At 39.5% G+C, this 60,173-nt stretch overlaps 2 protein-coding genes across 2 annotated transcripts; both read right to left on the reverse strand.

Annotated features, from left to right (window-relative positions):
• Positions 1–13,019: 13,019 nt before the first annotated feature.
• LOC119796263 (cell division control protein 3-like) lies at positions 13,020–17,410 on the reverse strand. Its single transcript, XM_038304752.1, has 2 exons — positions 17,386–17,410; positions 13,020–14,470 (listed from the first exon to the last, which is right to left on the reverse strand). Exons 1-2 carry the CDS (start codon positions 17,408–17,410, stop codon positions 13,020–13,022), a joined length of 1,476 nt encoding a protein of 491 aa, XP_038160680.1.
• On the reverse strand, positions 17,407–47,585 carry LOC119796268. Its single transcript, XM_038304764.1, has 6 exons — positions 47,562–47,585; positions 45,276–45,350; positions 41,119–41,227; positions 40,431–40,492; positions 27,182–27,513; positions 17,407–18,206 (listed from the first exon to the last, which is right to left on the reverse strand). The coding sequence occupies exons 4-6, from the start codon at positions 40,466–40,468 to the stop codon at positions 17,407–17,409; spliced, it is 1,170 nt and encodes a 389-aa protein (XP_038160692.1). The 5' UTR covers positions 40,469–40,492; positions 41,119–41,227; positions 45,276–45,350; positions 47,562–47,585.
• Positions 47,586–60,173: the final 12,588 nt, after the last annotated feature.

A 60,173-nucleotide genomic window follows, 5' to 3' on the forward strand; every position in this document is an offset into this window, starting at 1 on the left:
TTCATCTTATTCTGGCTTCCTGAACAAAGTTTGTTATATGCGTGTTTTACGTCTTGCACCTTCTTTTGAACTCTTCTTGTCTTTGCCACATACATCCAGTCCTCTTTGACATGAGCTGAAGAGGGGCACTTCTTGGTGCAGACAATGCAGCGACCATTTTGAATGATACCTGCTGCTCCTCCATTTGTGCATGGATAGAGACAGTTCTCCTCACAAATGTTACAACTGAAACATACATTTCTTTTTAAAAAAAACCAAAAAAACCCTCTACTATCAAGGGCCATTTTCTCTTTATAAACCTCATCCACCTCAATCACTTGATTCATCTTATCACCATCTTTCTTTAGAGCTTCTTGAATCTGGTTGGTTTCTGTTTGTTTCAGGTCAATTGACTTGATTTTTTCCTGCAGGTTCATGATGCAAGCATTCAGATTTTTCCGTTCCCTTATAACCTCAGTAGTTATCATTAATGTTTGGGGAGCAGAGATTCCCATAAAATCTGTAAGTTCCTTGAACCCGGTCTCTGATATCTTGTTAAGACTTTTCAGATATTCAGCATCTTCTTTTCGGTCTTCCTTCTGGCTGTTGTTGAACTTAAAGTGAACAGCCTGATTCTCTTCATTCTTTGCACATTTAATTTCTGTTTCCTTCACAGCTTTAAGAACATTTACAGGTTTTCTTCCATCTGAGTGTGTAACAAGAACTACAATCTTGTCCTCAAGGTTTTTCCCAAACAGAGACGTCACCGAGTCTAAGACGTAACACAGTCGATCAGTCAGCCGGTTATCAGACGCCTTCATCACCAGACCAACTGTATTTACTTCATGAACTCCATCCACTGATCCAAACAAGTCAAGTAACCTCTCAGCAACCTCTTCATCATGTCCTTGTCCTCTGGTGTCTCCAAATCCAGGAGTATCAATGATTGTCAGAGAAAATGGCAGAGTTTGACCTTCAAAACCAAAAATGTCATAGACGACCACATCTGATGTCTGACTTTCGGTCTGACTTCTCTCTTCCTCTGCTACGATCTGAAACCAGACTTCATCTTCAAACTTCACTCCCATGGTGTAGTTGAACAAAGCGTTGATGAGAGAAGATTTTCCTGCTCCTGTTTCACCAACAAGTAGGATGGTTCTGTTCGTCCTATTTAAATCTCTTTCACCAACACTCAATCTGGTCAAATTGTCAATCTTTTTTTCCTTTGGTTTCACTTGGTAGATAGCAGGAGGTCCAGGGTGGATCTCTACACTCTGAGAAATGATGTCCTTGTACCTGGTTTTGGCATCCCTGTAGAAAAAGTCAATAATTTATTCATTTAAATGCAGAAGGGTTTTTCAGTGTTCCTTTGTACTAAGTTTTAACTTCAACAAAACTAAAGGATATAATCATGAAAAAATTATAAGAGGAAAAAGAAAATAATGTTTCATTTCCTTCAGATTAAAAGGAAGCAAACGATTTTGCCACTTGGCTATGTTAATGATTCTGACTACAAGGGTTCATAGGCAGGTTCATATTGTAATAAAACTAATTTCTAACTCAGTTGATTTTTCATTGTTGATTTATTAAAGGGGTGATAGAATGATTATATAGGGTATTTGGTGCTGGTCCTTAAGGTCTCTGAATAGGGTGTGTAACATTGGTTGGGCTGAAAATGGCATATTTGTTGTTCTATGAGCTCTAATGCAAGCCTGGTTAAAAGCCCTAGAATGAAACACAGGTTTACTTCCTTTTATGGTATGATCATGAATATTTAGATGAGCTGTGCTCTGATTGGTCGGTTTACAACGAGTGAAGCTGCTGAGCAAAGACGCATCATAGCAACAAGCACTCACTCACTGAAACATCAAATTGTTGATATGGTAGGGTGACCAGACGTCCTCTTTTTCCCGCACATGTCCTACTTTTCATACCTAAAAAAATGTCCGGGAGGAATTTCAAAATTGTCCGGGATTTCAGTGGACTACAATGCAGCACATAGTCGAAACACACCGGGCATTAAAGACCGAGCCGTGAGCTCCTGGACTGGTCCAGAAACCACGGTGTATGGAGGCAGGGAGCCAGCAGGGGACGGAACGACCAAACCCAACCCAGTGAGCCTGGACACCGGCGGCCCCGTGCTTCCCCCCACCTGCCTTACGTTGTTGCTGTCCAGACTATCTCAGTCTGAGTTAAGGTATTTTTTCTGTGATATGGCTGTATCTCAGTAACTGCCCAGAACCACTTTAAATCATAGCACTTTCTGCTGCACTTTTCTACTGAGCACTTGTCAGTTTCACATGATTGTATTTCTGATAGCAAGGAGTAGCTAGCCTAGGCTAGCGCTAGCTTAGCATTGCTATGGCTTCTCTCTCTCCCTCCCTTGACTCTTTTCCAACTCTTTATTCTTCCTCTCCTCTCTCCTGCTCTCTGTGTCAGATGTTCAGTTATTCCTCTGCCTCCTTTAGTGATAATGGGATGTGTAATAAGTGTAGTATTTTTGTAGCTTTGGAGGCGAGGGTGTCAGAGTTAGAATCCAGGCTTCAGGCTGTTGAACATCCAGGAGTTAAAGTAGGCCCCCCACGTAGCTGTCCTCCAAAAGTGCCTGAGCAGCCAGGCGATTGGGTAACTGTACGCAGAAAGCGTAGTCGTGGATCTCTGCCCACTGGTCACCACCAAGCCGTTCACTTTTCTAACCGGTTTTCCCCACTCAGTGACACACCCACTGAGAAGCCCACTCTGGTGATTGGCAGCTCCATAGTCAGAAACGTGGCATTAGAGACACCAGGGACCATAGTCAAATGTTTGCCGGGGGCCAGAACGGGCGACATCAAATCCTACCTGAAACTACTGGCTAAGGATAAGGTTAAATACAGAAAGATTGTTATTCACGCTGGTGGTAATGACACCCGGTTACGCCGATCGGAGGTCACTAAAATTAGTGTTGCTTCGGTGTGTAAGTTTGCCAAAACAATGTTGGACTCCATAATTTTCTCTGGTCCCCTCCCTGATCTGACCAGTGATGACAGGTTTATCCACATGTCGTCATTCAACCGCTGGTTGTCTAGGTGGTGCCCTGAAAACAACGTGGGCTACATTAATAATTGGCAATCCTTTTGGAGAAAGCCTGGTCTGATTCAGAGAGACGGCATCCATCCCACTTTGGATGGTGCAGCTCTTCTTTCTAGGAATCTGGCCACATTTATTAGTCCTCCAAAACCCTGACCACCCAGGGTGCAGACCAGGAAGCAGAGTTGTAGTTTAACACACAGCTCTGCAGCTTCTCTACTGTTACCCACTCTTTACTCCATCCAGACAGTGTCTTGCCCACTTGATTTGTGATAATCACATGGATTTATGTTGCCTTACAGAAACCTGGCTGCAGCAAGAGGATTATGTGAGCATAAATGAGGCAACTCCTTCAAGCTATTTAAATTTTCACATACCCAGAATTTCTGGGCAAGGAGGAGGAGTAGCAACAATCTTCCAGTCTGACTTACTGATTACTCCAAAGGCAGTTAATACTTACAACTCTTAATTTCCCTCATCCAAATTGCAAAGCAAGAAAACCTCTTTTTTTGTAACTTTGTATCATCCACAAGGTCTTTTAACAGAGTTCACCTCCCCAAAAAGAAGGTTCCATTTTAGGAGATCATTATCAGATAGTGCAGTTATGAATTTTAAAGAATCTGTTTCTCTTTCTCTCTCATCTGTGTCGCTGAACAGTGCTGCAGGATGCAAAAGCTTAGTTTATTCCCCTTCACACATTGAGGAATTGTTGATGGGGTTGCTAGTTCTCTGCATACTGCCTTAGACAACGCAGCCCCTTTGAAAATGAAAACCGTTAAAAATAGAAAGCTGGCTCCTTAGTTTAATGCAGAGCTGCACAGCTTGAAGCAAAATGCTAGGAAACTGGAGCGAAAATATCGCTCCATAGGCCTACGGGAATCCTATATAGTCTGGAAAAATTGTTTACTGCTGTACAAGAGGACCTTTGTAAAGTTAGAGCAGTATATTTCTCCTCATTAATAGAGGAGAATAATATTAATTCTAGATTTCTTTTTAATACAGTTGTCAAACTCACCCAGAGACATAGCTCTGTTGAACCGTCCATTCCACCTGCTCTTAGAAGTAATGATTTTGTGGGAGTCTTTATAAATAAGATTGATCTTATTAAAAATAAGATCATTAGCACTCCTCTATCCACAATTGGTTTGTCTCTGCAGGGTGGGGCAGCATCTGAGGTAGTCATGGAATCTGAACTGGGTTTAGACTGCTTTGATCCAGTTAAACTTTCAGAGTTAGCAAAACTAACTCCAGTTCCAACCAGGTTATTTAAGGAGGTATTCCCTTTGATCTCCTCCTCCATTTTAGATGTGATTAATCTATCTCTGTTACAGAGATATGTACCAAAGGATTTTAAGTTTGCTGGAATTAAACCTTTGCTTAAGAAACTCTCTCTTGACCCAGATGACTTGGTCAATTATAGACCTATATCCAATCTTCCTTTCTTATCTAAAATTCTTGAGAAAGTAGTTGCCAAAAAAGTGTGCGATCACTTGCACCATAATGAACTTTTTGAAGAGTTTCAGTCTGGCTTTAGAGCTCATCATAGCACTGAAACAGCTCTGGTGAAAGTCACTAATGATATTCTCATGGCCTCAGATAATGGACTGGTATCTGTGCTCGTCCTGTTGGATCTCAGTGCGGCATTTGATACAGTTGACCATAATATTCTTTTAGAAAGACTTGAATATTTTGTTGGAATTAAAGGTACACCACTAGACTGGTTTAAATCTTATATATCTGATGGATTTCCGTTTGTTCACGTTAATGGCAAATCGTCCTCATGCTCAAATTGCATGTTATAATCATCTAACTAGAGACAATTACTTGGTTTTACCTTTGATATGAATTAGTTAATTATAACCCCAGGTGTAGTTAATAATTTGTTCATAATCTGCGGTTAACATATAAAAACAAAAGAAAATGTGTCTTTGTAAAAAAGACAACTCCTCAGGTTCTCATGGTTAATGTGTGGCTGGCTCAGACATCCATGGTGCCTTTGGGGAAAATAACGTATGAGCAAAACTATAATCTAGATATGTTTTGAAAAATTAAGCTTAAGTGAAAATTAAATCTTAAATAATCTAATCAGCCTCATCTTGACCACCTGCTGACAAGCCATGTTCAACCTCCAGCTAAACAAGGATGGGAATCAACCCCACTACGAAGCCAATCATCATTCAAGGTCCTCCTTTCAGGGTCAGCCAGCTCCGTCATCTACTCCGTCGATCCACTTCAGTTTTATACGGATACTACCCTTCTATTTCTCAGTCAGAGTTTTAAGTTTTCTATGAAATCATTCAATTAATCTGCTACTCAAGGGTATCTCTCAGAATCACCTTTACCCATCTGTTAATAGGAAGCCCATATGCTTCCAAATCTCTGACTCGGTCACTTTATCAGTGTTGTCACTTTGGCAAGTTTATTTTGGGCTATTCTAAGTCTCCCAGGCTAGGTGAATTTACATTTTTGAATGTCTTCAACCAGCCAGGTTGATAGCATTATTGGATCTCAACCTTACTCAAATCAATACCATCTCTATCCAGAACATTCTGTTGGAATCCAGACGTTTGTCAAGGACCTCTGGATCCTTGACAAACCTCCAGAGGGAGCCTGAGACCTTCCTCCTGAGGGCATGAGTCGACGTCTGCACACCTGTTCTCTATCTTCTCATTTCGAGGCGTATAAATGGAGGAGGATGCTGACACTTTTCTGCCAGAGTGTTGCCAGTAACGGTACCGGCTTACTTTGAGCTGCTTTAACCTGGATCAGTTCCCTGATTCTGAATCCCCTTGTCTCTGTGTTTTCAGCTACCCAGATCCTGAATTATCTGGAGATCAATCAACCCTCAAGACAACAAAAAGAAGAGCTCTCCATGCAAACCATTCCGGGATATAAAGTATCCGCCTCTTCTGAGGCCTTTCTTTTCTCTTACAACCCTCTGCCATTTTCATAGAACCAGGGTGAGAAAGGTGCGCTTCAATGACTGCCTGAAACCATAGCTAACCACAGATATACGCCTGAAAGCGCGCATGCGCAGAAAAAGATAGCTAACGGGTCAAGCACGTAGGACGGCTTCACATAAACATATCACCAGAATGATTGACAATTAGGAGGGCCACTTATTTAGATGATCCACCCAGAAATAAAAGTTCATCCTCTATACCTTTAAGAGACATAAGCTGGCTTTTCATATAGAGTTACATATACTGTAGCATATTAATGGAAAGTTGACTGAAAGAAAATCAATGCACCTCACTTGTCCCCAGACATCATGCAGTGTCCAAGTGAAAAAGAAAAACTGCGGCACCAATATACAGTATGCTGCATCCTAGTAGGAAAAAGGAACCACAGCATTGCAAAAGAATCTCTAAATAACGGGAACCTAGTATAGCAAAATGTCAGGTCAGGAGACTCCAAAGCACATTAAACTGTCATCTAACTTTATGTATACCATATTGACCCAATGGAATTATTCCACAGTGGATCATTGGGCAGGATTTAATAAGCTTGTGCTATTCACTGCCATTCTTTGGGACGCAAAACCTAAATTTAACATTCAGCATTAATCTGATTGTTTTAGTCCGTCAATCATTAATTTCTATTATGCATACAATTTACAGTTGTAGATTTGAGAAATGTCAGTATGAACATATATAGTGTTAACAAACTTTATATGCATTTAGACAATTTAGAATTTTTTTAAGTATTTCAGACAATTTCTGTACAAGAACCATTCTATTGTAACAGATCAGAACTTCAGGTTCTTGGATCAGAAATACAACTCCCATGTCAGCATCAGATTATGGGTGTGTTTTGCTGCAGTCTGTACCTCTGATATTACATCTTCAAGCTGCGGCACCTTTTAAACCACCAGAAACCTTTTCCTCTTTTCTCTTCCTCTGGACCTCAGTCTCATGAAAGAATAATTGAACTTTATCTCAGATAGCGGTGTGGGGTTAAGAGTCTTACTCAGGCACCCAGAGTGACAGTCTCTGGGAATTGAACTCAGAACCTCCAGGACCCAATCACAATGCTCTAACCACTAGGCCACCACTCCTTCAACAGACCCATCACCACAGCTGGACATCTCATTACATGTGGTGCAATCTCTGGAACTGTGGTCCATTTTTGAAGGCGAAGAGGACTACATCCCTCTTAAGCTTTGAGCTGGAAACCAGCATAACCTTACTGTTACCACCAGTTTACACAGTGGATCAGGAGCTTTTAAATCTCCGCCCGTAGATCAACCAAAATAGCACCTGGTTTCTGTCCTGGCCAGACATACTGTGTCCTCTGCACTGTTAGCAGTTCTGACCCCAACCACTGAGTCGCTGCCTGCCTTCCTGATCGGTGAGCTGCAGAACCCTGCTGAGCTGAGAGCATTGTTGATGCATCTCCTAAAGCTCTTGTTTTTTAAGTGCCCAAAAGTTTAAGATTCTACAATATAATCTCTGCGGGATTAGACTGACTCTGAATTTCCCAAGTGGCAGACAGGGACATGGGATCCAGGCCTGCTGGAGTCCAGCCTCCGATGATACGGCTGCTCACAGTGACTCTGGACCAAAGTCCATCTTTTCTCCTCCCTTGGGATAGCAACAAGTTAAGGATATTTTTATTATTTTGGTGGGTAACTTGCCTGATCAAACGGAATTAGTAGTTAGATGCTGATTTGTTTATTAAAAAGGAACTCCTGAGCTATTTTTGATGAGCTGTATGACAAACATTTAAATATTGTGTCTTTAATGTTACAGCAGTTTTTCCCGTCTTCGTAAAGTTGTGTTTTGCCATCCTTTGCCATAGGTTTCCTTGCTCATTTCTTTTCGTTGGTTCCTGTGAATGCCGTGTGTTTGTACATTTCTACTTCACATTGTTAAACACGCTGCCACTTGAATGCTGTCGGACATCTTTTGAAAGGCAGCACAGATATTTTTATGACCAGGTTTTGCCGCAGTCCGACAGCTCAAGACATTCTCACTCCCAGCTCGTCACATTTGGATGCTTGGTCAGGCTCCCTCTGCATCACAACCTGACGTGCCAGGTAGCCCTGTCTCGTAGGAAATAGATTTTATATACGTAGGCCAAACATGTCTAGAAGAAACAAGAACTAAACGCATCCAAATCTAAATCATTAATTTTTAATCAGTGTGTGTGATGTTATTTGTCAAATGTCTGTTTTAGAGAAGTTTGCTGACTTTATCTTAAACTAATGCAGCTACCAGATCTTCAACGTCTAAAAGACGGGATTCCAACCAAACAGGAAACAAAGCAAAATTACACAATATTAAATGAAATGTAAAATAAACAAGGGCTCAGAATGAAATAATAAATTGACCTCAAATAACAAAATAAAAGTTGAACTACTGTCCAAAAATTCAAGGATTATCAGAGTTTAACCTGGTTGTATTTCTCTTTTGTTATAATTAAACATGTTTTAATTTGGTTTTTGTCTTGTTACTCACCTGACTGAAACACCTCTGGAAAATCTGTCATTGTTTTAACTGTGTTACTTTAAGAGTGGAAGCCCCTATTTTTTTTCTTCTTCTTCTGAGGTATTGTCTTTGAATTGTTTGCACCCCTTAGACCCTCCCCTTTTGTCATGTTGTCCTGTGGGAGAGGTGTGAGCTATTTATTTTTCATCTCAATACATCCAGTTTATTTATAGTACTATTAAGTTAATTTTTGTTCTGTTTTGTGTAGGACTTGGAGCGAGCAGCCTATAACACTGTTGTTTTCTTTTTGTGGTTCTCATCAGGTGTATAATAAATTGAGAAATCGCCCTTTTAAAGACAAACTGTCTCACAGCCTCATCACTTTAAAAAAAACAGCACAAAGCAAAAATAAAGTTTGGCCTATCTTCCCAAAGTAAGAGTTGTAGTATGATCCAGATGAAGTTGTCTGTTGATCCTACAAGTTTGAAGGCAGTACAGTGATCTATAGTGTAGTCATTGCTCATTTTATACTTATTCTAATAATAGAATAGAGGTGCCATTTGTCATTTAGGCTTTTGGAAATTCCTCAGAAAAGTAATATTTTCAAATCCAATAAATGTGATAATAATCCACCTCTCCTTGGTGACGCTTTTGAATATTTCTCTCTGATTATTTTGCAACTTGCAGACAGAGCATTTGCGGAGCCGTGAGCTCCCCATAGGGTCCAATGTAAATCTACCAGCGCGATAGGAGACTCGTTTTTAGGAAACTACGGTTGTAGATCACTGTCTGCCTTAAGGCCCATTCATACCTCACGTAAAAGACGGATACGGATACGTGTGGAGTGTTTCATACGTTCTAACCGTCGATTTCGCCCGTACTTTGACAAAAATTGGGAGCTTACGCTTACGGACGAAACGGATCAATACGGAGCAATACTACCGGAAACGGTGGGGGCGCTATTGAGTTTTTAGTACAAAATGTCAACAAAATCACAAAGAAGGTTAGAATGCAACAGAATCAGGTCTTGGACCATCGCCATGTTTTGATCAATGACGAATCATTGGCGCTCAGCACTGCCACCTAGAGGAAATACGGGTTATTGCGCACCTCAACGGACGGAGGTATGAAGGAGTCAACGGATAGAACGTACGGACAGAAATACGGACGTGCAGGCCAAACGTGAGGTATGTATAGGCCTTTAGTCTGGTTGAAGAGAGGGGTCTGTTTTGTAGAATAAATCATCCGCAGATGAGTTATTAATCCGGAAAAGCTGAATCTGTGAATATATTGCCAACTTTACTGCAGTTTCACAATGCTGTCAGCATATATGCAGCGGACGAGAGAGGCGAGAGTAAGGAGAGAACGCCTGAGTTATATTTTCCCCCAAATAAATAATGGTCATTATTGTAAAAATATTGTTGCTTTCTACAGCGTTCCAGCTCATGCAGCTATTTTCATTGTACAGATCAGTTATCATCTGATCGCTGCGCGATCCCCCCCCCCCGCTCTCAGGTAAAACAGTCTCAAAGAGAGAGACTTTAGCTAAAACCGAAACTGAAGGGGGTGGAATGTTTCTCCAGCCACAGCGCTGATGGGGCTTTTACATCTGAAAAGGGATTCATGAGTTGTGAAGTATGGTTGGGGGACTGGAGGCTGACGAAAATTCTCGTATCTGTGGGTTTTCAGGCGTTAGGTCTCTGTATGATCGGTGTCAGAGCCTGGTCCGCATTGTTGGAGTCGTTGGGGGGGGTGTTGAGGGGATCTGTTTTGGTGGCCTTAGGATTGCATCTCTGTAATCATACGCAGATGATACTAAGTTCTGTAGGCTTCTGGTTCCTCCTGGTGCATGACAATGCCCGGCCTCATGTGGCGAGAGTATGCAGGCAGTTCCTGGAGGATGAAGGAATTGATACCATGGATTGGCCCCCACGCTCACCTGACCTAAATCCAATAGAACACCCCTGGGACATTATGTTTCGACGCCGCCAGGTTGTCAGGCATGCATACACGCACGTGGGGGCCATACAAATTACCTATTACCATTTTGACATCCTGCAGTAAAATTTCAGCAAAATGGACTAGCCTGCCGCATCATTTTTTCCCTGTAATTTCCGGGGTATCTTTGAATTCAGCCCTCTGTAGGTTGATAATTTCAATTCCATCAAATGATGTGCCATCTTTTTGTTCCTTACACATCACCCAGTCCATATCAGTATAAATAAACAGCATGATTTGTTCCCCATTGAGATCTGATGTGTTTTCAAAGTGTTCCTTTAATTTTTTTGAGCAGTGTATTAAACAACCAAGAAAAATATGCTAATTTAATCAAGCTTTTTGATTGAATTAGAGAGGGCAAGTAACGTATTATTATTTTCAAAATTAACCAGCTGTTTTATTGTGTTTCTTCACAAGACTTCCTGTCCCGCACGATCTGCTCTATGTCATTTTGCTGCGTTAGTCATGATCTTGGCACTGATGACTGGCTTAATTACTCATTCCATTCAGCTGTCTCATGTTACGTTCACACCGGATGCAGCAGGAGGTTCAGCCGTGCGGTGGAAAGTGGGTCTGACGCGCGTTGGGCGGAGCTACCCTATGCTTTCTTTGCCTTGCAGCTATATTGCTGTGATCAGTGGGAATAAAGTAGTTTTAATATTTTTAAGTGAGAAAGTCCACCTGAAAACTTATCATTGCAGTCAGTTCATTCAGATTACCATCCTTCCTTCCAATATTATTTCTGTCGGAGCCGCTCAGACACCCACATACCGGCGGTGCTCTGTCAGTAGGAATCCCATTCAACATGTTATCCCTTTGTTTTCAAATAAACGCTTCCAATGAGAAACCAACGCTAGATAGAGGTTCCATTCTCAGCCGAAGATGTTGCCAATATATAGGTCGCATAAAGGATGTTGGTTCAGTTGTCGGTAATTGACTGATCAGCGGTTCAATAGAGTTAAATCAACTTTGGGTTGATGTTCCCTTGCTGTCTGAGTAGCTCTCTGGGCTGAAACCTCTCCTATTGGAAATTAAGTTTTTTCTCACAGTCATCAACAACTTAAGCTGCTCTCCAACTGCATTAGTAGGTTAAGGTGCTCCTTTTACAGAGAATGAAGGACTTACCAGGCAGTAGCTTGTGTTAGTTAGAGGTTGAAGTAACAAATACTGCAGAGACGGAGAATAGAGATGATAAAAAGTGGTACCTATGTCCTCCAGCAGTCTAATTCTAGATCAGCATTTGACCTCAACATTTTTTCTATCCAACTTTAAACAGGGCACAGATAGAGTAAAAAGATTGAAAAATATGTCATAGAGTAGGAGCTGTCAAGGTATTTGTGACAATTGTAACTTTTTATACCAGTGGATATAATTGCCATGCTTCCAGCAATGGTGTGGTTGGGAAGAAACACATATTACATGCTACAGGTTCTAGCAATTCTGTATACAGTTTCAAGTATGCTAATTCTCCCTAAACACAAGATAATGTGTTCATCTAGATCTTGCACAAAGGAGTTGACACTGTCAGCGAGACTGACAAATGATGAGTCCTTGGATCTGTTTAGCCTTTTTGAGGCGTTTTTATTTGAAAACTCCAGAAACAAAAAAATACAATAATTCTACAGTAGTTGGCAGTAGTGGAACATAGGCTTTCCATAAAAGTATAAATAACAGCAAAGTCTAACATCCCAAACCTTTTGTAACCCAATTAATTAATATGGATTTCCATTTTTATCTTATCTAAATAAAACAAATGTCTCTGTATATTTATGTACAAAATGTATTGAGAAAATCTCTTCAGTTTCAACTTGGTAGAGAGGTGTGTCAATAAATCTGTAAGCATTTTTTCAGTTGTACCGTACTTATTTTTTTTATATCATTTCTTCCTATGTTCACACCTCTTCGATAAAGTAATGCATGACGTTGCTATGCTCACATCTTCACCTGTTCATTGGGCTCTCCTGCCTCACAGGTTTATAATGACAGTGGTGGTTATTTCTTTGTCTTCTATGAGTTCGAAGAATTCACGTTATTTAATATAACACAATTCCCAGTTGTGCTCCTTTTGTCCCCTGCATCTGATCCCCATTCTGCATTACAGAACATTTTTAGTCCTACAAATTATAAGTAGTTTCTTTTTTTAGGACAATTATTTTTCTGCTGTACCCTGCAAGAGATCAAAAAAGATGTTTAACTGCACTGCAATGTTGCACAGTCGGTTTGGCAAAGTAGTGAGAAACTTTACTGACCAAAAAACTTCTATCTGGCTTTCTGCATGATGACAAATATATTAATGGCCAGTCTAGGCTTCTTGCTGATGGAATCTTAACTTTTTTGTCCTTAATGCACAGCAATTACTATACCCTTTTCTTGGTGTCCTTTGAAAGCGTTTTGGTCTTTTCCAGAGAGGTGATGTTTGAATAAAGAAAACTGAAGTTGTGAAAATGTACTGATCAATCGATCGATCAATTGATTGACTGATACATCTATGCAACAAATCTTATTCTGTTGATGAGTATTTGGTTATCTATGTGCTGCATTGGTTCATTTCTTAACCTGCTTCCTTATCTCCTCCAGCTTATTGACTTTCTCCTGGTCTCCTTTTTCCTTCATCTTCTCCATCAGGAAATCCAAATAGACCAAAGTTGACACTGACTCAACTTTTAGGGCGATCTGCTCCAGTCTAATAACATGACTGTAGGCCTCTTCTAGCAACAATGACTGCTCTGTTTTAATAATAATGGCTTCATTCTCAAGCTTTTCCAAGAGACTGAACTTTTTCTCACATTCTGCTTTATTGTTCTCATATTTGTCCTTCATATCCTCCAGGGTCTTCTGAACTTTTCTGGTCGTTATGAAATATACACAGCTCTCTTTTACATGAATTGAAGCAGGACACTTGTTGGTACAAACTGTGCAGCGCCCATCCTTCATGACCTCACAGTGTTCTGGTTTCGAGGCCATTTTGCATCCTGGATAGTGACAGTTCTCCTTACAGACAGAACAGGTGAGAGCTCCTTCATAAAACCCCAAATCCCACATTCCACCATCGATTTTTTCTTTGTCTTTGTAGGCCTCATCAACTTCTATAGTAAAGTTCTCGTTCTCCTTCATCTCTTTTTCATGTTTAGTATACTCTGCTTCAATCTGTTTGATTTCTCTCTGCTTCAGCTCATTCAGCTTAAATCTTTCGTGCAGGTTCTGGATACAGGCCGTCAGTCTGATCCGTTCATTCAGAACCTCCACAGTTGTTTTCAGAGGCTGAGGTTTGGTTTTTTGGAGATAAATCATAAAGTTTTTTGTTTGTTTTATCGATATTTGATAAGCATATTTGAGAAATTCTGTGTCATTTGTTCTGTCTTCATGCTGACAGTTATTAAACAAAAAGTAAATAAAATCATCTTTAGAAGATTTAACATTTGCTGCTTTCAGAGCCTGAAGAGCATTTCTGGGTTTTCTTCCATCAGAATGAGTGATGAGAGCTACTATGTTTTCCTCCAGGTCTTTTCCAAAAAGAGAAGTCACTGAATCGAAGACGTACATCAATCGGTCACTCAGTCGGTTATCAGTGGCCTTAATCACCAGACCCACTGCATTGATCTCATGAACTCCATCCTTTGACTGAAACAGCTGTAATAATTGTTGACAGACTATTTTATCATGTTCGATCCCTCTGGTGTCTCCAAATCCAGGAGTATCGATGATGGTCAGAGAGAACGGCAAAGTTTGACCTTCAAAACCAAAGATCTGATAGACGATCACCTCTGATGTCTGACTTTCTGTTTGACATATTCCCTTCGGATCTTCAACAATTTGAAACCAGACTTCATCCTCAAACTTCACCCCCACGGCGTAATTTACCAGAGTGTTGATCAGGGTAGATTTTCCTGCTCCTGTTTCACCAACGAGTAAGATGGTTTTATTGGTTTGGTTCTCATTTTTGTCTCCTAAAGTCACTCTAATAAAATTTTCAAACTTTTTTTCTTTGTTTCCAGCTGCTTGAGTTCAGGAGTTCCTGAGGAGAAAAAAGTCTTGGTGATGGTATTTTGAGAGGTCAGGTTATTTGTCCTGTAAAAAAGAAATTACCTTTAGAATTACTTTTTACTTTTCTTGTTAGATTACCTTCAAGAGATAATTTATCCCAAGAAGTGTTAGACTTAAATAGTGCTAGAAATACAGTCTGAATCTTGCTGTTCACTAAAGTGGGAGCCAAAGCTGCAGAGCCTTTCAGATGTGGCTGCAGAGTAGATGGATGCGTGAGTAAACTATCTCGTTAATACTTTTCTATATAGGTAATAGCAAGGCTGTTTTCCATCTCTACTAAGTTCAAACAACATAATAAATTGATTTCTTTTTTATTTTATTACAGCTGCTTAAATCCTAAAGACTACTCAAGACTCTACGCTTTCTCTAGATAGACTCAGTTTAGGTCTCATCAACAATTAGTGGGGAAATGGCATTTTAATTTGTTTAATTGGGATTCTTTCCAATAAAAAGGTTTTGGCCAACACTTTTCTTTATTTTAATTTGTATATTTCTTATCTTGATGCTGTTTGCTTTTGTGTGGAATAGGAATTTTCTTTTTCCTTGATGTTCTAATAGGAGGCCATGGGGGGCAGGGGAGGATTCACTAGTACCTACTGTTGATCGGTTTCTGTAATTAATATTGATTTGCCCTGGACAACACTGATCTGTTTCTTTAAAGTAAGGCATTGCAGCACGGTTAGACTCTATCAAATAGCTGTGTCAATTGTCGCCACCTGCTTTTCTGATAGTGCTAAGGTACTGCCAGCAGTTTGCACACACGTCTGTTTATGTCTGCTCTTTGCACCTGGAGCAGGAATTCTGTTTAGGCTTAAAAAGGACAATCATAACACTCTCAGGACGAAGGCTTGCTGTATTTCACTTTATTTTGTCATGTTCATGGTCATGACAATACCCTTAAAACTATCTGTTGTTACTGATTCGAGATTAAAATTTAAATCCCATGACTTTAGAAATCTGAAATTTTTTTCAGAAATAGCAAAAAACATTTACTAGTAACTAGTTACTTTAATTGTGGAGTAACTCAGTTAATAACTCAGTTACTTTTTGGGAGAAGAAACTAGTAGCTATGGCTACGTTTCCACTGCAGGCCTTGAATATCACTTCCATTTTTTTTGTGAAATCCGATTTTTTTTAGGTTGGCGTTCATATTTCCAAATATATGCTACTTGTATGTGATCTCCTGGGTGACCTGCAGTCATACAACGCAAGTGTCCCGCATGCACAGTAGAGGACGCAATGACGTCACAGGCCAGCATGCTCGTTATTTCTGGAAGTAAACATGGATGGTAGCGCCGGCGCGCATCTAGCGATCTTTCCAACCATAAAAACTCAATCTTTTCAAGATGGTTAAACATAAATACTGCTCTCCGCATCATCATCTGCCATGGTTGTTGTTTTTCATGCCGCTTCTTTGTAGCAAGACGCAGAATAGTGACCTTTATCGGGTATTAATGACGTCCGTAATGAATCTGACCTGAACGTTCAGACACAGGTCGCTTTTGAAAAGATCCAATTCGTATTGGATTCAGGACCACATAGCCAAGTGGCCTGGGTCTGATTGGAAAAAATCGGGTTTTTGCTGTGTTTTACACTTTTTTCTGGGTACTTTGTTAGTAAATAAAGCCATTCATTTATTTATAGTTATTTGCAATAACAAAGGAGGTAAGATACTGCACATGTGGGCAGTGTTTAAATTAGGAAGTAAGTGTAACACAGCAAAGCCAAATAATACTACATTCACACCTAACGTGATTGAATACTGCTTGGACTACAGCATACTCTTTGGAGTTCACTGGAGCTTAAGTTGCAGATGCTTTCAGATGCAGCTTTGGAGCTGATGGATATATGAGTAAAGGTCCTTATTAACACTGATACTAGTGACAGCAATGCCATTTTTTGTCTCTACTGTCAAAGTTAAAAAGTTATATGGGTAGGTAGGTCAGTCGGTTGGTCTGTCGGTCGGTGGGTAGGTAAGCAAAACCTCTTCAAACTTGGAAAAAAAGTCCAGTGGTTTGTTTTTTAACTTTTTTTGGAATTGGCAGAGACATAAAGAATGTATGTTATCCCTTGCAAGGACTAATAAATGCTGCTTAAATGAAAAACAATGATCTAATTAGTCTTTGATATAAGATTTAGAATTTTTTTCCAATAACAATACCAATTTCTATTCTGCTTAGCTTTTTGCATATCTGAGTGCTGCGTTGGTCCCTTTGTTCAATCTGCTTTCCATTTCCTCAAGTTTCTTGACTTTGTCCCTGTCTGCTTTTTCCCTCATCTTCTCCATCAGGAAATCCAAATGGACCAAAGTTGACACTGATTCAAACTTTAGGGCAATGTTCTCCAATCTGCTAATACGACTGTAGGCCTCATCCAGCAACGATGACTGCTCTGTTTTAAGATTAATGGTTTCATTCTTAAGCTTTTCCAAGAGACTGAACTTTGTCTCATATTCTGCTTTATTGCACTGCAAAAAATAGAAACCTCAATAAGTTATTTTTTCTTAAAATAAGTGAATTTTTCCTTGAATTGAGGACGTAAGTAAGACACTTTGCCAATGGAACAAGACAATTTCCTTTTAAAATAAGAAAAAACTATTTTATCGTCTTATTTCAAGTAAATATTATCTAACTATCTTATTTTAAGAGTAAAAATACTCATTCCATTGGCAGATCATCTTATTTACCTGCTCAAATTAAGGGTAAATATACTTAATTTAAGAATTTTTTTACTTATTTCTGGATTGTTTTTGCAGTGTTCTCTTATTTGTCCTTCATATCCTCCAGGGTCTTCTGAAGTTTTCTTGTCTTTATTTTATATCTCCAGTTTTCTTTCACATGAACTGCTGCAGGACACTTGTTGGTACAGACTGTGCAGTGCCCCCTCTTCATGACCTCACATTGTTCTGGGTACCAGCTATTGTGCATCCTGGATAGTGACAGTTCTCCTCACAGACAGAACAGGTGACGGCTCCTTCATAAAACACCAACAACCACATTCCTCCATGGATTGGTTCTTTTTCTTTGTAGACCTCATCAACTTCTATAGTAAAGTTCTCATTCTCTTTCATCTCTTCTTCATGTTTAATATGCTCTGCTTCAATCTGTTTGATTTCTCTCTGCTTCAGTTCAGCCAGCTTGATTATTTGGTGCAGGTTCTGGATACAGGCTGTCAGTCTGATCCGTTCTTTCAGAACCTCCACAGTTGTTTTCAGAGGCTGAGGTTTGGTTTTTTGGAGATAAATCATGACGTTTTTTGTTTCTTTTATTAATGTTTGATAAGAATATTTGAGAAATTCGGTGTCATTTGTTCTGTCTTCATGCTGACAGTTATCAAACAAAAAGTAAATAAAATCATCTTTAGAAGATTTAATATTTGCTGCTTCCAGAGCCTGAAGAGCATTTTTAGGTTTTCTTCCATCAGAGTGAGTGATGAGAGCTACTATGTTTTCCTCCAGGTCTTTTCCAAACAGAGACGTCACTGAATTTAAGACGTACATCAATCGGTCACTCAGTCTGTTATCAGTGGCCTTCATCACCAGACCCACTGCATTGATCTCATGAACTCCATCTTCTGATCTGAACAAGGCCAACAATCTTCGGCTGACAGAGTCATCTCTTTCCAAGCCTCCGCTGTCTCCAAATCCAGGAGTATCGATGATGGTCAGAGAGAACGGAAGAGATTGACCTTCAAAACCAAAGATCTGATAGACGATCACATCTGATGTCTGAGTTTGTGTTTGAGTACTTCCTTCCTCCTCTTCATCAACAATCAGATTCCATTCTTTATCCTCAGACTTCACTCCTATAGCATAGTTCACCAAAGTGTTAACCAGGGTAGATTTTCCTGCTCCTGTTTCACCAACAAGTAAAATGGTTTGATTTATTTGGTTCTCATTTTTGTCTCCTAAAGTCACTCTAGTCAAATTCTCAAACTTTTCTTTCTTAGTTTTCACCTGGTAGACTTTAGGAGATCCTGACGAGATCAAAGTCTTGTTGATGGTATTTTTTGAAGTCCGATTATTTTTCCTGTAAGAAAGGAGTCACTTCTTAAATCCCTTTTTATATTTGTTTTTTGATTATAATCACTGTTAAAAAGCATTTTGTTTTTCACTTTATGAATGAAAAAAGCTTAGTTTAATAACAATCTATTCTAAAAATTCAACTGAAAATATCAAAAAGTATCAACTGCATGGTCAAAGGTTTGATGCAATACTTCAAAAATTAAAATACCATCTTTAAGAAATTAACTTAAGCACATGAGAAAAGAAATGTACAATTTTTTTTTTTTTTTGAAAGACCAGAAAATGGAAGAGACTATTTTATTCTAAGACTATTCTTATCTACTGATTTAAAAAGTGGTAGAAGCTCATCAAATGAAAAATAAATAAAAGAGTAGGTCTGGAAATTGAAGGTATTGGCAGCAATCAAGATCGGGGACAAATTCGAGCCCCCCTACTACCACCAACCTTTAAATTACTGGAGGATCCCACAGTTTAAATGATATGAAAAATCAGTAGAAACAAAAATTTTATTTTTATCTTTGGGGGTAACAATACATGTAATAAATGTAAAGTTTAGTTCCCTCTACCTGCACCTCTAAACATGCAGCCATTTCATTTGCTGTGTCCTTTGTCAAAGGGTATTCTGTCCCAGGCAGCTCTTTTGACTTTATTGCTTACATAAGATTTTAACACATAACAAAGTAAACTAATAGTAAGAAAAATAAAATACTACCACGTGTTTATTTTAATTGTTTTTTTGTTTTTTATTTAGGTACATATGTTACATATAAATTGATTTACACTTTGCTTTTATTTATTCCTACTATCATTTCTAATTAGAACTTTATGTGAGACATAAAAATGGTACACAGTAGAATAGAAAAAAAAAAATCACAATATATTTACAGGTTTAGGCAGGAACAGCATTTGGCTCCAAATATCAGATGTAATTCTGAGAGAGCCAATAATGGAAAAGATTAGGGCTTGTTTTGCAGATTCGTGACTCTACAAAAAAAATGCATAGCTACAGTGCCTAATAAAAGCTTCACAGGATTTTACACAATTAAACCTCTTACTCACGTTTGAGGTCTAAATACTCGTACTCATACTCGTCGTCTCCCGCTTTATCCGGAACCGGGTCGCGGGGGCAGCAGACTAAGCAGAGACTCCAAGACTTCCCTCTCCGCAGACACCTCCTCCAGCTCTGTTGGGGGAAGCCCTAGGCGCTCCCAGGCCAGCCGAGAGACATAGTCTCTCAAGCGTGTCCTGGGCCGTCCCCTGGGCCTCCACCCGGTGGGACATGCCTGGAACACCTCCCGAGGGAGGCGTCCAGGGGGCATCCGAAGAAGATGTCCGAACCACCTCAACTGACTCCTCTCGATGTGGAGGAGAACCGGCTCTACACTGAGCCTCTCCCGAATGACCGAGCTCCTCACCCTATCTCTAAGGGAGAGCCCAGCCACCCTGCGGAGAAAGCTCATTTCAGCCGCTTGTATCCGGGATCTCGTTCTTTCGGCCATGATCCAAATTTCATGACCATAGGTGAGGGTAGGAACGTAGACCGACCGGTAAATTGAGAGCTTTGCCTTTTCGCTCAGCTCTCTCTTCACCACGACAGACCGGTGCAGCGTCCGCATTATTGCAGCAGCCGCACCGATCCGTCTATCGATCTCCCGCTCCATTCTTCCCTCACTCGTGAACAGGACCCCAAGATACTTGAACTCCTCCACTTGAGGCAAGGACTCCCCTCCAACCCGAAGGGGACATGCCACCTTTTTCCGGTCCAGAACCATGGCCTCGGATTTGGAGGAGCTGATTCTCATCCCAGCCGCTTCACACTCGGCTGCGAACCGCCCCAGCGCACGCTGTAGGTCTTGGCAGGAGGGAGCCAGCAGAACTACGTCATCCGCAAAAAGCAGGGACGAGATCCGCTGTTCCCCAAACCAGACCCCCTCCGGTCTTTGGCTGCGCCTAGAAATCCTGTCCATAAAAGTTATGAACAGGACCGGTGACAGAGGGCAGCCCTGTCGGAGTCCAACATGCACCGGGAACAGGTCCGACTTAATGCCGGCAATGCGAACCAGACTCCTGCTCCGCTTGTACAGAGAACGGATGGCCCCTAATAAAGGGCCCCCGACTCCATACTCCTGGAGCACCCCCCACAGGGCAGCACGAGGGACACGGTTCAATGCCTTCTCCAAGTCCACAAAACACATGTGGACTGGTTGGGCAAACTCCCATGAACCCTCAAGCACCCTGCAGAGGGTGTAGAGCTGGTCCACCGTTCCACGGCCAGGACGAAAACCACACTGCTCCTCCTGCAGCCGAGGTTCGACAATCAGCCGGACTCTCCTCTCCAGCACCCTGGCATAGGCCTTTCCGGGGAGGCTGAGAAGTGTGATTCCCCGATAGTTGGAACACACCCTCCGGTCCCCCTTCTTGTGGAGGGGAACCACCACCCCAGTCTGCCAATCCAGGGGAACTGTCCTCGACCTCCACGCGATGTTGAAGAGACGTGTCAACCATGACAGCCCGACAACATCCAGAGCTCTGAGATACTCAGGACGGATCTCATCCACCCCCGAAGCCTTGCCACCGTGGAGTTTTTTGACTACCTCGGTGACTTCAGCCCGGGTGATGGACGAACCCAGCCCCAAGCACCTCGTCTCTTCTTCCCCCACGGAAGGCATGTCTGTCGGGTTGAGGAGATCCTCAAAGTATTCCTTCCACCGCCCGACAATATCCTCCTTCAAGGTCAGCAGCTCCCCACACCCACTAAAAACAGTGTTAGTGAAGCACTGCTTTCCCCTCCGGAGGCGCCGGACGGTTTGCCAGAATCGCTTTGAGGCCAACCGATAGTCTTTTTCCATGGCCTCTCCGAACTCCTCCCAGGCCCGAGATTTTGCCTCTGCAACCGCCCGGGCCGCGACACGTTTGGCCTCACAGTACCTGCTTGCTGCTTCAGGAGTCCCACAAGCCAGCCAGGCTTGATAGGACTCCTTCTTCAGCTTGACGGCATCCCTTACTATCGGTGTCCACCACCGGGTTCGGGGATTGCCACCACGACAGGCACCGCAACCCTTACGGCCACAGCTACGGGCAGCCGCATCGACAATAGAGGCAGAGAACACAGCCCATTCGGACTCCATGTCTCCAACCTCCCTCGGAACCTGAGAGAAGCTCTCCCGGAGGTGGGAGTTGAACACGTCTCTGACCGAGGGCTCCACCAGACGTTCCCAGCAGACTCTCACTACACGTTTGGGCCTGCCGAGTCTTTCAGGCTTCCTCCTCTTGGGAGGAAGCCTGAAACTTTTTAAATTCAAAGAAACCTCTCTGATATATTGTTAAGACTCTTCAGATATTCAGAATCTTCTGCTTGGTCTTCCTTCTGGTAGTTATTGAACTTAAAGTGAATAGCCTGGTTCTCTTTTTTTGCACATTTGATTCTTGTTTTATCCAAAACCCTCAGAATATTTTCAGGCTTTCTTCCATCTGAGTGTGTAACAAGGACCACAATCGTGTTCACTTCCTGTTTGGATTAACTGAGTGTGCAACTGAGTGTGCAGCTGTTCAGAGGATCTCCATCTGAAGTTAAGTTATTTTCTCTGTGATATCTCTGTATCTAAGTAACTCTAACTGACTACTTTAAAACATAGCACCTTCTGCTGCACTTTTCTACTGAGCACTTGTCAGTTTCACACGGTTTTATTTCTGATAGCAAGAAGTAGCTAGCCTAGGCTAGCGCTAGCTTAGCATTGCTATGGCTTCTCTCTCTCCCTCCCTTGACTCTTTTCCAACTCTTCCTTCTTCCTCTCCTCTCTCCTGCTCTCTGTGTCAGATGTTCAGTTATTCCTCTGCCTCCTTTAGTGATAATGGGATGTGTAATAAGTGTAGTATTTTTGTAGCTTTGGAGGCGAGGGTGTCAGAGTTAGAATCCAGGCTTCAGGCTGTTGAAGTAGGCCCCCCACGTAGCTGTCCTCCAAAAGTGCCTGAGCAGCCAGGCGATTGGGTAACTGTTCGCAGAAAGCGTAGTCGTGGATCTCTGCCCACTGGTCACCACCAACCCGTTCACGTTTCTAACCGGTTTTCCCCACTCAGTGACACACCCACTGAGAAGCCCACTCTGGTGATTGGCAGCTCCATAGTCAGAAACGTGGCATTAGAGACACCAGGGACCATAGTCAAATGTTTGCCGGGGGCCAGAACGGGCGACATCAAATCCTACCTGAAACTACTGGCTAAGGATAAGGTTAAATACAGAAAGATTGTTATTCACGCTGGTGGTAATGACACCCGGTTACGCCGATCGGAGGTCACTAAAATTAGTGTTGCTTCGGTGTGTAAGTTTGCCAAAAAAATGTCGGACTCCGTAATTTTCTCTGGTCCCCTCCCTGATCTGACCAGTGATGACATGTTTAGCCACATGTCGTCATTCAACCGCTGGTTGTCTAGGTGGTGCCCTGAAAACAACGTGGGCTACATTAATAATTGGCAATCCTTTTGGGGAAAGCCTGGTCTGATTCGGAGAGACGGCATCCATCCCACTTTGGATGGTGCAGCTCTTCTTTCTAGGAATCTGGCCACATTTATTAGTCCTCCAAAACCCTGACCACCCAGGGTGCAGACCAGGAAGCAGAGTTGTAGTTTAACACACATCTCTGCAGCTTCTCTACTGTTACCCACTCTTTACTCCATCCAGACAGTGTCTTGCCCACGACCAAAATCTAATAAATTAGCAAAGATTCCCAAAGGAGTAAATCATGATAATCTAATTAAAATCAAAATAACTCCAATTGGGGAAAAAGTTAAAACAATTAAATGCGGTCTGTTTAACATAAGATCGCTTTCCTCTAAAAGTCTACTAGTTAATGACTTGATTTGTGATAATCACATTGACTTGTTTTGCCTTACAGAAACCTGGCTGCAGCAAGAGGATTATGTGAGCATAAATGAGGCAACTCCTTCAAGCTATTTAAATTTTCACATCCCCAGAAGTTCTGGGCGAGGAGGAGGAGTAGCAACAATCTTCCAGTCTGACTTACTGATTACTCCCAAAACAATTAATACCTACAACTCTTTTAAACATTTAACCCTTAATTTCCCTGATCCAAATTTCAAGGCAAGAAAACCTCTTCTTTTTGTAACTTTGTATCGTCCACCAGGTCCTTACTCTTAATTTTTAGATGAGTTTTCAGAGTTCCTTTCTGATTTGGTATTAAATGCTGACAGGGTCATCATAGTGGGAGATTTTAACATCCATGCTGACATTGAAGGCGATAGCTTAAGAGCAGCCTTTAATGCTATCTTAGACACTATTGGCTTTGTTCAAAATGTGAATAGTCCCACGCATTCTCATCTTCATACTTTGGATCTTGTGCTGACATACGGCATAGAATGTGAAGAAATAACAGTATTTCCTCACAACCCTGTCCTCTCTGACCACTTTCTAATAACCTTCAGGATTACTTTAACAGAGTTCTCCTCCCCCAAAAGAAGGTTCAATTTTAGTAGATCTTTATCAGATAGTGCAGTTATAAATTTTAAAGAATCTGCTTCACTTTCTCTCTGCTCTGTGTCACTGAGCAGTGCTGCAGAGTGCAAAAGCTTAGCTTATTCCCCTTCACAGGTTGATGATTTTGTTGATGGGGTTGCTAGTTCTCTGCGTATTGCCTTAGACAACGCAGCTCCTTTGAAAATGAAAACCGTTAAAAATAGAAAGCTTGCTCCTTGGTTTAATGCAGAGCTGCGTACTTTGAAGCAAAATGCTAGGAAACTGGAGAGAAAATATCGCTCCACAGGCCTGCGAGAGTCCTTCCTAGTCTGGAAAAATGGTTTACTGCTGTATAAGAGGACCCTTTGTAAAGCAAGAGCAGCATACTTCTCCTCATTAATAGAGGAGAATAAGAATAATCCTAGATTTCTTTTTAATACAGTTGCCAAACTCACCCAGAGCCATAGCTCTGTTGAACCGTCCATTCCACCTGCTCTTAGCAGCAATGATTTTATGGGATTCTTTATAAATAAGATTGATCTTATTAAAAATAAGATCATAAGCACTCCTCTATCCGCGATTGTACCTGAGGTAGTCATGGAATCTGAACCGGGTTTAGACTGCTTTGATCCAGTTGAACTCTCTGAATTAGCAAAATTATTGTCTTCATCTAAGCCTTCAACTTGTATGTTAGATCCAGTTCCAACCAGGTTATTTAAGGAGGTATTCCCTTTGATCTCCTCCTCCATTTTAGATGTGATTAATCTATCTCTGTTACAGGGATATGTACCTAAAGCTTTTAAGATTGCTGTAATTAAACCTCTGCTTAAGAAACCGTCTCTTGACCCAGATGACTTGGTCAATTATAGACCTATATCCAATCTTCCTTTCTTATCCAAAATTCTTGAGAAAGTAGTTGCCAAACAAGTCTGCGATCACTTCCACCATAATGAACTTTTTGAAGAGTTTCAGTCTGGCTTTAGAGCTCATCATAGCACTGAAACAGCTCTGGTGAAAGTCACTAATGATATTCTCATGGCCTCAGATAATGGACTTGTATCTGTGCTCGTCCTGTTGGATCTTAGTGCTGCATTTGATACAGTTGACCATAATATTCTTTTAGAAAGACTTGAATATTTTGTTGGAATTAAAGGAACAGCACTAGACTGGTTTAAATCTTATCTATCTGATCGAATTCAGTTTGTTCATGTTAATGATAGATCTTCAACACGCTCAAAGGTTACCTGTGGAGTACCACAGGGATCAGTGCTAGGACCAATTCTCTTTACTTTATACATGCTCCCAATTGGTAGAATTATTAGACAGCATGGGATTAATTTCCACTGTTATGCTGATGATACCCAGCTATATCTGTCTATAATCCAGATGAAGCTAACCCATTACATAGATTACAGGCATGTCTTGAAGACATAAAAACCTGGATGACTCTTAACTTTCTGCTTCTGAATGCAGACAAAACAGAAGTTATAGTCTTTGGACCAGAGTCTCTGAAAAAGAAACTGATTAGCCAGTCACTTCATTTAGATGGGATTAAACTGATTTCAGATAATAAAGTAAAAAATCTTGGTGTTATTTTTGATCAGGACCTGTCATTTAAATCCCATATCAAAGAGGTTTCTAGAATTTCCTTCTTTCATCTGAGGAACATTGCAAAAATTAGAAATATCCTGTCCAGGGGTGATGCTGAGAAACTAGTCCATGCATTTGTTACTTCAAGGCTGGACTATTGTAATTCTTTACTATCAGGAAGTCCACAAACTGTAGTTAAAAGCCTTCAGCTGATCCAAAATGCTGCAGCCAGAGTTCTAATGAAAATGAAAAAGAGAGATCATATCTCTCCTATCCTGGCTTCTCTTCATTGGATTCCTGTTAAATCAAGAATAGAATTTAAAATTCTCCTTCTCACATATAAAGCCTTAAATGGCCAAGCTCCATCTTATATCAGAGATCTGATTGTTCCTTATGTTCCTAACAGAGCACTTCGCTCTCAATCTGCAGGTTTACTAGTGGTTCCTAGAATTTCTAAAAGTAGAATGGGAGGCAGATCTTTTAGTTATCAGGCTCCTCTCCTGTGGAACCAACTACCAGTTTTAGTCCGTGAGGCAGACACCCTGTCTACTTTTAAGGCTAGGCTTAAAACTTTCATTTTTGATAAAGCTTATAGTTAGGGTGGCTCGGGTTATCCTGAGCTATCTCTATAGTTATGCTGCTATAGGCTTAGACTTTTGGAGGACATAGGGACCCCCATTTCATCATTCTGCTTCATTCTCTCTCTGTTCTCCTATTCTGCAGAATCTGTTAGTTCAATCTCTAACCTTCTGCTCTCTCTGCTTTTCCTCAGAGTAGCTTTGCCTCGTCTGTTCCTGTTTGGCTGTGACGTCATCCTGGAAAAAACATCAGCTGTGCTGCTTCTATCAACACCCTTGTTAATAGATGTTGGAGATCTGCCTGTTTTCCAGAGTGGTCCTGTTTCTCTGACCGTGACTGGCTGGATGTGCTCTCTTCGTCCTCTGGCATGGGAGCTGCCTTGGAGCTCGTCTGCCTGGCTGTGTGTTTCCTGGACGGGGCTGCCTTTTACAGCTGCTTTTTGTATCTCTGCTTCTGTCTCCTTGAACCCCAGTCGGCCTCGGCAGATGGCCGCTCACACTGAGCCTGGTTCTGCTGGAGGTTTCTTCCTGTTAAAAGGGAGTTTTTCCTCTCCACTGTCGCTACAAGCATGCTTAGTGTGGGGGATTGTATTTGAGTCAATGAGTCAATGCAATCAACTGGTTTTCCTTAGATAGAAAACTTTGTATCAATTTGACTGGATGATCTGGTTGAACTGTAAAGTGCCTTGAGATGACATGTGTTGTGAATTTGGCGCTATATAAATAAACTGAATTGAATTGAATTGAATCTTGTCCTCAAGGTTTTTACCAAACAGACACATCACTGAATCCAAAATATAAAGCAGTTGTTTGTTTAGTCTATTATCACTCGTCTTCATCACCAGACCTACTGCATTGATTTCATGAATTCCATCCTTTGATCCAAACCAGTCCAGTAACCTTTCACCAACCTCTTCATCGTGTTTGGGTCCTCTTGTATCTCCAAATCCAGGAGTATCAATGATAGTCAGAGAGAATGGCAGTGTTTCCTTTTCATAACCAACTATGTCATAAACAATTACGTCCGAGGTCTGACTTTCTGCCTGACTTTCTTTCTCTTCTTCTTCTACAATCTGAAACCAAACTTCATCCTCCATCTTCACTCCCATGGTGTAGTTTACCAAAGTGTCAACTAGGGCAGATTTTCCTGATCCTGTTTCACCAACCAGTAGGATGGTTCTGTTTGTCTTGTTTAAATTTCTTTCACCAACAGTCAGTCTGGTCAGCGTTCCAATAATTTCTTTCTTTGGTTTCACCTGGTAGACAGCAGGAGGTCCTGGATGTTTCAGTATACTCTTAGAAATTATGTCCTTGTATTTGGTTGTGCCGTTCCTGTAGAAAAAGTCAACTTATTCAATAATATACACAAAATTCTGGGTCTCCATCTAAAGTTATAGTTGTAACAAAACTAAATGATGCATGTAAGGATAAGGATAAACAACTGTCAATATTTATTTGTTAATTATTTACTTAAAGAGGCATTCTGAAGTTTTCTAAGGATGCTGCAACCTGTAGCAAAGACACAGAACTGCAGCACTCTTCTGCTCTTTCTTAGCTCACGTTTTTACTTAGAGGGGAACGCAGTTTTTTTTTTACCTTTTACATTGACCCCTTGATTTTACGTTATTACATCATGTTCTACTCACCCATATGAGTTTTGTGTCATTTGGATCTTTTCTAAAGATATTCCGTTATATCCAAGTAACATCTTCATATGGGCAACTGGTATTTGAGTTGAGCTGGATGCCAGTCCCTTAATATCCAAAAAAATCCATCTTAAATACAATGCTTCGAATGTTTACTAGGTTGAACCCATTTAACATGGATTCACTTGGCCCCACATACGAAGAACAGCGTGGCAACTTCCAACTCAAAATAAATTTAGACAAAATAGGCTTATAAATGCATCGGCCTTGAACTACTGAGGACTCAGTCTGCTCATCAAAATATATTTTTGTCATAAAGTGTCAAATAAAATTGCCCTGAATTTAAAATAAAACAATATAAAAACAGGTATCCAAACTATTGCACTCTATCTTGATTTAAATTCTTTACTAGTTTCTCATAATTTAGATTAAGACATATTACTCACTGAGAAAATGTGATAAAACTAGATTAATAAATGAAAACAAAATACAAATACATACAATACATACATACATACAATACAAAATACATTTAGGATTCAACCTCTGATAATTCTTGTAGGTAAACAAGATAAATATTGAACTGAAAATGCAAATTACAGCTTCAACCAGCTTACTTTCTCAGGGTGTTCTAAGACTGCAATATTTGCTTCAAATGGTACAACATATTCTCATTATCAGTGCGTATGAAATCGTATGAAAAGTTATGCACACTATTTCGTACGTTCTGAATGTTTTTCCTCAAAAAACCACATCAGTGCGCAATGCGCTGGCAGACAGAAAAAAAAGCAGATCCGCGGACGAACGTAAAATTGGGAAAAACAGTGCAATCATCACTTATTCATGTCTCTAACTACGTTGCTTGCTGTTTTATATCTCAGGGTTAGGGTCAGGGTTAGGGCTAATTTTAATTTATATTCTAGATTTGTGAATGGTGCTTCAGATGCGCATGCGACGAAAATAACGTCCAAAACGTATGAAATTACGGTGCGTAACTTTTCGTACGATTTCATACGTACTCATAATGAGAATAGGTTGAATGGTAATGAAAAATTTGATTTTCATAAGTTGTAATAACTTATTTTAGAACTCCAGAGAAAAGTTTAGAAAAACAATCCACTGTACTTCAAAATGTCAGAAATAGTGTTGAGTTCCAGGTTTTATACAGTAGCCCAAGAAAGCCCTGATTTTGTTTAGAAAACATGCAAAAAGAAACAGATGAACGGGTCCATCGCTTTGGAATGGGGTTTGTTTGGCCTCTTTGTTAGCCTCCAATGCTACATACCTGTCTATGTCTCTGAAAGGGGAGTCATTCAGGGGACTTATTGTACTGGCTGAATAGGTGAGGTCTTCTGTTCCCCTGTAATGCCGTGAGGGTTGTGATAATAGCTGGAAAGAATCAACTCTATTGCTGCATAGTAGGTTTTTTGAAAGCTGAAATCTGAGTACACCCCCTCTGTTTAAGGTTGGTTGTTCTTTCTTAACAGTACGCCCCTCTCAAAACATCTATTTTCTTTGTCCAAAATGTAAAAATTCTGGTCCTCAAAAGAATGTTCTTTGTCCTTAAAGGAATAGTACACCCAAAACATGATTAGCCTTCATTTTCTACTCACCCCCACGCTGAACAACACTCTGGAGTACTTTTTTGATATCTCAAATGCATCTGGTCCATAAAAGTCCACAAACAACGTGTCAATATTCCTCCATACTGCTCGTCCAATGTATTCCAAGTGTCCTGAGTGGGTAGCATCCAGAATTTACTCGAAACGAAGTCATTTAGAATGTTTTTAGAGCATAAACAGTAGTGTATAGGATTTCCTGAAAGCGCGCACATGCGCGTTCACGACGCTACGGAAGCCGGCAGACCAAACCAGCGCATTCAGCTCGGCAAAGAACTCATGCTCTTCCTCAACACTGAAGTCCTCAGGCCTTTTTCTTTCGTTGTTTCTTTCTTTGCACAGGTAAACAGCACATTTCTTCTTCTACGCCGGCATTATTGGCAGAGCAGACGCTGAATGCGCACTTTCATCTGGTTTGGTCTGCCGGCTTCCGTAGCGTCGTGAACGCGCATGTGCGCGCTTTCAGGAAATCCTATACACTACTGTTTATGCTCTAAAAACATTCTAAATGACTTTGTTTCGAGTAAATTATGGATGCTACCCACTCAGGACACTTGGAATACATTGGACGAGCAGTATGGAGGAATATTGACACGTTTTTTGTGGACTTTTATGGACCTTTCTGTCTCAGGCACCATAGACCTCCATTATTTGAATGTCAGCAGACAGCAAGAAGCCTCCCAGATCTCCAGATGCATTTGAGATATCAAAAAAGTACTCCAGAGTGTTGTTCAGCATGGGGGTGAGTAGAAAATGAAGGCTAATCATGTTTTGGGTGTACTATTCCTTTAAGGTGTAGATGTAACTCAGAATCTCGTCCCGAGGAAGTGGCTCTTCTGTGTTGAGCAGTGTATCTGTGGAGAGGTTGTTTGGTTTCTCCAATATAAAGATATGAGCATTCTTCAATGCATTGAACTGCAGACACCCATCTGCTCATATGGCGTCTGTTTTTTTTTCCTTTAGGATGCACTAGTCTCTGTTTGAGGGTCTTGTTTGGTTTGAAATATACTAAACTGAACTAAACACAAAATCTCAGTACATTTCAAACCAATCAAGATCCAAAACCTTTCTGGAATGTTATATGTAATTATCCATCAGGCAAATGTCCTCAACCTTTTCAAACAATCCAGTATGATACTAAGGAATGACAAAAGTTTAACTTTTAAGTTTTAAGGTAAATTTGACTTGATTTGCCCTCTCTCTGCTGCTCTCCAGAAACAAAAACAGGGTTGGGTCAACTATATCTATGTGTTGTTACTTACGAAATTTACCCCTAATTTTACCCCTAATTTACCAATGAAAGTCCTGTTCTTTCAACTGGGAAAGGCCCTTTTCTTTGGAGAAATACAAACAAAGTGAGCACAAGTGTTTCAAGCAATTATTCCAATAACAAAAATTGTTCTTACCAACAATACTGTCATTGGGACGCACTAATTGTACGTCATTTTTTTCATAAACTGTTCAGTAGAAAGAAGAGTTATTTGTGGTTATAACTTTGTGTTAAAAATTGCATTTATAAATGTTCTGCTTAGTGAAAACTGGGACTCAATACTCTAGTAGAAAAAAATACATAAAGCTTGTGTAACGTTATAAAATGTTTGTGAAAACAAAAAGTTATAAATAATATAAATTATTTGATTGTTGGATCAACAGTGTCAGTTATATATATATAATAAAGCAGATACAAACTATCGTGTTTGAGAAGTGCAATGAAGTTTATAAGATTTTCTAAAAGTTCACAATAATCATACAAACAAAACTATGCAGGTGCACAAATGTGTGCACTGTTTAATGGTATATATTTCAATACCTTTAGCACTGATTATTGTAATACAATTGACCCTTTAACTACATATAGAGAAATCCAACTATGAGATGGGGTTTTTGAGGTGGCCAATTGCACGTTTTCTCCTCTTGGCAAAGGCATAAATGAAGTGTCAAAACAAATGACCTGAAAACAAAGATTGTTCGGCATCATAGGAGAAGGATAAAAAAATCTCTATCTCAGAGTCTTCAGTTTTTACTTTCAGGAACATAGTAAGGAAATGAAAGACCACATGTCCAGTTCAAGTAAGGGCCCTAAGTGGAAGGCCAAGAAAAATCTCAGATAAGCAGAGGCATAGGATACCCAAAGTAAAATTTTGTAGCTGTGGGGCTCGGTGGTCAGAGCAGGTACTGGGAATCTAGTCAATTAATCTTTTTAATGTTTATTTTCTGAGAATGTGTTTATTTAAGATCAACTATGCAAGTTAACAAACACCTAGAAAAAGCACACTATTATATTATTTTCCATGTGAATTCCAGATTGTTCATGCTTCACTTTGTTTTCTAAAAAATGCTTTATATTAGTCCTACCTGTCTTTATCTATGCTGGGTCAGATCCTGACTTTTAAAAGAGAGCAGGGCAAGCAGAATAAAGTGTTAGCCTCGCTGCTTGCAGCTAGCCAAGCCTGGCAGCTAAACCAGAACCTGGAAAAAGACTGAGTGTAACATCTCCATAAGGTCCAAATGTTTTCACCTTTTGATACGTTTGGTTTAAGGTAGCTAATTAAATTTTTCTTGTACAATTTCTCTCTCTCAAATCGTCTCAGACTTCTGCGACTCGACCTGTCAATCGCCACACTACCACTGTGACAACAGTTTCTGTCAGCTCTGGCCACAGGAGAGCTGTGCCCCAAGCTCAAATATCCTTTTGCATTGTGGAGGAGCAACTGCGCATGTACAACTTTGAATGAGAGTCAATGGCCAAAGATTTTTGCACCCCAGGGCAGAAATACGTCACCAATCCAACGATGAACAAAACTGCTTTACTCGTCAGTAAAGATACAATATTTATGTTGCACATCTAAAAAAAGAAAGTTATATATTTAGAAATATTTTTATTTTATAATTTAATTTCTACTTGTTTTTTTTGTCCTAATTGGGTGGGTACTACTTATCTCTCTCTCTCTCTCTCTCTCTCTCGCTCTCTCTCTCTCTCGATCAGATGACACAACTACAAAGTCAATCATTGACCTCGTGCTCAAATATGATGTTCGTTATGGAAAAACTGTGATTTACACACAATTCCAGAACATGGCTCGGGTTCAGTCCGGGAAGGACGTTCCTAACGATCACCCCTGTCCTGTCCTTACTGTCGCTGCCCAAGTGGGCGTGGAATTCCCCCAGTAAAGCGATGGAGTTAACAGTTGGAGCACCGTCTATTACCTCTCCCACGCACTCCAAGAAGGCTGGGTACTCTGCACCGATGTTAAGCCCATAGGCCGAGAAAACGGTGAGAGACCTGTTCCCAATACAAAGGTGTAGTGACGCGACCCCTTTGTTCACCAGGGTGAACTCAAACAATTGACAAATCAGATGGGAGGCAATGGCCACCCCATTGGGCAATGCCAATGCCTCTCCCTGTGGACAACACTAGAGAAGTGGAGCATGCAGTCTCTCTCCAGGAGATGGGATCCGGAACCTGAGCTGTGCGTAGAGGTGAGCCCGACTACATCCAGCCAGTAAATCTCAACCTCCTGCACAAAGTCAGGCTCCTTCCCCTGCCAGCGAGGTGACCTTCCACGTCCCTACAGCCAGAAGCTGTGTGTGCAGACCGGGCGGGCTCGACCACCACACACTCCTCTCTCCACCTGATCCCTATTGCTCTGGATCCCTCTGCGGGTGGTGGGTCCACGGGAGGGCAGGCCCACGTCTTCCGTTCGGGTTGAGCCTGGTCACCAGGTGCTCGCATGCAAGCCCCAACTACAGGCCTGGCTCCAGGGTGGGGCCCCAGCTGTGCCATACTGGGGGACGTCACGATCCTTCATATAAGGGGCTTCTGAGCAGCTCTTAGTCTGACCCGTCACCTAGGACCTTTTTGGCATGGGAGACCCTACCAGGGGCCCAGAAAACAACGCCCCAGAAAACATAGCTCCTAGGATCATTAGGGCACTCAAACAGCCCCACCACTTTAGGGTGGCAGCTCTATGAAAAAATCTTTAGAGCAAATAATTAAATGTCCAAATTTTATTGCACTGACAACTTCCTGGATATTTTTGTGTGTTTTTTTTCAAATCACTGTCCTCTCCAGCCTGCTTGAGCTCTAGTATGGGGCTTAAATTTTACAATCTTAGACTTAGACTTTATTTTCATTTTGTATACTCAGAGTGTATACAAAACAAAATTTTGTTTATACAGCTTTCATTCAGTGAATGAGCAGCTTAGCAGTGAAAATAAACATTTCCATTTATAAAGTGCAGCAGTAATCAAAATATATACAGTGTAGGAGAGGTATGGTGCCGTCACAGCAAGTAAAGGTTTGCCTTGACATATTCTATATTTAGGCTCAATTTTACACTTAAAATTGTGTCAATATAATGTAGCTTGATCAGTATGTTTTAATTCACAAGATACCATAATCATAATGTCCTCTGACCTTAACAGATGCAGTAAGGCCCCCCGAGCCTTAAATGTTGTTCTAGTTTCTTTTTTGATTGTCAGGTTCATTAGCTTTTTCTCAATGAAATGTGATCAGCATTTGTGAGCTTAATATTGTGTATATTAATGCTCACTTTGTCTCATTATACCTGGCACTTCTTCTTGAGGAAGAAGAACAGGGAAAAAAAGAACATAGCCATTTTCTATGAATGGTATCTCAGGAAAGTGACGTCAACCCTCCCATTTTTGTAGATACTTTTTCATATCTTTTAGTGGGACAACACTGCAAATGTGAAATATTTTTCTCTCCCCTCAATGTAAATTTTTTCATCCCTCATATAATTCAACAAACACAGCCTGAACCTCAACGATTCAAAATAGGGAGCACTGAATAAATTTTGACAAAACAAATGGCACATTAAGTGGCTGTTGTGCAGCTGACCTACAAATATTCTCAAAAATCATAAAAGGTAACAGGCATAAAAGTGGTTTTATTTACCCTTTTTAAATGTGTAAATTGTATGTCCCATTTGAGAATAATCGTTATAGAAAACTATGTTTTAATAAATGGAAATGGAGGTAATAATGATAATTCCAAAAAATAGCAATAATAAAAAGTATAATTTATGGTGCACTTTACATATGAGGGCTGACTAAATGGCCAGAAAACTTTTTTGTAACAATACAAAGGCTTTTGGAAAAAATTTAGAGGTATGACATCCTACAAAGCATCTCTGCCCTGTTACGTTTGATGGCATATCTAGCACTGCTAATATTGTAGAGCTGTGGCACTAACATAACAGTAGATTATTTAACTTACTCATAGTGAACCATACATTATAAATAATGTTGAATGTACAGATGAAATCCGGCCTTGTGAAATTTATAAAGCTATTTCCAAATTGTTAAACAACAAAGCCACTGGTTTGGATGGAATTTCAGCAGAGCATTTAAAGTATGCAAGTTCAAGGCTAGCTCCTCTACTTTCCATTTGTTTTACAGTGTTTCTTATACATGCTCTTTTACCTGACTCTGTTAAGTGTGCTGTTGGTACCCATCATCAAAGGTAACACTGGGAAGATTGGCAGTTCTGATAATTACTGTTCGATAGCGTTGGCCAGTATAGTTTAAAAAAAAATGTATTAATCCTGCTGGGCAGGATTTTAGGGGTTATTAAAATCTACAGATAACCAGTTTGGTATTAAGGCTAAGCTGGGCACAGATATGTACGAATATCTGCTCTAAAAGAGATTATTTATCAATATAATAAGTAGAAGTTTTCAGTTTTTATGTGTTTTCTAGATGCATCAAAAGCATTGGACATGGTAAATCAGAAAACTTTTCATAAAACTGGCACAAAAAGTGTACCACAGTACAGGTGCTGGTCATAAAATTAGAATATCATGAAAAAGTAGATTGATTTCAGTAATTCCATTTAAAAAGTGAAACTTGTATATTATATTCATACATTACATACAAACTCATATATTTCAGATGTTTATTTTGTTTAATTTTGATGATTACAAATGACAACAAATGAAAATCTCAAATTCATCATATCAGAAAATTAGAATATTACTGAAGACCAATAAAAACAAAGGATTTATAGAAATGTTGGCCAACTGAAAAGTATGAACATGAAAAGTATGAGCATGTACAGCACTCAGTATTTAGTTGGGCCTCCTTTGGCCTGTATTACTGCAGCAATGCGGCGTGGCATGGAGTCGATCAGTCTGTGGCACTGCTCAGGTGTTATGATAGCCCAGGTTGCTCTAATAGTGGCTTTTAGCTCTTCTGAATTGTTGGGTCTGGTGTATTGCATCTTCTTCTTCACAATACCCCATAGATTTTCTATGGGGTTAAGGTCAGGAGAGTTTGCTGGCCAATTAAGAACAGGGATACCATGGTCCTTCAACCAGGTACTGGTAGCTTTGGCACTGTGTGCAGGTGCCAAGTCCTGTTGGAAAATGAAATCTGCATCTCCAAAAAGTTGGTCAGCTGCAGGAAGCATGAAGTGCTCTAAAACTTCCTGGTATGTGGCTGCGTTGACCCTGGACCTCAGAAAACACAATGGACCAACACCAGCAGATGACATGGCACCCCAAACCATCACTGACTGTGGAAACTTTACACTGGACTTCAAGCAACGTGGATGAAGTGCCTCTCTTCTTTTCCTCCAGACTTGGTTTCCAAAGGAAATGCAAAATTTACTTTCATCAGAGAACATGACTTTGGACCACTCACCAGCAGTCCAGTCCTGTTTCTCTTTAGCCCAGGCAAGACGCTTCTGACGCTGTCTGTGGTTCAAGAGTGGCTTGACACAAGGAATGCGACAGCAGAAACCCATGTCTTTCATACGTCTGTGTGTGGTGGTTCTTGAAGCACTCACTCCAGCTGCAGTCCACTCTTTTTGAATCTCCCCCACATTTTTGAATGGGTTTTGTTTCACAATCCTCTCCAGGTTTCGGTTATCTCTCTTGCTTGTACACTTTTTTCGACCACATCTTTTCCTTCCCTTCGCCTCTCTATTAATGTGCTTGGACACTGAGCTCTGTGAACAGCCAGCCTCTTTAGCGATGACCTTTTGTGTCTTGCCCTCCTTGTGCAAGGTGTCGATGGTCGTCTTTTGGACAACTGTCAAGTCAGCAGTCTTCCCCATGATTGTGTAGCCTATAGAACTAGACTGAAAGACCATTTAAAGGCTTTTGCAGGTGGTTTGAGTTAATTAGCTGATTAGAGTGTGGCACCAGGGGCCATCAATTTTGAACCTTTTCACAATATTCTAATTTTCTGATATGATGAATTTGAGATTTTCATTTGTTGTCATTTGTAATCATCAAAATTAAACAAAATAAACATCTGAAATATATGAGTTTGTATGTAATGTATGAATATAATATACAAGTTTCACTTTTTAAATGGAATTACTGAAATCAATCTACTTTTTCATGATATTCTAATTTTATGACCAGCACCTGTATATTATTCGTATTCTATCATCTTGATATGCTCAGCAATCACTGCAGATGAAATGGGGGGACTGTGTCTCGGCTCCGTTCAAAGTCAGTAACGGGGTAAGGTAAGGTTGGATTTTGTCCACAGTTCTTTTTTTTTGTATCTGGATGAACTATCAACCAAATTGGGAGCTTTTGATGCTGTTTGTGTGGCTGGTAACTCTGTACTCTGTACTTAATAACCTTATGTATGCAGATGATTTAGTAATATTTAGTCCAGGTACTGCTGGTACAGTCTGGAACATGACGCTAAGTACAATCCATCTGAAACTGTGGTCATGTTCTGTAGGACTAAAAAACATAAATCTGTTCAGTTTCCAAACTTTCATCTGTCAAATACTGTGCTGAGTGATACTAATATTATCATCAAATATCTTGAGCACATCATCACAGAGAATATGTCAGATGATGATGATATCTGTAGACAATGTAGAATGTTGTATGCTCAAGTTAATTGCCCGTAAATTTGGTGCATGTACTGATGTGGTATAAGTGGAACTTTTTGATGCATATCGTACCTCTCTGTACACTGCTCACCTGTGGTCTACATATAAATAATGGTGACCTATAATGATGCTTTGCGACTACTTTTGAAATGACCAAGATGGACTAGTGCAATCTGATACCAGTCTAAGCTGTGGAGACACTGGTATTCCTGTTTTCCTCAAATTTCCTACTTGTAACTTGTACATATAGGGCCGGATTTATCAAGATCCAATTTTGCGTGCAGTAATTTGCGCTCGCAAACTGGAATTTTGCGCGAGGGGCTGAACCATGGTTTGCGGGTGATTTAACAAGAGCGATTGCGTAACTGGTGGCAGGCGCAAAACTGTTGGAGACGCCCTATTTAAATGATGGTTTTGCACGTTTTGTGGTTTGCGGCAAAGTAGTTTGTAAACTTTGGCAACCTTTATTCCCTAAGGTGGTATGTGGCTGAATTTCTACTTCACCGCAGTAAAAAAAAACAACAAAAAAAAAACAGGTGTTTTGTATCGGCCTGTAGAAAAATGCACATACCAAATGGCTCACAAGAAGTGACTGTGGATAAGATGACTGCGCGCTGCATCCCCGCAGCATTGGCATGTTTCTCCACAGGCGCAAGGCGGGAGGTCCGGGTTCTCTCCGTTAGGGCGTCAGGGCATTTAGAACGTCGGACAGCACTTCTGAAAAACGAGATTGGGAGATCCCAGATGCAAAAAAGTGCAATGTTGCAAGGAGTTTTGTGATATCTGGTATTGCGTGGGTCCTCCTTGTGGCTGGCTCCAAATCCATTCAGAGTTCCCCCAACAGCTCCAAAATGGCAATGCTGGATAAACGATATGTTTTGATGATCGTTTCCTCGTTCATCCTTAAAATATTCACACGGAGTGAAAAAATGCGTTCTCTGCGTCTCCTTGCTTCATTTCGATGTCTCCTTCTTGCGACAATAACCGCTGCCATGTGTGCGCAATTACGCATACAGACCATTTCCACCTTCTTTTGAAACATGTTAAATATAGAGTCAGATACCGTTAGCAAAATTGCTTTCAGGTTTAATAAATCACTTTGCGAGTGCTAAATTAATATATTTACATGTTCTCCTCCCACAAGACGCACTTTTGCGTGTAAACGCCCCATATTGCATATTCATTGCAGAAAAAGTACTAAATGGATAAGAGGCGCTATTTAGCACGTTTTAAAGACCAAATCCTTTTAGCACGCTGTTGATAGATCAGTTTGTACATTTTTTAGCGTGCGCAGTGAAATAGCTCACGTTTTTATACACGCAAACCTTTGATAGATCCGGCCCGTAGTGTACTTTTCTACCTGTATTGTTTTATTTTTATCTTTAATATTTATTGGATCATGAGTCTGGAATAAATTCTATCTATCTGTATGTATCTCTGAAAAAAGAAAAAACAAGAAATTAAAGTTAAATATTAATCCTAGAATACCTGTCTTTGTGAGCTACTCCCTCCAAACCCTGTCAGACAGGTAGTCCAAGAAGGAGCCATAGTCAAAGTTTACAACAAGATTAAGATAAGAACAGTTGTTAGTTCTCCTCACAACACCCACTGAACAAAAACATTGCGAAAAGATGTAGGCCCATAACAGCTCCATGCTGCATAAACGCTTAATATGAAGCCTCTGGATGAGTGAGAAAAGAAATCCTTCTTGCTACTAGGTAGAGATGTACTTTAAGACCTACCTCGAGTACGTTTTTCTAGCCCCCTTTATTGTCTCTTTATAGACACAATGATGGATGTTTTAGGGTGCCTGTCAATGTCTAATTCTAAATAGTTTAATTATAAACAGTTATTTACATTCAGTCATTGTGTTTTCTATCTGTCTGCTAACCAAAAAAAGCAGTGATCGCTCTCACAATGTGAAGTTCACCGCTCGCTCCATCACCACCCTTCACCATGCAGTTTGTAGGTATTAGGTTTTGTTGCATTGATGAAATTACAGAAAAAAGATAAAGAAATCAGATTTTTGGTGTTACTTTTATTTTCAGGATTTGGGAGAAAAAAATGGAAGAAAGCTCACATACCTGCATCAGAGCGCTACCTGTTCGATTAAATCTATTTTTGTGCTCCTGTAATTTATCCAAAAATTCTGCAATTACAATTTTTCTCTCACTCCCAACTTGGTGGTGGGCTGCATATTTAGCATGGAAATGCCTTTCCAAATTACTCTTTTTATTATTTCACAACCATAACCCGAGACACAACAACCGGTTTGTTTGCAATAGCCACCTGCCTGGCAATGCGTCCCGCTGAATCATGTGCTGCAGGCTATGACGCCAATCTTTGTTGAAAGAAGTGTTTACTTTTATTGTTTGAATTAATTTGTTATACAAATTTGTAAAGCATTGGAAAACCTAATGAATGTTTAAACCTCCTGCACACTATATTAAAACAAACAAAAAAAGCTATCTTTTTCATACATCAAAAGGAGCATTTAAGAGCTGCAGGTTTTTTAAACCCTGTAATATTGCTATTTCTGAGTAGAAATATTTTGATATAAACAAAGACTCTCGATCCATTGCCTCTCTCTCGAACTTCTGTTATTGCGCCGATACTGCTTTTGTGGCCAAGTCAAGAGGATTTGTGTCAGTTGGCACCTGGCTTTCAAATCAACTAAATACACAGAAGTGAGCCTGCAACCCATTTTAGTTTTGATATATATATATTGCTTTATGAGTAAAGCATTAATTTTACATATTGTGTTCTGATAAAATTGAAAATTTTGATCCTAAGTATTTGTTCTGTATTTTCATCAAGGTAAAAAGTAGTTGTAGACAAAAGTTTGCACCTGGGTTTCCTCTAATTTCAGACACAACATATGATTTCCAACTAGTTAGTAAATTGACTTTGTGCAAGCCATCCAGTTTTGGACGCACTTCTATTCACAAAAATAAACGTTTTAAAACTTAGGTGAAAACCTGTTAAAGTCTAAGTGAGTACACCCCTAAGCAAAAAAATGTCCAAATTGTATCCTAACCTACCTTAGTTTTGAAAGATACTGAAGATGTTATTTCAGCATAATTCTATACATTCAGTATTACTTACTCTTTTTCTCCTGTGAAAAAGCTGAGTAATCTCCACATGGTGAGGATGGAAGATCAGTTGTTCTATAAAATAAAGCAAGGAAGAATTATCCTTCTAAATGGCAGAAATAGACTTAAATAATCTTTATAACAGTTAGACTGTATGTTTACGTGTGGACAATGTTTCTTCTCACTCAAGATTAAAGGTTTTTCTCTTTTGACCTAGAAAGGTCGTAAATAAACTTATACACACTAGACATAATTATAATAAAGAAAACATTTTAAGATAACCAGAACTATTTAATATAGTTGTTCTTAAAGTGCAAAAAGGCTTCACAGATCATCAAAGAATACATAGAATGAGAGCAATTATTAATAGTCAAGACTAATAAATTAACAATCAAATAAAAAGCAAATAAAAAATGACAGAACAAAATGAGAGTCTGGTAAGAAAAAGAAAAAAAAGAAAGGATTTTAAGTTGATTAAGATATAAAACGTAATAACTTGAAATCCATTTTAAATCCAGTCACATGCCACTGAGAGAATCTGTGCCATTACATCTTCTCCATATATTTAATACCAGTAGGATTAAGTTATTTAAAAAAAAAAAAAACTGTCTTACATTTGGGTCAAATAATCAGGAAGAGAAAAGTTGTAACTTTGAAGGAGATGGGAGTTGTGCTAAAATTGAGGAAGTGATCTGCTGTACCTGTGTGCTGTCGAGGGAGGAGACTGAGTGTTGGGACTCTTCAATCAGTTTGATTGACGCTGCTGAAGCCAATGTCTCTCTTTAAATGTTCAATAACCAATCCCTGACACTAAAGAAAAGGACAACACAGAATGTGTTACTGCATTTGAAAACACCTCACAAACATTTCTCTATAAATTATTCAATACATTTCCTGGTTTCCATCCAATGCCGTTTCATGAAATACGGTCAAATATGTCTATTTTCAGTGATAAGATCAGTGGTGTAGTGGTCCCTGGAGAAGTGGGTATACTCGCACTCTTTTTTTAATGCAGCAAAGAAACAATGACATTTAAGACCAATCTACATAGTTTAACCAATACTTTCTTTGTAGTATTGCAGTATTTAGTTAATGTCATATAATTTCTGCTATTTGATCTAAGGAAGGATTATGAAATAACTAAATGCTGCCCCACAGACTAGTGAGACATAATTGTGGATTGTGAGTGAACTATTCCTTATTCTTGAGTCCATCCACATGAATGAGACCTATTCTCCCACTTAGCAAGTCAGTACTTCCTTTTGTAATCTGTCTCTTTGCACAGCTGATTCATAACAGTTAGTGTGGAGCGCTATTAAAATAAACATCACTTAATCAGGAACAGTTTGTTTGTATTACTGGTCAAACAGGCAGCATGCATGAATAAAAAAATACAGATGAGGCAAACACGGCGTTTCAGTTATTTTTTAAACATTTATTTAAATAAAATATTTTAGATGTGCATGTGACATCCTTGTTTATATTTCAGCTTAGACTTAAGAATAAAAATCAAATGCATCAAAATCAATCAGATAACCTGAAAAGTTGATAAAAGCTTAAAATTGGAATAAAGACTATTTTAGCATAACTCATTGGATATATATATCTATATACACTCACCGGTCACTTTATTAGGTACACCTGTCCAACTGCTCGTTAACACTTAATTTCTAAGCAGCCAATCACATGGCGGCAACTCAGTGCATTAAGGCATGTAGACATGGTCAAGACAATCTCCTGCAGTTCAAACCGAGCATCAGTATGGGGAAGAAAGGGCATTTGAGTGACTTTGAACGTGGCATGATTGTTGGTGCCAGAAGGGCTGGTCTGAGTATTTCAGAAACTGCTGATCTACTGGGATTTTCACGCACAACCGTCTCTAGGGTTTACAGAGAATGGTCCGAAAAAGAAAAAACATCCAGTGAGCGGCAGTTCTGTGGGCGGAAATGCCTTGTTGATGCATGAGGTCAGAGGAGAATGGCCAGACTGGTTGGAGCTGATAGAAGGGCAACAGTGACTCAAATAACCACCCGTTACAACCAAGGTGGGCAGAAGAGCATCTCTGAACGCACAGTACGTTGAACTTTGAGGCAGATGGGCTACAGCAGCAGAAGACCACACCGGGTGCCACTCCTTTCAGCTAAGAACAGGAAACTGAGGCTACAATTTGCACAAGCTCATCGAAATTGGACAATAGAAGATTGGAAAAACGTTGCCTGGTCTGATGAGTCTCGATTTCTGCTGCGACATTCGGATGGTAGGGTCAGAATTTGGCGTCTACAACATGAAAGCATGGATCCATCCTGCCTTGTATCAGCGGTTCAGGCTAGTGGTGGTGGTGTCATGGTGTGGGGAATATTTTCTTGGCACTCTTTGGGCCCCTTGGTACCAATTGAGCATCGTTGCAACGCCACAGCCTACCTGAGTATTGTTGCTGACCATGTCCATCCCTTTATGACCACAATGTACCCAACTTCTGATGGCTACTTTCAGCAGGATAATGCGCCATGTCATAAAGCTGGAATCATCTCAGACTGGTTTCTTGAACATGACAATGAGTTCACTGTACTCAAATGGCCTCCACAGTCACCAGATCTCAATCCAATAGAGCATCTTTGGGATGTGGTGGAACGGGAGATTCGCATCATGGATGTGCAGCCGACAAATCTGCGGCAACTGTGTGATGCCATCATGTCAATATGGACCAAACTCCCTGAGGAATGCTTCCAGCACCTTGTTGAATCTATGCCACGAAGAATTGAGGCAGTTCTGAAGGCAAAAGGGGGTCCAACCCGTTACTAGCATGGGGTACCTAATAAAGTGGCCAATGAGTGTATACGTATATGATATGATGATTGGAAATCATCATTCAAATGATTTAATAAAACAATCTTGGTACTCTCTACTCTCACTGAGGCGTGCCATAAAAATGTCTACTTGTGTATCATTTGGCTGCAAAAACAAGCAGTTTGCAGTTCGGATCTGGGAATACAATTTACAGTTAATTTCCCAGTCAGTGGATGAACTAACCAATAAATCCACCAATACGCCATTGTACCCTATTGTATAGTATGTAGCGTAACATTAGTCTGGCTATCATGGACTAACTCAAAGACATTGACTGAGTTAGCCATTGTGTCTAAAGTTAGAAAATAGAAACTGAACTGCTGGCTAATGGTAATTCAAGAGGATGTTTGTAATTAGGAAATGAAAGAGTTGTTTGACTCGCTCACTTCATATTACCAATTTTTTGCAAATACTAAAGTAAAAATACATAGATAAAAAACATTTAAAGTAAACTTGTAAATGTTATTTAATATGTGAGAAATATTAACCTCAACATGAACCGTCCTTATCTGCCTCTGATTGGCTCACTAGTTGTCATGCCTAAAGTTATACCAGTGTAATCATAGGATTTAATCTGTAAATCAACTAGCCAATTAGGAGCAGAGTAGCACAGTTCACTTTCCTAGAAAAAAAAGGGAAATTTGTCTCGGAGATTCTGCTTTATACAGTGGATTATGGGGGTTTTAGAAGTGGGTACACCAGTGAGCAAGATTATTAGCTCGCATGGATAATCTATCTTCCTCAACAGTGTTCCATCATTGTTTATTATCTGTTCTGTTTTCCTTTAAATGAATGCTTACTTAAAACCTTTATGTACAATAGCGGTCGTTTATATTTCAGGAGCTTTGGATGAGAGAGAGGCAACTGAGCAAAAAAATCATAAATTAATAAATAAACAAAAAGCAATAAATAAATAGAAAGGCCAAACAAGAATACAGCTAAAGAAGACTTGAGGGCAGATTAGACTGCAACCGCACACATCAAATGTCGCTTGGGTCTGGTCGCGAATCTGTTTCGACCTGGAATTTCTAGGGATGCACAGCAGTTTCCCGCCAAAGCGCAAGGGGGAACCTATTCGAGAATCGCGAGAACTTCAGCGGCACCGGCGGGAGTATTTATCTTCCAAAACAATAAAGGCGCGTCTGCAAGATATCACGGTCACGGGGATAGATCTAGAGTTTCTAGAAATCAAAGAGGCCAAGAATATATGTACGTGTCAATGTATGATGTATATGTAGTATCCTTATGTCTTTGTAAGATGCATTCATGTGCACATGAAAGGCATTGCCTTTCCCTTCTCCCCTGTTGGATATAGTGATGATAACTTGGTGGCCGTAGTAAGAAAGGCAAAAATTCCAAAATGTAAACCCAAAATTAAAGATCCAATATATCATATAATTTTTTCAAAACTGAACAGTATAAAGATGGATCCAAACAAAGCTTTGATTAAATTTTAACCAAAAAGATCATGCTAAGGAAACTGTTATTCTAACACAACGTGACTGGACTGGATAATACATCGCTAAACAAGAAATAATGTAATAAAATTCTTTTGGTTCTATTTAAACCAAAATAATTTATCAAATGAAAACAAGGATTATGGATGTTGAAAAAAGGATAAAAAAAATTGTGAACAACATTAAATGAACTCATAGGAAGAACATGTCAAACACCTTTATTTTTTAAAGGTGCCTGAAAGTTTCCTCACTTAACAATCAGCATTTGCTCGCTATATATGTAATATATGTAATATGATTATCCCATATCCAATCTATTACCAAATAGCATTTTAAAAATTAAGCAATTTTGATTTCATTTTAATAACATAAGTATTAAACTAGTAAAAAAAAAGCCAGGCAATGACATCTTTAATGGCAAGATGAGAAAAAGTGGTTGCAGAGAAAATTGCATCTCCCAACTGTCATTATAGTAACATCTAACTTAACACAAGCAGTAATAATGAATTTTTATACAGTATCTAAAACTCTGATCCTGTCATTTTTAATCTTACCTTCAGTAGTTATTGGCTGAAGGAGGGTGTTCTGTATCAGAGACCTGGAGGCGTCTGTCTTCACAGATTTTATACCTGAGCGAGAAGAAGAAAACATTCTTATTAATCACACGATTTCATAGAAACAAAAACTTTTTTTCTGCAATAAAGGTACAGAAGGGTTAAAGCATTGCACATTTAGAGATTTATTCAATAAATGTCAAAGTTAGATTAACATTTTACCATCAGTGTATCTCCAAAATCTATAGTAAACAAAATTGTTTACAACTTAAGTCCAATCAAGACAGTACATTAACATAACCATCTTATTTGTCTACAATATATACCACAACAAATGGTTATCGATGAAATTCTACGTGATCTGATTGGAGGTTTTTCATTGCTATATACTCCTTTGTTTTTTAAAAGATTCAGTATCTTTTCTGGGTATCAAGTTAATTTTGCAAGGACTACCTGTTATCCTCTTATCATATCGAATGGCTTTCCCAGTCAAAAACCAGCTGAATGGCAGCAAAATCTCCTCCAACTTCCAGCCACTGGCCTTCTCCTGGGCGTGCATAATTTTTTTACTCCAACTCCACACTTTCACTAAATTACAGGGTCTGACCAGGGGATGGCGCTTCTCTTTAGATCACCACAAATCATGACAGAAAGACTATTTTAGATGGTTAAAAAGGAATTGTAGGGAATTGCCAAGAACCTGCTAAGGGCCTATCATGGAAAGTGGGGAAATTTTGAATGGCTACTACTGTAAATTATCAAACAAGATCTCCCAATCTGAGATTTTCCTCAGAGTTAATCCCTCAAATGTTAGATATCTTTGGTATGGTGCATTCCAGCAAGAACCTTTTAGCTGCTGAGAATTTGGTCGGGTCATAATTTTTTGGCCTATTTTGACATGCTTTAAGTTTCCTGGAACAGATACGCTGACAACCAGAATGCTTTTCTGTTTTATTACTTTACACCAGCACAATCTATGACAGGGCAGCAGGGATGGCTATAATAGTAGCCATTCAGAATGTCCCCACTTTCCTCGATGGGTCCCTGGCTGATCCCCTACAATACATTTTTAAACATCAATCTTTGTACTAAAATATTCTTCCTGTCATGTTTTGGTGACATTAAGATTTAAAGAGAAGTGCCTCCTGCTGGTCAGACCCTGTAATTTGTTCAGAGTCAGAGTAAAAAAAAATGCACGCCCAGGAGAAGGAGGGGGTCATTCTGGTAGCTGGAAGTTGGAGAGGATTCTGCTGGGAGTTGTAGGGAAGTGGGCTGCCATTCGGCTGGGTTTTGACTGGGAAGGACCATTTTGAATGGCTGCTACTACAAAGCAAAAAACATGTAAATCAGTTGATTAATATATGAAAAATAAATCAATCCTGAAACAAAAAGAAGTGAAGTAGTCAAACAAAAATTACAGCAGGTCCTCTCATTAGTGAGACAGTTGAGTGCACACTTTTACAATAACGTCAGTGATGCACACGTCCACCTCAATGTGAGCTTTCACTTCTGCAACACACATTCATTACCAAGCACACCATGCACCACATTTCCATTTATGTCTCCCACATTTGGGGTTAACCAAGCCAAATCATATCACTGTCTTTAATCTGACAATTTTAAAATAAGATTAAGGCAGATTTTCAAAAATGGGGTTTTATCCTTTTCTCCTTCGTTGGGAGAATATATACCATAAAGATAAATGCTCTACCATAATTCTTGCTTCTTTTTCAACATCTCCCTATATTTCTATCAAAGCATTTTTTAAACATTTAATACTATTATTGACTGTTAGACAAAAATACTTCACAACTGCAAGTTTTATGCTGATCTCTGGCTGCCAAAGTGTCTATTCTAATAATCCACAATTACTTTCATAGTTTCTTGTTTTGGAAGTCATGTTGAAAAGGACTTTTGTCTGCTTTATTAACTGGTCCAATTGTTATAAACACCTTTGACCTTTTCTGCATTTTTATCTCATAAAATGTACTTCTAAAGTCTTATCCTGCATTTAAATCTGCACTTACTGATGTCACATTCAAGGTTGTTCTTGGGTAGCTGTTAAATTTTAGTTTTCTTTATTTCTAAATGTGCTACCATATTTTTGTTCTGTCATAGTGTCTCTCATCTTAGTTCAATTGCAATAAAGATTGTTTGTTTCCTTTTGCAAAAATCTGTCAAGCTCAGACATCCTTTCTCTAATATTATTCTACTATTGTCGTACCTTTACTATTATTTTACAATTATATCAATAAGCAAATGGCGCAAATAAATAAAATCCCTTACCTTCTTGGTTGGTTTCAAAAAGCCCTGTAGAGCTGAGTATAAAGAAACTTGTCCCATATATATATGTAATGTGGAGTGAGTTGCCACACCCAGTCTACTGTTGAATTTCTAAAAAAATAATGTCACAAAAGGAGAAGTCATGTGATTTTACAGAGAATCAGCAAAATCCTCCACACTTTATTGTCTACATTAATCTTAAACGAATTAAGATCAAAGACAAACAAATATATAAGGATGACTGAAAGCATATTTAACATGTTATTTACCTGTTTTGCTTGTTTCAGATTGTTTCTGTATGCATAGCTAAATCTGTTAGTCCTGCTATAATCAAGTGTCAGACCAGTATTTGAAAATGTAGATTGAACTCCAGAGCCAACAATAATGGTGATGGCAGAGAAACAAAGAAAGACAGTATAGAATAGTAAAACTTAAATGGATTATTTAAATTTGTAGCACAATTTACAAATCTTTCCTGTCTAGGCTGGTTTACTAATGAGCTCAAAAGAAATCAAAATAAAAATACTTAACAAGGCTTTAAACAATAGTAAAGGAAGATTTCTGTCCCATATGGAGTTCTTCCTACAGGAAATGAGCTGAGAATCCTTTTGCTGTGTATATGTCTCAAAGCTCAAAAAGAGTAACCAGTATTCAAGGTCGGAAGACAGTCGGATAATTCAAAAGGCGTTTGTTCAAGTGTTTAAGAATTGATCTGCCCCAGTGGCCTAAAGGATAAGTCACTGGCCTCCTAAGCCAGGGATTGTCCCATCCCATCTGCATGGCAGTCACATAACACCACCAGTTACTACAAATTGTCCTTATCTTCAAAGCCAGTGCTGAGCTTTTATTGCTAGCCTGCCGCTAACTGGTGGTAAGTGGTAAGTCACCCATCCAGCAAACAGGAAGTCTGGGTTCATATCTCAGCTGGGGGGAATGAGCTGGCAGGATGGGTCCTGAGGTCATTGGACCCAGAGGTTGCCCCAATGCTTAGGGCATAGAAGTTGGAATCCAGAGTTCAAGCCACATGCTCACGGACTGCTACTCTAGTAACCTGACCAAGACCCATTGTGCGACTCCGTGGTCGCTGCACACTGCTCCCCAAGGGGATGGGTTAAATGCAGAGAGTTAATTTCCTTGTTCTTGTCATAAAGCGAGGACTGAAGGACCCAGTATTTAAGGAGAGACAGTCAGTAGGAAAGTTCAAATGTTTATTAAATAAAACAAAAACTGAAGCGGAGCTGTGGCTCGCGGACACTGCAGGATGGGGGGGCGGGGCACCGCCCAATCTCAGACACTCTAGGGAGGAAACACAGGTAAGTGACCACGATAAACTGATTTATGATTATCTGGGTTGGTCACTTACCTGGTTTAACAGTCCAGACCACGAGTGTCCCCAGTGCTGCAGTCCCAGAGGTGATGCTGGAAGCTGATCCTGGTGAGGGATCCAGAACAGACAGGAACAGACAGGAACAGGCAGGATCCAGATCAGGCAGGAACAGGTGGCAGGATCCAGACTTCCAGGAGGGTTCAGAGTCTGACTGGGACCAGAAGCATGACCAGGTGGTTATGCACAGAAGCAGACAGGATCAGGTGCAGATGAGCAGGCACAGTGGAAGAGGGTAGCCGAGACAGGATGTAGGAACCGGAACTTGAAGCAGGACTTTAAACTGGTCTCCTCCCTGGAGCCAGGCTTACTTTGATAAAAACTGAACCTCCCCACATAATGAGCCAAAAACCCAGAGGACTCCGTGGGGGAGGAAAAGTGGACGATCAGGAGACGAGACAAACACTAAAACCCTCTTTCCACTGGCAGCTAGGATCCAGGACATGAACCAAATAAAATAAAACTGAACAGAAAGACTGGCAGAAAGACAAGTAATGATCTGGCACTGAATGCTCAGGCTGAACTGAATATAAACCAGAGGAAACAGGTGAGGGGAATAAATTATAATTGAGGCAGGGAGGGAACAGGGCAGGTGAAAGGAATTACTAATTAAGGAGGAGCAAACAGGCCAGATCATGACAGTTCGGTACTTGTGACAGTGTAATGAATATAAAGATATTTGGGAATGGAAAAAAAGGTAACTGCTGCTAGGGTCTCTAAGGCAGGAACCTCTGCAGAAAGGAAACACAGGTTAGTGACAACGTAAATGTGGTGCAGGATGATTATGAACGTGAGTCACTAATCTGGTTTAATAGTGCAGTATAACTAGCAGTTAAGGAAATAACGTATAATACCCCATTCATCATACAAATGAATAGATAGACATTAGGCAAGGCACTACAGTGCAAATGAGATATGAATTTTCCTTCTAATCTTAAGCAAAGCAAAGTTGTGCTATTTGTTTGATAACCATATAAGGTGAAGAGCCTACATTATTTTATTTTTATTTTTTAAATATTACTTGAACTTAAGTTCGACAAATGCACATCACCCTGATATAAAGGTTAGTTGAAATCATTAAAAATAAAGTATTATATCAGTTTATATTCTAATGTCTGCTTTCAGATAACAAACTTGGCTAACTTAATGCTAAACCAATTTCCAGTTTTTCACTTTAGCTGATCACGATTACTTGTCTTTTTATCTAAACAATGCAAAAATAACAGATTGGTTATAACTTTGTTTTCTTTTAAAGAACAGTATTTGGACGGATCCAACATGGGCGTAAACTAGAGCTAGCATCCCTCATAGGAATTTTCTATGAGAGGACACAACAGATGCGGCCAAGTACACAGACCTTGAAAAACAGATGATAAATTAAAATCTCATAAAAGGAGGTTAATCATAATTTTTTGGTTAAAAAAGTTTACTTCAATAATGAGGACAAGTTAAATACAAGTTTTCTATATATATGTCTCTAAAGGCATTTTAGTTACGGGCTGTGTCCGAATGTCCGAAACCCAAACCCCTCCATCACTATATAGTGGAATTGATTTTAAACTCAGTTAACTGACTTTTCAGAGAGATGATCACTACTTTTTACTCCCTGTTGGTCACGTGACTCCGCCACCCTGCACAGTGCCTGTGTCATCTTTGTTCTTTCTCCGAAAAGTCCCACAATGGTTTGCGAGGGGAGCTATCTGCTCCTTTAGTGATGTACACTAATCATTTTGGGAAATGTTGAGTGCTCTACAACATGGCGTCACCTTTATATAGTGCTTTATATAGGGCAAATAAACATAGAAGAAAAGAATAAAGGACATTTCCATGACTTAGGCACCAACTGCTGGAAGAACAGGGAATTGCAGAATACACAGACTCAACTCTTGCATTTCACTTCATAGAAAGTTTTTAATGATTGGTAAAATCTCCCAGTCAGTCTGCACATTTGCACAACTATAAAATAAAATTGATTTAACAAAAAAGATACACATTCATCTGTTTTAGACACTAAAAATATCACAATGTGTCTAGTTTTACTTTTCAAATAAAATACTGCCAAATTCTATGTTATTAATCCTTCACCCATTACAAGTTCTATTTATTGTAATAAGGTTATTTTTTGGGGACTTGGGTTATTTTTTTTTTTTTGCAACCCATGCACTGAGTCAAAATCTTTTTCAAATCCATCAACACAACATGTACTGGTGGACACAGCACCTAGTTTGCTGGGCTTTTACTCATCACCTGGAAAAGACATGCTCCATGGGAACACATGTTCGCATGTTCATGCAAAACATGTGTATCTAAGGCGTACTTTATTTAGGGGAAGAGCTGTAAAATATTATGCATGTACTACATAACTTTATGAAGTGGTTGCAATACCCTGCGAGTTTGAAACGAATTCAGCATACAGTCACCATGTGGGTTAGTTAAAGTTTCTGTCTGTTTAGATTTATGATTGAGCTTGGATAGTATTGCTAGTAAAGTTGGATTAGAGGTTTGATTGTTTGGAATGTTTAGATGAGAGAAGAGACGAGATTGAGGTGAGTGTGAAGAAGACAGAGAATGAAGGAATCTACTGTAGGATGAGGAAGATTTCACATATGTAAGAGAATAGGCTTAATTTCTCTCAATAAGGCAAGATAAATGAATTAGGTTTGCTTAAGAAATGTCATTTTCATTGTTTTTCAATATATTGATAGATGGGATGTTTGGGCTATATCTCATCCATGTTAACAACCTCTTAGCTGGCATCTTCAGTACCCTGAAAATTGGCGTTTTAAAGATCTGAAAAAGCAATGTTAAAAAAAGGAATGCCTTGAAAACTGATACGTAAATTATTTCTAAGGAAAATCCTTAAAATTTCACGTTTTTTTACATGATGTCAAAGTTGCACATTCATTTCCAGTGCCTTCTTCCAAACTCCATCAGAATTTGTCCTGTATTTAATTGAACTCTTTGCTAAGGCAGTTGGCCTGTTTGATTCAATGCCTTTTAAGGCCTCATGTCATCATCATGACCAGTATTTTCATTTGTTTGCTGATTAACAAAATTTTGCTGAACAGTAACCATTTAGGTCTGTTGTGTTAGAGCAGGGATACTTCTGAATAATTTATGGCACTGTGCTTTCAAGGAGCTTGATAGACGTATATTGCTGTACAGCACATACACTATATTGCCAAAAGTATTTGCTCACCCATCCAAATTATTGGAATCAGGTGTTCCAATCACTTCCATGGCCACAGGTGTATAAATTCAAGCACCTAGGCATGCAGACTGTTTTTACAAACATTTGTGAAAGAATGGGTCGCTCTCAGGAGCTCAGTGAATTCCAGCGTGGAACTGTGATAGGATGCCACCTGTGCAACAAATCCAGTCGTGAAATTTCCTCGCTCCTAAATATTCCACAGTCAACTGTCAGCTGTATTATAAGAAAATGGAAGTGTTTGGGAACGACAGCAACTCAGCCACGAAGTGGTAGGCCACGTAAACTGACGGAGCGGGGTCAGCGGATGCTGAAGCGCATAGTGCGAAGAGGTCGCCAACTTTCTGCAGAGTCAATCACTACAGACCTCCAAACTTCATGTGGCCTTCAGATTAGCTCAAGAACAGTGCGCAGAGAGCTTCATGGAATGGGTTTCCATGGTCGAGCAGCTGCATCCAAGCCATACATCACAAAGTGCAATGCAAAGCGTCGGATGCGGTGGTGTAAAGCACGCCGCCACTGGACTCTAGAGCAGTGGAGACGCGTTCTCTGGAGTGACGAATCGCGCTTCTCCATCTGGCAATCTGATGGACGGGTCTGGGTTTGGCGGTTGCCAGGAGAACGGTACTTGTCTGACTGCATTGTGCCAAGTGTAAAGTTTGGTGGAGGGGGGATTATGGTGTGGGGTTGTTTTTCAGGAGCTGGGCTTGGCCCCTTAGTTCCAGTGAAAGGAACTCTGAATGCTTCAGCATACCAAGACATTTTGGACAATTCCATGCTCCCAACTTTGTGGGAACAGTTTGGAGCTGGCCCCTTCCTCTTCCAACATGACTGTGCACCAGTGCACAAAGCAAGGTCCATAAAGACATGGATGACAGAGTCTGGTGTGGATGAACTTGACTGGCCTGCACAGAGTCCTGACCTCAACCCGATAGAACACCTTTGGGATGAATTAGAGCGGAGACTGAGAGCCAGGCCTTCTCGTCCAACATCAGTGTGCGACCTCACAAATGCGCTTCTGGAAGAATGGTCAAAAATTCCCATAAACACACTCCTAAACCTTGTGGACAGCCTTCCCAGAAGAGTTGAAGCTGTTCTAGCTGCAAAGGGTGGACCGACGTCATATTGAACCCTATGGATTAGGAACGGGATGTCACTTAAGCTCATATGTGAGTCAAGGCAGGTGAGCAAATACTTTTGGCAATATAGTGTATGTCAAAGTCAAGGCCTGCTGGCCAATTGACATACTGTTTATCCATGGCCCCCTGGATCATATTTATTTACCATTAGAAAAGGCCCACAGGCCACCGCCGCTTGTGGGCGCTGTTGTGACTTTGTGGGGAATGTAGTGTTGGTGCGGTTGTGTTGCACACACCAACACTACATTCCCTGGGGAAAAAGATAAGTGTAATTTTTCTTTCTTTTAATTTTTTGTTACGTTTTGCATGTTTGGATTGTTTTGGTTTTTGCTTTCCATCTTTAACAATCCAAGCTGGGCTGAAATCGGCTGTCTAAGGAGGCAGAGTGAGCTAACTGCACTGTGCAAATGCTGCGCGCAGGTGACAGCAGATGCTGATTAAAGCCAAAATAAAAGGTATGGAGTGATTTTTCTGCCAAAATGTTGTGTACAAAAATGCATGTTGTGCACACACATAAAGCATGTTGCAAATGCATAAAGCATGTTTCACACATAAAAATCTTATCACTCACAAATAAACATGTTGCACTCAAATAAATCTTATTGTTCACAAATAAAACTTGTCCTACAAATTCTCATCTAATGTCACACACAAATAAAACCTGTTTTTCAAACTGTCCTTAAATGTTGCACACACACAAACATTAGTTTTACAAACCGGACTCTAACATTGCACTAAAAATATAATTTGTAAATTTTCCGCGAGTACAAAACGATCGCTGCTTGCATACAAAACAGCCTCTCCTCACGTACAAGACAATTCTTCACACTCTGCGGTAGGGATGGGAATCGAAAACCGGTTCCTGTTAAGAACCGGTTCCGTATTTTCCGATTCCATGGCATCGTTTGGCAGCTCTCTGAACGATTCTTTTTTCGATTCCCGCAGCACCAGAGCCTAGAGCGCCGGCTCTGGGGAGCACGACTTACGTCACGTTTTTTACGTAAGTTACGCAAGTTGGAAGAACTATTCGAGGAGGAAGACAACGAGCTGCGGTCACTTTTTGAATCAAAGCCCCGTCTTTCCTTAGCCCAGAGGGTAGATCAGGAAATCCAGCTCCATAAAAGCTTGCCCTCCATCCTCTGCAGGGATAGCGCCACACTGTGGTGGTGGAACAAGCAAGATACGCTGCCTTTGCTATCTGGACTGGCTGAAAACTACCTCTGTGTGCAGGCTTCCTCCACCCCATCTGAGAGGGTGTTCTCCACGGCTGGAGACACCATAAGCGCTGAAAGATCCCGTATCCTTCCAGAAAAAGCAGATATGCTCATCTTTCTGCAAAAGAATTGTTATTTTTCCCTCACTGCAAAAACGATCTGAAATTAAGTAAAAATATCTTAAATCAAGTGTATTTACCCTTAATTTGAGCAGGTAAATAAGATAGTTTGCCAATGGAATGAGTATTTTTACATTTAAAATAAGATAATTAGATAATATGCCCTTGAAATAAGACAATGCAATAGTTTTTTTCTTATTTCAAATGTAAATTGTCTTGTTCCATTGGCAAAATGTCTCACTTACTTACTCAATTCAAGAAAAAATGAACATATTTTAAGAACAAATGACTTATTTAGATTTACATTTTTTGCAGTGCTACTACTGTTTTATAATTAGTATTTTTTGTTATTTAAAATGGGTTATTATCCCATCATTTGTTATTAGACATTGTTAGTTATTAAGTTTGTTCTTGTATTCATTTTTCATTTAAACACAGATGTTACTCCAGTTTCACATTTCCTGTGGACATCTTGATCTTGTTGAGTTTGTAAGATTGTGCAATAGTTAAGTAAACAAAGTTGATTCTGATAATCAAACTGTTTGTTCTCCTTTTTCCCCCAAATTGGAATCGAAAAAAGAATCGATAAAGAATCGAATCGTTTCATAGAATCGAAAAGGGAATCGGAATCGTGAAAATCTTTTCAATTCCCAACCCTACTCTGCGGTAAGTTTCTGCCAAAAGTCACGTGTTACATGGAGAATTGTCATTCAGTGTGCTATAAATTATGGTTTTCTTAATTCCTGTCCTCCAGATTTAGTGTCCTGCACCTATTAAAAAGTGTCTCATTCAACACACCTGTGGCAAATTGTCAGATGGTTGAAAGGACTCTTGAGAACTTTACGGTGAAACTGCGATTCAGGCAGCAGAAGCAAACCAAATCAATAAAATCTATGTGTACGCTCACATCAGCCACAGTGCAGTGCAGGTATTGTGAAAGGGGATAATACACCCACTGATCCCTTTATGTACATTTTTGTTTTTGAAAATGCTCGTTTGGAGTTAGCTTTTGCTTTTATTACTCTAAATATTTTGTATCCTGCCAAGACTCAACAAATAAGTACCTGTCAGCAAACTATTTAATCTTTGAGGATTTTTTTCAACTTTTTTTTGTGGTTAACTATTTTGTCTTTATAAGAGGACTCTTGTAAAGCTTTTCTTTAGCAGTAACATTTTTTTTTTTTGGTCACCAGCTTGTCTACTAAAAATTCAGGTCAAGAACAAGACAAAACAAGTTCTGCCAACAAATTCAAATTCATGAAATAAAACCTCCAGAATTTCTCTTCTCGTTTTGAAAGGAGATTGCAGCTAATCAGCCTCTTTTGAAACCTAAAACAGGAATTTGAAACTTGATTTCATTTACCAACCCCCTTTCAGTTCCTATTTTTTTTATAACTGCATATGTTTTACATCTGTTTATGTTCTCTTCATCCTCAGACATTCTTCTTATGACTCAGAATATAACCACATGCAATGCTATTTACCGCTATACTCATTTCCTTTTTTGTCAACCTCAAAGTTTCAGATCAAACAAAGTAATAACAAAGTATACAACCTGAAGAAATACAAAAAGTGCTGTTAATTATTTAATTTGGTACGGGAAAAATAAATAATGAAATATGTTTATAATGGTATTGTAATGCCAAAACAAAAATATGTTTTAAGAAACATTTAGAAACCAAAGTTTATCTTGAATTTGGATGAGGTGAATTGAGCTTTAAAACTAATTTAGACAATAGACAATTAAAATGTAGTCAAACCGATTCGCAATACAAATGAAAGAAATGCAAATAAAACATATTTCAAAGCATAATTTGCCAAATGCAAATGAATAATGATTTGGACAACTGATTATTAATATTATGTAATTATTCTTTAAGAAATAAATGATAAATGTATACCTCTCATTGACCATTTTTGAAAGTAAAATAATAAATATTATTATTTTACATTTAAAATGGTGAAGGGAAACATTGTAATTTGCAAAGGGTACCAAAGCTTATGGCAGAGATACAATGGGTGAAATAATTATTGAACATGCCACTATTTTCCTCAGTAAATATGAATAAATTACATTTTTTTACCATATTTTGGTAACAATCCATGCAATCCATACAGACAAAAAATTTGAACCATAGATGTCCAGAAATTTGAACGCACCATTTAAATCTGAAAAACTCACACGGAGAGAAAACACAATTAGAAGAAATTTATTGATATAATTACTTAGTATTTGGCGCTCAGACCTCGTCAGGAAACATATGCTGACTTTTGATAGATATGCATGAACAGGAGTAAAGAACAGGGTTGTTCCCCCCCAGGCCAGAAACTAGTGGTGGAGTGGAAATAGATGAAGTTGGTCAGTCTGTAGTGTTCTGTTGAGCGAACCTGTCAAAAATGAGCACGTATGAAGTGACAGTGGAGAGGAGAACCAGGCTCAACATGGCGGTCTTCTGCTGGACCGATTGAAATGAGACGCAGAATGCAGTCCAAGATTAATGATGCTCTGATGAAGCTTTAGCTACGATGGTGGAGGAGGGGCTGGAGGTGATTTGAAACGGGGTCATCTGAAGGAAGTCACACGGTGCATCCACTGCCTGCGCACTACGTAGCAGATGAGTTGCGGATCAGAGGCCTTTTAAGATGAACTTTGGATGCTGATTGGATTTCATGGAGGTGTGGTTCAAAGCTGATTGGCTGTGTTGCAGGTGGATGCAGGAGAGCAATCAGTTTATTCAGTTGAACTTCCGCCTAGGCTCCATTAGTCTTAAAGCACTGTGAAAACAATGGTGGCCAAAGGTGCACACACTGTAAATACATTATTTCACAGCATGTTCAAAGTTCCTAATAACTTGAACCTTAGATAAGCAAAATATGGACTATAAAACACAACAAAATCAGCCCATGAAAGCAGCATTCTTTACTTGGCTTCTTGACTCCTTTTGCTTCCTAAAGCCAACACCAATGGTCCAGATTGAACGATGTTCACCCTTTTTTTGCTTGAATCTCAGAAAATGTAACAGAGAAAAGAGGCTATTTCTAAGCTAATTTCTTGATGAGGTATTGCAGGTATCAGGCTGGGTGGCAGGAGGTTAAACTGTATCATAGATTAAATGATTATTTAAAAAAATTGATGTCTCGATATCAATATTTTTGATGGTCTAAATTAAGTGAAAAATAAAAACAAAATAACTTTAAGAGGCAGATTTGTTTTCACTGTATTCTATAGTTCACAGACATGAAGACTACTAATATGTTGCAACAAGACATTACATAAATTATGTCATCACAAGACTGAGGGCCGTTTTTTCTGCATGATTTCACAACTTATAGAACCTATAGACAAAGTTCTGAAAAGATTCAAGTTTGTCGAAAGGTTTGTCCAATAGGGTACCTGACATTACTGAAGAATATTAACATCATATCTGTAGTAACTTATGAATCATATGATCAATTTTGAGTTCAGTTACAGCATTTAAATTTGTATAATGTTAATAAAAGTATGGAAGATGTTGAGAGAAAAACATTGAATGATAGAAAGCATTTGAGGAAGTGTCACCAGACAGCACGTGTTGGCTCTTGTTTTCTCTTTCTCTGAGCTAATGTTTGGGCATGATTTTATATTCAGTCATTGATATAGATTTTAGCACTGTTGTTTATTATGTAGTACTGCTCTTTTAAAACTCTTCAAAAAAACACAGCTTAGCATCTTAGACTTAAGTTTATCTTAGAATCGGATTTTTTATGGTAGAGCTTAACTTGTCAGTCTCTCTTAATAATCCATTCACCTTGTCATCTCTAATTTCTTTTCAGAAACGTCCTGCTTTTAAATTTTCCTTATTGACATTAAAAAAAAAATATTTTACAGCTTTGTTAGTGGAAAATAAACAGCACACTTTAGTAGCATCTGCAGTAAATGCTGTACCAAAATGATGGATCTGATTTAAAAGAGACATGTTAAGCAGAGTTGTCAAGTAAGTAAAGTACAAATACTTCGTTACTGCACTTAAGTACACTTTTTTAGGTATCTATGCTTCATTACTTATTTTTCCCCCTACTTCTGACTTCTACTCTTTACATTTTTACACAAGTATCTGTACTTTCTATTCCTTACATTGTTAAAACAAATGTTACTCTTTACTTTTGGCTTAGGTTTAATGTAGAGGTCACGGATTAGCGGAGCACGGTCCGGATCCGGACCCACCTGCTGGCTAATCCGTGACCCAACCTGTTTTAAAACATTTATAAATTACTGCATGTTGTCTGTTGACAGTGTCTAAACGTCACTTGCGCCGCTTCTCCTGTTACCCCGAAATCCCACATCCTCTGCAGCATCCAGACCTCCTGCACAAAGCAAAGCCCACAGCCTCCGCTGTTCCTCCCGTATTGCTGCACTTCGACTTATCCTCGGAGCTCGAGGAGAGTATGCACGATATTATCATTAAATTCGTAGGAGTATGTTTGGCTCAACCTGCTGCTGTGAAGCAGGATTCTCCACCATGAACAGAATCAACAATAAATCTGGATCCAGGCTCAAAATGAGCTCCTTGATATGTGCTTGAGAATGGCTTAGTCTCCATTAAACCCAGGTTTAAAGCCTTGCAGGGCAGCCTAAAGCCCACTGCCAACATTAAGACAGAAAAAAGAAAGAAACGGTCAGTTCAGGTGTTTGATAAAATATGTGAATCAGGAAATTGTCTATACAGCAAACTGAAAGATTGCGGTTCCCTGCTTCAAAAAACACTTAAGATTTTAAAATGTAATTTTTTTTTTAAATATTTTTTTATTTAAAAATTCAATCCATAACATGGATGCATAAACATGTAATTTTATTTCAGTGTTAAATTCAGTTTAAAGTATCAGATTATAATTAAAAATGTCTCCGGACCTTTACTGGTTGATGATTTTCTTTATTCAGACGCGCTGATTTTTAATTGGTTACCCCTGATTTAATGTTTATAAATATTTATTTCCCGTCATGTGCTCCATCTAATGCAGATCATTGGCTCCATCCACATCTAGTGAAAACTAGTGTGATTGGATGAGTTATATAACGCAAACACTCATTGGTTAGCTAAAGGAAATCATCAGAAGCAAGCAGGTGTTCTTCAAACTGCTAACGTGAATTGTCTATGCCATGCTACAATGTGGGATTCAGAAAAAGATGTTGAAATGTCTGACAGGTCGGACACAACCACAAAACAGGAAATAACCTCAGTGAAAATTTCTGGATAATCACTACACATTTAAATTGGTGGATATTTCTAAACAACTGTGTCATTTCTTTATTTTTTTGGATAGACAGTTCAAGGTAAAATAAACCAATTTGATCAAAATCCCAATAAGACTCTCCTTTATAGTACAAACTTCTATTACTTAATGATAGATTATATCTTTTTTCTTGGTACTAAGAAAGTTCTTTATTGCTGATAGTAAAGGGGAAAAACCAAAATGTTACACATTAATAAATGGTTAAAATATATCAAACATGATTGGCTTTCTTTTACACTACAGACTCCAATTATTAACCATGTAATTTAAAGTTTTTTAA

Source organism: Cyprinodon tularosa, unplaced genomic scaffold (assembly GCF_016077235.1).
Source record: "Cyprinodon tularosa strain WSP-4 unplaced genomic scaffold, ASM1607723v1 ctg1144, whole genome shotgun sequence".
NCBI lineage: Eukaryota > Metazoa > Chordata > Actinopteri > Cyprinodontiformes > Cyprinodontidae > Cyprinodon > Cyprinodon tularosa.

What these genes read in the sequence shown, in the direction of transcription:
- LOC119796268 (XM_038304764.1), bottom strand. Translation starts at nt 40,468, where the DNA reads ATGTGGAGATTACTCAGCTTTTTCACAGGAGAAAAAGA. An exon ending in TTTTTCACAGGAGAAAAAGA is followed by an intron (nt 27,514 to 40,430) that starts GTAAGTAATACT and finishes CTTTTTCTACAG; the next exon opens with GAACGGCACAACCAAATACA. An exon ending in AATTGTTTATGACATAGTTG is followed by an intron (nt 18,207 to 27,181) that starts GTTATGAAAAGG and finishes TTGGTTTTGAAG; the next exon opens with GTCAATCTCTTCCGTTCTCT.
- LOC119796263 (XM_038304752.1), bottom strand. Translation starts at nt 17,410, where the DNA reads ATGAAGAGGGGGCACTGCACAGTCT. An exon ending in GAGGGGGCACTGCACAGTCT is followed by an intron (nt 14,471 to 17,385) that starts GTACCAACAAGT and finishes GAACTCAAGCAG; the next exon opens with CTGGAAACAAAGAAAAAAAG.